This window comes from Paroedura picta, chromosome 7, assembly GCF_049243985.1.
Source record: "Paroedura picta isolate Pp20150507F chromosome 7, Ppicta_v3.0, whole genome shotgun sequence".
NCBI lineage: Eukaryota > Metazoa > Chordata > Lepidosauria > Squamata > Gekkonidae > Paroedura > Paroedura picta.
The window spans coordinates 69,716,647-69,788,735 of NC_135375.1; the positions used below are offsets into that span (position 1 = coordinate 69,716,647).

A 72,089-nucleotide genomic window follows, 5' to 3' on the forward strand; every position below is an offset into this window, starting at 1 on the left:
AATAAAATAGAAGACAGTGGGTAACCATATATTTTGCTTAAATTGGGGATAATAAAAACTTTTGGATTCCTTCTATATCCCCCCCTCAAACAATTTCCTCTTTATCACCTTCAGCAGTCCCCATGCCCTCCACTATCTTGGTTCCCATCTTTACTTCCCAACTATTAATAAACCAACCTTGTATCTGCTCTCCATCATGAGGTATACATATTATTTATTTACTTTATATACACTGGGGCCCAAAGCAACTTACATTATTCTCCTCTCCTCCATTTTATCTTCACAACATCCTGTAAGGTAGGTTAGCCTGAGAGTGTATAGTATAAGATTACACTGGGGGGTTCCATGGGATAGTGGGGATTTGAACCTGGGTCTCTCAGATCCCATTCTGAAAATCTAGTCATCAAACCATATTGGCCACTGTTCAACAGTAGTAAGCAGCCAGACCTGGATGAGTCAGGGAAGTTGGGTGGGATCAAGTAGTTCAGAGCTTCTGAACCTGGCCTCACAGAGTTATTCCTCGAGGACCAAAACAGCCATGAAAAGTAGCCATCACCAGTTTTTTTTAATTTTTTTAATTTTTTAATTTTTAAAATTTTTTAATTAACAGAAACCAAAACAGCAAAACTTTTGTGACTGCGTAGAAACTCCTCAAGTAGCAACTGCAGCAGACACTAATTTCTCTAAGGTATAGGTGCTGCTTTCGTTAGTATAGAAAGTACAGGAAGACTTAAATGATTCTAAGATAAGCTGACCATCTGTTCCACCTTTGGCGGGGCAGTCCCGCTTTTGGGGCACATGCTCCATGTCCCGCCAAGTTCTGTAATTTGTCCTGCGGCATTCTCAAATTTGTATTTTTTTATTTTTATTTTTATTTTTATTTTTATTTTTATTTTTATTTTTATTTTTATTTTTATTTTTATTTTTATTTTTATTTTTATTTTTATTTTTATTTTTATTTTTATTTTTATTTTTATTTTTATTTATTTTTATTTTTATTTTTATTTTTATTTTTATTTTTATTTTTATTTTTATTTTTATTTTTATTTTTATTTTTATTTTTATTTTTTTATTATTTTTATTTTTTATTTCTTTTAATTTTTTGGCTGCATGCTCAGCAGGCAGCTGAGCAGGCAGCCCAGGCTCAGGAGGCCCCCACGCAGGCCCCCGGGCTCAGGAGGCCCCCTTGCAGGCACCTGGGCTCCGGGGCAGGGTTTCCCGGCTGGCTCTGCTGCCACGGGCGGCTCTTCCTTGGCCTCCACCGCTCTGAAGCCAGTCCGTGGGGGGAGGGCCTGCCTGCCGCCTGCCACCACCGCCATCGCCCTTCTGAGGCAAGTCGGGGAGGGAGAAGGGAGGGAGAGCCCACCTGCTGCTGCCCTTTTGAGGCCAGTCGGGGAGGGAGGAGGGAGAGCCTGTCTGCTGCTGACGCCGCCCTACCACCGCCCTTCTGAGGCCAGTCAAGGAGGGAGGAGGGAGGGAGAGCCCGCCTGCTGCCGCTGCTGCCCCACTGCTGCCCTTCTGATGCCAGTCGGGGAGGGAGGAGGGAGAGCCTGTCTGCTGCTGACGCCGCCCCACCACCGCCCTTCTGAGGCCAGTCAAGGAGGGAGGAGGGAGGGAGAGCCCGCCTGCTGCCGCTGCCACCCCGCTGCTGCCCTTCTGACGCCAGTCAGGGAGGGAGGAGGGAGGAGGGAGGAGGGAGGGAGAGCCCGTCTGCTGCCACTGCCGCCGCCCCGCCGCTGCCCTTCTGAGGCCAGTCAGGGAGAGGGGAGGGGGAGGGCCGCCCCACCCGCCGCCACAGTGGCAGTGGTGGCGCATCCCGCCTTGTGGCCTGAAAATCTGGTCACATTAAGCTAAGACTCACCTTCTGCCACCATTGATGCGGTAGAGGAGCAGGAGGAACAGGAGATGCGCCGGGTGTCGAGCAGCACAAGGATATGGCATACCCTTGATGAAAGGGAAAAGCACGGGTCCAAGGCACCTTAAAAGGTGCCATGTGTGAGTGACTGGTTTCTTCTACCCAGAGCCACTGCTGGGACAGCTTCCCACCCTCTCATCCTGTTATATTGTTTGGGATGTAATGTTTATGTTGGCTTGCTCTATAGGCCTTGGTTTGCAAATTCATCACAGCTGGTGGTTTGGCATGGGATGGTGCCTGTTTGTGGGGAGTCCGGTCTATGCATTGGACTCCCCAGGTTGGGGGCCTCCATAAGAGATTGCATGTCTGCAAGCAGGCTGACCCAATAGGGAAGTCATGGAGATCAGAGTGCTAGATGGTCTAGGGTGGGTCCACGGGAGGTTGGTGCCCCCTCTGGCACTCCAGGTGGACACTTCCCTTGGGTAGGATCTCAGTGGCCAAGAGAACCAGTGCAGGATCTCCAGAGAGCCACTGCAGTCTGGGTTCTGGTGGTTGGCAGACCACAAGCCAGGTTCCTTCTCCCACACTGTGCCAACATTTATGTAGAGTTAATAATAAAGCTGTGGCCTTGTTTAAGCTAACAGAAATGTATGCGTGTGTTCTTTGAGCCTAAAATGCCCTCCTGCAAGTCAGTCAGGGAATATATATAGTCAGTGGAGATTAACAGCAGATTAATAGTTTGCAGAGACACAGTGGCAGAAGTTACCTTTTTAAAACAATATTTTCTGCAGAAAAAACAGTACTTACCAGAAAAAACATTCAGAATCAAGGGAATCAGTGAATCATCAAATTCAAAGGATTCCAGGGCAAATAGATAATGGAAACATGGGGAGAATTGGAAGTTCTAATAATACTGGGAAATGATCTGGCTTCACAAGCTAAATTAGTGACTGGTATGACCACGCATAGGCCTCAGATTCAGGCTTCAGAGATGCATACTAGGCCTGAAGCTCAAGTGGTTGCTATGGAAACAGAATGTGGCCATTCTGCAGAACAATCCCAGGCCGAGCACAGTGTGAAAGAATCAGAAAGTTTGTTGCTGAGTAGCTCTACTGCACAATTTTCCACGGATCAAAGGCAAGATAAGTCTTTACAAGAATTGTGGCAACAAGCAGAGACCTCACAAGACAGTTTTGGTTTTAGTCCCTTCCAGCTTTTGTTCGGACACCATGTGAAAAGGCCAAACGGACATCCCAAAAGAAGCATGGGCAAAGACAAGAGAACATTGAAGCAAACATGCAGTCACCTATCTACAGGAGTTACAGGAAAACCTTCAAGAACTGAAGCTGTTTCAGACAACAAGCCCAGTAAAAACAAAAGACTGGTATGATGCCAAAGCCGGAGAAAGACAGTCTTCAAGCCAGGAGACCAAGCCTTCATGTTGAAATCTGGAGAAAACATGCTAGAAGTAGCTTGGAAAAGATCTTTTAAGATTGTAAACCAGATTTTTAATGTTACTTATTTTGTGAATATAAATCCTGTAGTGGAACAATATAAATTGTTTTATGGAAACATATTAAAGCCTTAGCATGACAGATGTAATATGAACCTTATGGCCAGTGAAGGGGCAAAAAGAAGAAATTGAATTAACACTTTGGAGGAAGTAAACCAAGGGGAGCACTGTGAAAGAAGTCACCCTAGTGCCAACCCTAACTAAATATCATCATTAGCACATTAAAGTAGTCTTAATTTACTAATATTTTCAAGCTTTCCATGGAGAATTAAGTAAGCACAGTGCAAAATCATTATTGGAGATACCAGGCCTATTGCTTTTCCACCTTATAAAGTAACTGATACTAATGCCATCAATATCAAAAAAGAAGTTAAAGAAATGTTGAACCTTTGACTACCTTCAGAAGGTCCTTGGGTATCAACAGTTATTTTATTTCCCAAACTGAATTTAAAAAGACATTATATCTGGAATATAAATTTGTAAGTAGAAAATACCAAAATACAGCTCCTAAATTTATGACATCCTTTACCCTATTAATAGATCCTTCCTTCCTTCCTTCCTTCCTTCCTTCCTCCCTCCCTCCCTCCCTCCCTCCCTCCCGTCCTTCCTTCCTTCCTTCCTTCCTTCCTTCCTTCCTTCCTTCCTTCCTTCCTTCCTTCCTTCCTTCACATCTATATACCACCCTCCCCTGAGGTTCAGACCAGTTTACATGGAACATGAAATAACTGTACATCAAACTCACTTTTACATATTGAATTGAAACAAATAGCAACAATGGTAATGATAATAATAACAATGATATAACAATTTAACCGAATGATAAACAGGGCCATGGTTGTCCAAGTCAGGTGCATGAGATTCTTGGAAGGGAGGTTGAGGGGGCCCAGAGGTGCTGTTGGTCCCAGTTGACCTCAACCAAATGCCTGATGGAAGAGCCCCCTTTTGCAGGCCCTACAGAACTGTTTTAATTCTGTTAGAGCCCTGCTCTCTTCCGGGAATTCGGTCTACCAGGTGGGGCAAGGACAGAGAAGGCTCTGGCCCTAATTGAGGTCAAGTGGGCTTCTTTGGGGCAAGGGAACACTAGGTGGTGGAGCATAGCGCTGTTTGAGGGGTATAGCAGAAAGGTACACTGGGCGGTCAGGGCATATGCGGTCAGGTCATATGGCCTTGAAGTTGATTACCAGAACCTTTAGTATGATCCAGAATTCATCTGGTAGCCACTGTACTTTTTGGAGGATGGGCCAGATGTGGGACCTCCATGGTATTGCTGTGAAGACCCTGGCTACTGCATTTTGGACCAGCTGTAGTCAAAGCTAAGGGCAGGCTTGTGTAGAGCAAGTTGCAGAAGTCAGAACAGTATTACTGGTTCCCAGGGTGGACCTGGATTGCGGTAATGATATGGCCCAACACAGTTTGGGTGTGGAGGCAGCAGCAGCCCGGCGCGGTCTCCTATGTCCTGGGTAGTAGCAAGTTGAAGGCGTCCTGGGTGGCAGCAAGTTGGAATCAGAGAGGCGGTTCTCTATGCAGCATGAGTCCATGGGGCAGCAACAATGGGCTCGGTGCAGGTCTCCTGAGGCTCATGTGGCACTTGGCAGTTGCTGGTAGATTTACCTTCTTTTTGTTGTTTCCTTTATTTTGATCTCTCTTTGTTAGGCTTCTTCTATTTCTTTTCCTTCTTCTCATTAAGTTCCTAGTGAATTGGTTTCTTTTTTTTGTCTGGGTTAGTACGTTCTCATTTAGATTTTTCCTTTTGGGGGGAGGGGTTTCTGGAGTTTAAGTTGATTTGGCATTTAATTTATCATTTTGATTGGTTTTGGCCAGATTTTGATATTTGTGGGTGGTTTTTCCTGCGATGGGCTGATTTAATTTGTGGAGCAGTCTGCTTGTTTGACTGCTCCGGTCATCATCTTTGTCTAATTTTGAGATTGGAGTCATGCTAAACTAGATTGGAGAGGATGGAACTGAACATCCTGTACTTTATCTTAGTTGAAAGTTGGTGGGGAGTGAATAACACCTCTCAATTAGCAAAAGAGAATGTTTGAGAATAGAGTTTGATCATAAGGTAGCTAAAACCATACCTATGAGGGAGGAAATTCACTTTGTGCACTGACCATTCCTCATTATGTTGGTTAAAACCATGTGAAAAGTGCCAATAGCAAATTCATCAAATGGAGTCTCCAGTTACAAGATTTCAACTCTGACATTGTACATGTAAGAGGGAAGGAGAATGATATCATTGATGCATTCTCCATAACCCCCAGTGGTTCAGGTCATTAAAGCAGTTTGAAGTCAGTCAGTCAGTCAGTCAGTCAGTCAGTCAGTCAGTCAGTCAGTCTGCCTGCCTGCCTGCCTGTCTGTCTGTCTTTCATATAAGAAATTTGGCCTCTGGGGGTGATGTAAAATGCAAATAAGTGCTTCACCAATTGCACAGGAGAGGCTTGAAAGAACATCTCCTAAAGCAATGAGAAAAAGGGCAGAATAACAGCATTGAGAACCTTTGAGTAACAAGCAGTTTGAACGGAATTCTGTTCCATTCTGGTCACCATAGATGCACTCTAGCATTCTGGGAGAGGGAGAAAAATTTCTTGGTCCTCTCTCCATACCATGTAAAATTGTATAAGACTCTATCATCCTCCCCTATTGCCTCTTTTCTAAACTGAAAAATCTCAAATACTTTCACTTTTCCTCACTGAAAGGTACTCTAATCATCTTGGTGGCCCTCTTATGTACATTTTCAAACTCTGTGATGTCCTTTTTGAGATATGGTGTACAGAACTGCACACAGTATTCCAAAAGAGGCCACACCATAGATCTACACAGGGACATTACAATATTGTCTGTTTTATTTTCAATCCTTTTCCTAATGTTCCTGGACATAGATCCTCCGGCCAGCCCTCCCCTCAAGGACTGGCCTCTGAAAAGCTACCCCAACTACATGTAATATTTGCTATTCTACTATGTTTTATTATAGTTTCAAATTAATTCCCATGTCTCCCTGATTATTTTTTTTTAAATCCTGTCTTTAACTGAACAATTCCCTCCCCCACTAACTACTTCCACTACAAGGGATCATTGCAAGTTCTGTTCCACAATAAAAATCAATGGGACAGAAATTTGGCCTAAGCAAATAAGAAGTGAAATAGAAGAGGGGGAAAGTGGGGTGGGTGGGAAAGGCCATCTGCTGAAGTATTTCTATATATATTGCAAGTACTATATTCTGCTACTCCTGCAGAGCTGGCATCCATTTCAAAGCATTGACCAAGCTGTTCTTCTTCTGCCTTGCAAGAGAAAAAGAACTAAGGGTTTGTTTCTGTTAGCATCTGAGAAAATCCTATAAACTTTGTTTCTGCCCTTAGCAGAAATAATTTGCACTCTTAATTTTTTAAAAAACTTCTCCAAGTTGTTGTCTTCTTTAAAAAAAGAAAAGAAAAAGAATTCATGTAAAGTAGTTGCTGACTCTGCCTCCTTTTCAGCTGTACACCCTTGAGGTGCGTTATTGAGGCTGTGAAGTTGGCTATGTTAGGTGTAGGGTTTATGAATATGAAAAGCAGAGAATTTGCATGCTTGTGGTGTATCAGTCACTGAAATTCTCCCGTTAGAAAACATAAAGAGAGTATCCGTGCATGAAACATTCAATTAATGAATACAGAATCTTTAAAACAAAAGAAAAAAAAACTTGTTTTAAAAGGGAGAAAAAAGGAGGAGAATTTAACTTCTAAATGCATTTCATTTGCCGGAATCTTTAAAGATAAAATCTGAAGATCCAGTGTCAACACCGTTGTGCCTTCAAAACTCAGCTCTGCTGCAGATTGCAGCATTTCAAACTTTTGCTTCTAAAATCAAAACAAGGGAATGTAACCTCCTGATTGAAGTTTCTCTTTTATAAAATGAAAGGCTTCAAATGGCACAAGGGCAGCAATTATGCCATCTGAAACCACCACGACAGGCATGCGGGAGATTATGGCGAACCTGCTTAAAGGAAAAGGCAAAAAATAGAGACAGCCTCATTTCATTTGCAGCAGCACTTTTTGGCGTGGATGTGCAGCTAATTTGTATAATTTGTTGAATTAAAAATACAAGCCAATCTCAACTCTTCTGAGTTTCAGAAAAATGAAGAACCACAAAAGCCAACAAACATATCCCTGGGGGTATATGGTGACCAAGCTGTTAACCCTTAGTCTGCCACACTTTGTATTTGTGCTAGATGACACATTTCAGTACTTTTCAATATTTATCTTTTGGCTCAGGACTTGGTGGACTGGCCATCTAAGAAACTATAAAATGTCTGTGCTTTTTATAGATACAGTTGGAGTAACTGATGGATTAAATAATACCTTAAGAAGTGACAAGAAGAATTGCAGATGTTAGCACTTCCTAGAACTTTGCCCCCAAGTGGTTAGACAGTACTAATCACTGCCCATAATTTTCATCTTCCATTACTCTTTTCTTTCCCTAATATCTGAATCTCTTCCAAGCTCAATTCAAGTGCTGGGTCTTGCCCTCAGTTTCTTCCCCTTTCCTCTGCCTGGTCAATATCATACTCCATTCCTTTGGTTTAGGGTTGCTTATCTATGATTGTCCCCCCTCCCATTGGTATAACTGTTATCAGATGATAAAAGGGAGTTGTACTATTCTTAATTACTCATGCTTTCTCATTTCACCCTTTTTAAGTTGCAAAACATATACAAATAAAAGCTTTAAAGTAGAACTGTCCCAACACCCAAGCACTCTCTTCCTCTATTTTCCTTGTTGCATCAATTAGTTTTTCACAATCATGCTCCAAACTCCCCAAACCCATACCATTATTTGTTATTAAATAAAACAATGGGCATTAAGCACTGTAGTACTTATGAAGAATGATTCTCCCAAACATTTACTGGCTGGTTGTTGATTCATAGGCTACTTGCTAACTACCAATAACCTCCATTCTACTACAGTAACCCATTGACATCTGTTACCCAGGTGGGTGAGGATGGGAAAGTTTTCCTTACTCAGTTTACTCCTCCAGGATTCATGATCCTCCATCAACATCAAACTGGGGGTGGGGGGTGATTTTCATCTGAAACTGTTTCCCCTCCCATAGGATCCCTTTGCCAAGAGAAATATGTGTATTCATTTTTTTTTGAATGCATTAATTCAAGCATACACAAAGGGTCGGATTTCATTATTTCTTTTTCTTTCCCTTGACAAATTCTAGCAATTACTGATGACAAATATGACGAAAAAGGTATTTCATTGGTTCAGTTAAAAGGGCCTCCCCAAAACTCTTTGGGCTCCCCTTCTCACATTTTTCTGTCTGTGCCCTTCTTCAAATGTGCCAGGGCCCCCAGGGGGCCACATGGCCCACGTTGAGAATGGCTGCACAAGAAGACTCAGATGCAGTGGTTAAATGAACACTGCATTTCCCTTGATTGCTTGTCTTGGAGGACTTTAATGCAGATACATCCTTACTTGGTGTACCCTCAGACTTCAGGGGTGCCATGGCAAGACTGGGAGTCTCCCAGGCATGAAGCAGGCCACATGCTAGATTTGATATTCTGTGCAGGGCTTGATCTGAATAGCACAATTATTTATGAATTGGTGCCATGGCCAGACCAATTTCTTATAAGGGTCAGTTAAGGGGTGGTCATTCCTAATGGAGGAGCAATGAACATAATTATCCTCGCCCATGGAGACTAATGGATCCTGATGTTTTCAACTGAGATATATAATTAAGCAAGAAAGCAGCCACATGTATGGAGAGAAGGCTGAACCCATTCATGAGAAAATCTTTATCTGGGAGCCATTTTTAACTCCCAGCTGTAGAGATGCTCCTATGGCACTTCCATGAGAGACCAAGCAGTTATATAAACCCTCTAGTGCAGTTTTTTTTAGCTTTATTCTGACAGTAACTACACAACCAAGATGTATGAAGTAGACCACAGTTAAGTGCACTTGATAGATACAGTACCACAACTTGGGGGATATCAGTTCCAAATGGAGGCAGACAATGTGCACCGCCTCCTGCTTGTTAAAGTGTGATTGTAAACCATGTGTTTGGCTGCTTCCTGATGGGAGACCTCTCCCACGTTATCCCACCATCTCGTTGTGGCTTTTCTTTTCTCGACAAGGTGGTGGAGAAGCCAGAAGTGTGGACAACCTGCAGGTTTTCCCCTCACACCTCAAGTTGTCAATCCCCTCTCAGCAGTGGTTTTGGGGACTCAAAGATGTCCTCCTCCTGAGTCCCAAAATTAATTCTTTTTAAACAAAAGGAAACTTCCACATTACTATGGGGACCTGCCTCAAAAATGAAACATTTTCCTTGATTTGTTTTCAGGATTCTTTTTATGATGGTCTTGATTTATGTTATGGCAGATTTCTGATGGGCTTGGGTCTTATGCTGGCCATGGTGATTGGACCCTGAGCATTGTGTGTTCACAGTACAAAATAAAAATACAGAACAAGGATATCATGCTAATAGGGTGAGGCCTGCTTCATAACATGCCCCCCCATCTTTCCTTCAAGAAGAGCCATCCAGGTAGTAGCCCTTGGTAGACTGAGCAGTCTATGAAGCACAGAGAATGCAGAAACTGAAGGCACAAGCTTCAAATAAATGTAAATAGCTGTAGAAGGTTCAAGCAAGTGAGGCAAATGACATTGAGTAAAGAATGATAAGAAAGTCATCCACTGATGATCCAAGGATAAAAATGGCAGTTAAGAAAAAGAACAATCTGTATTTCAGTGAGAAAGTGTGAAACATCATTTCACAATTTCAACTCCAGAGGCCCTTTGTATGAGTTCCATTCTGTTTGTAGCTGAAATCTTTCTTTTTTCCTGTGTGTGTGTGTACAAACTGTGAAAATCTGTTAAGACAAAATCAGTAAAAGAAATCCTACAAAAGCAAATACCTATGACTTTTAGCTAACAAAAAGTTTGATACATTTCCCAAATATGAAACAAGTATTTCAAGTTAAACTTTGACAGTGAATACAATATCCTTGAGTTTAAAAGGTGGCCATTCCTTTTAGACTCATGTAGCTTCTCTAACTACTACTATACACTGGAACTCTCTGGTTTTTTTTTTTTTTTTTAAGCACAGGTAGCAAAACTTCATCTCCCCAAAATGCACTTCAATACACTTTAAGTCTAAAAACCTAATTTAAAATAATGTCAGCATCTTTCGGCTGCAGAATATGAGGCTCAGCATCTTTAAATTATTTAAGAGGTCCTCAGAGAGTCAGTTATGCTTATAACATCAGATTTACTCAAAGCAATGGAAAGAGCCAAAGCAAAGTGTCGAATAAGGGCTTCCTGTGCTATTTCACAGAGGATTTTTTTTTTGCTAGCTGTAATTGAAACAATGTTCCATCCTCACTGAAACTGTGAACAAGAATATATGCTCTGAATGGTTGGTTTAGTGACGTGTTGGGTTCTGCATTTTTTAATTTACAACAAATAAACCTATGTTCTTGTGACCCTAGCCAACTTGACACACACACAACCATACCTCATAATGAAATAGCCCATTGGTCTAGCCAAGTCAGTCTTCCTTACTCTGTCTGGTGGTGGCTCTTGATGGTCTCAGGTGGGGTCTTCCATATCTTTCAACAAAAGCGGCTGGAGAATGAACTTGGAAACTTCTGCAAGACAAACAAGTATTTCCCACTGTGTCCAAAACATCTCATTTGAATAGGAAATTTAACTCATAATGACAAACTGGGATTCCTGGTTATTTCATCATGAAGGACAGAGGACATGGACAATGGACTGACTGTTGTATTTGGACATGGTAGATCAAGGTTCAATTCTTCTATCATATCTGAAGCCAAATAGTATCATACACCAAAAGGGTTGTGGCTTCTTGAGCTTCTAATCTACCATGCCTCATAGATTTAAGATCTCCAGAGCCGTATTGAAAAAAACAGATAATGGGGAAAGGCTTTATGTACATTTTTTTTGCTACAAATTGAAGCTGAATCCAGACAAGAGAGAGGTTATACTGGTTGGGAAAGCCGATATTTTACCCTAGAGCAGATTAAGAGATTGGAGGTGCTCATGGATGCTGTCTTGTTTGGCTGAAAAACATGTTGCCATAGTTGCCAAGAATGCCCTCTATCAGTTGCATCTGATTTTGTAACCTTGTTACCTAAACTTAGCTGATCTGACCACAGTGATCCATGCTTTTGTTTTGTAACTTTGCTGCCCCCAAAAGCAACCTGGAAGTGGTCTGGAATGCAGCAGCCTGACTATTGCCAGAGACTAGCAGCTGAGAACTTATGTTGCCCATTTTTAAACAGCTACTTTGGCTGCCTGTCTATTTCTGAAGAAGAACAGTTGTTTTTTATACCCCACTTTTCACTACCCAAAGGAGTCTCAAGATGGCTCACAATCACCTTACCTTCCTCTCCCCCCAACATACAACCAGACCAGGATGTGAGAGCTCTGACTGAACTGCTGTGTGAGACCAACTCTGCAAGATCTGCCTGTTTCCCAAGGCTTTTTAGTGTTTTCAAAGACTGGCATATTTTAAGTGGGAGAGATTTAGCATTTACTGTTTTATTTTTGGCTTAATTGAAAATACTTTTACCTAGCAAGGTAGAATATAAATGTTTAAATAAATAAATTATAAATACCACTGGTACATTTTGGTGATGGAGGGATTGTATGTAAAAAGAGAATATGTCTTCATCTGTTTAGAGTGAGAGGTGTAACCATGCAGGTTGTTTCATATGCCTTCAGTGATGTCAATTAAAGCTTTGATTAGCTACATATCATTGTGGCACCATCCTTTTAACAATGATTTCTAATTGGCTGCGATAGTTTTTGCTTATTCCCAATAAAAATGGCATAAATACATAAGCAAAGAGGAAAACCAATAACACTTATTCCGTGTTTATCATACACAAAACGTTTCCTCCTGAAAGCCCTATTCCCCACCCTAATAACTGACATGGATGACAACCCTTATTGAAAAATAGAAACAAAAAATATTAAAATAACAATAGATGAATAAACAATATATACCTGCAGGTTGGAGTATGTTGAAGAATGTAGATGTATCAAAAAAATTCTCTATCTTTTAAAAAAGATAATATGCATTATTTAGAATGAAGGCCTTGAACTGAATCATAGAAATAATTTAAAAAGTTGGAAGGATCCTAAAGGCCATTCAGTCCAATCCCCTATATAATGCAGCAAGACCTAAATATTGGCTTCTTTGACAGGTAGTGTTTTTTTGACTAGATAGCCATCTGACAGAAATGCTGATTCTGAGAATTTGTAAGTGGGTAGGCAGAAGGGATTGTGTCTGAGCTTGGCTCTTATGGCCCTTTCTTGCATGCCCACTTTGGGATCAGAAGGTGAATTTCTTCCAGGTCAGACTGGCCAGAGATTCTGGTTTTTTTTGGGGGGGGGGGATCATCTGGGCATGGAATTGGGGTGGGGAAGTAGTTGTGAATTTCCTGCATTCTTCAGGGCGTTGGACTAGATTACCCCAGAGGTCCCATCCAGTGCCATGATTCTATTCCTGTGTCTTTCTGACAAACCAATCAGAAGTTTGTTGGTCTAGCTTTTTGTTTTAAATGGATACTTACACATGGCAATGTGTATTTGGTTCTTTGTATATGTATTTCCAAGAGCCTCTTGTGGTGCAGAGTGGTAAGGCAGCTGTCTGAAAGCTTTGCCCATGAGGCTGGGAGTTCAATCCCAGCAGCCGGCTCAAGGTTGACTCAGCCTTCCATCATTACGAGGTGGGTAAAATGAGTACCCAGCTTTATGCTGGGGGGTAAATGGTAATGACTGGGGAAGGCACTGGCAAAACACCCCGTATTGAGTCTGCCATGAAAACGCTAGAGGGCATCACCCCAAGGGTCAGACATGACTCGGTGCTTGCACAGGGGATACCTTTACCTTTTACCTTTTTATATGTATTTCCATGTAAGTTAAAGCCCTCCCCAGAAAAACCCAAACAGCCAGCCAGCAGAGGGTACGGCAAGGGAGGCAGATTCCCCCCCCTAGTCTGCCCTCCTGACCTCCAGGTGGGCAGAACAAAGGCTTGGAGGGGGGGAAGAGAGGAGAAGAAGGGACAGCAGTCTGACAACCAAGAAGGAAGGGAAGGAGGCACTTAGTTGTGAAATCATGAGGCAGCTGCTGGGTAGCCTCTGGATGTAGGCAACATCATGTGGAGGGGCCGGAATATGCCACCTACATTCAGAGGCTGTACGGCTACATTTTCCATTTGCAGAAATACCCTTACTTGTCCCTAGGAAGGACAGCTTTAGCTTCTGTCAGAGTTTGCTCTTTAGTATTGATAATAATACAGCTGGGTCAGCTTGGCCACAAAATTATTAAGAGCTATTCTACACCAGAGAAAGTAATTGCAGTTTTTAAATCAGCCTTGAATTCTTTTCCTTCTGTTTGAATAAGATGATACTCCAAGTACAAAGGCTTTAATTAACAAGGTGATGCCTATCGTTGAAGGCTTGTTTGAAGCATCTGCCTTGAGTTATTGATTACAAAGTCAAATTTTTTTTTTAATCGGAATGAGAGAAGTCAAATGTAGTACTTCCTCATTGTCATTCAGTACCATTCTTAACTGAGTCAGGTAAGCATATTTAGCTTAGTATTTGTGCTCCAAATTAATTTTTACCTTCAGCTATCAACTTTAGGTTTTATTGTTGTCTTAAAATGCTCTTCTCTGAAAAAAAAGTAATCTTCATGTGTGTTCACTCACTGATGCTGAAACTCTAAATAATTTCTGGCTAGAGTTAACAAATGTATGCACTTATGGAAAGTAATAATTAATAGGTTGAAAGAGGAACAGCTAAAAGTCCCCACAGTAAAAACAAAAAAACAAAAAAATCTATCTGAATATTCATGGGGCCAATATCCGGAAAACAACTCTGCTATCAAAACAGCCTTTCTTAAAACCTCTTATCATTGTTCCCTCTCCGGAGAGTAAAAAAGAATGTTCAATGAATGGAATGTGTTGCATTTGTTAATATAGTTGTTATAACTAATTCAAAGAATACATGTGTAAAGTGCCATCAAGCTGCAACAGATTTATGACCATCCCAGCAAGGGGCATCCAAGACAAGTGAGGAGAAAAAGTAGTCTGTATTCAAAGAAGTTATCCTGCTTAGCTTCTGAGATTTGATGAGATTGTGCCATACCATTCTAATTCAAAGAATAATTAATGACAGTGACTACAAATGTCAACATGGTAACACAGATCTGGTTATCAAAGTTAAAATTCCTGATAGTGTTTATCTGTATGAGAGTGTTTATTTGTATGATAGAGCTAGATTTGTATTATAAAATTAGATTTGAGTCTGGTAGCACCTCAATATCTTTCTGTTTATTGTCATGACCTCCACTGAGATGGCTTTGACTATGAGTTTTTTGTGGTAGAGCCTGAGAAGCCCCAGAACATGGCCTAGGGGAGAGCAGGGAACTCTGGGAGACCTCTGAAGGATGGATGCCTCCGCTCATCTACTCCAGAAGACTCTGCAGTTGGAGCTCCTTGACCAGAACTTCCCTCTGTCCCACCAGGTCCTAGGACAATGAAGCTCCAGTCCAGAGCCTGGTCTACAAACTCATCAGAATCTGCTTCCACTTAGCAGGAGTGCATCATCAGTACTGAGATAGCCCAGTGCTTGTGCTGTGATAGTCCAGTGGAGACACAGTGCCAAGCTCATGAAGCTAGATCATGGTGAATGTAATCATTTTCAGGATTCTGTCCCCAGTTAAGTCTGGACAAGACAAGTCCCAGTTGCTCCTTGTCCTCTCAGCCTATGTAAGAATTGGGCTGAGCAAGGACATTTGGTAGATCAACTGATCCACTAGATGGAAGTCATCAGTGTTCCTATTCCTGATCTTTGCCTTCAGCTTCCATCAGTACCCCAATCCTTGCTATCCAAGCCTGAGAGCACTACTCCAGAGGACAGCTGACTGGACTTGTTGCAGAGCGCAAGACAGCTATTATTTATTTATTTATTTATTTATTTATTTATTTATTCATTCATTCATTCATTTATTCATTTATTCATTTATTCATTTATTCATTTATTCATTTATTCATTTATTCATTTATTCATTTATTCATTTATTTATTTATTTATATCCTGACCTTCCATATGGCTCAGGGCGGTTTACATACAACATGGGGGGATACATGGAATGAAGTAATATATAACATAAACCGATACAACAACAATAATCTAAATAACACAATTTCAGTGATCTTAAACAACAATGTAACAATACAACAACAAAATTTTGAGAGTCAAAGTTCATTTTATCAGATGTATGATGTAACTTTAATTACACTGACAATTGTTGAGCTGGGGAAAGGTGTCCTTTCTTGCAGTAGGATGTTCCCAGATGTTCTGCTAAGCATATTGCTTGTGCATATCCTGGCATGAGTGGGAAAATGAGCAAATATGTTGCTATCCTCTGTTGGTAGTTAGTACTACCACTGGGACAGAAAAATAGAAGCAGGTTTTTTGATTGCATCATGTGCAAAAAAAATTGTGCTGTTTTATTTATATTGTCAGGACATTTCCGCATGGAGGGGTAAATCATGATTGGTTTCCTGCTGGCAAATGCAGAATGGCAAATCTCGCATTTGCAGTCCTCCTCGTGGGGAAACCCTTTCCGTGTTTCCCCCCTGCCCCATTCAGGCTTTTTGCCTTCTGATGAGGCTGCAAGGGAAACAAGCTGAACTTTTCGCTCTGCTCCTTGGCTTGTCAATCGCAGCAAGCAACCATTAAAAAAAACTACTCGAAGCAGGAAATGGAGAGGGGAGGGAAGGAGTGAGGGTAAGACAAAGATGCTGAGACTATCGCATGTTTCTCCCTCCATATGGTTTTATCCCTGGTTGCTCACTGGTGGCTCACTGGTGGTTCACATGATTTACATTGGTAAATCCAGTTTTGGTGATTCTCGAAATCATGATTTAAAAATGGTCAAACTGCGACCTGGTTACTGGACAGCTTCAGGATGTTTGTGATGTCATGTGCAGGGTTCTATATATGCTGCCAACATGTCAAAGCTGCCCAGAAGCATTTTCCTTCTGCGGAAATAGCCTAAATCCTCTTGAGTTCTTCAAGGATGCTTAGGATGCTTAGGGCTGATCCTGCATTGAGCAGGGGGTTGGACTAGATGGCCTGTATGGCCCCTTCCAACTCTATGATTCTATGATTCTATGATTCTAAGGGAGGAAGGTAGTTAATAAATGTTTTAAATAAATAAAATAAACACAGAGTGGAGAGAGGGAAAGAGAGGGAAATATTAACCTGGCTACCCTCTGACAAAAGGCAGCACATCTACGTTTTGGGATGGAAAATATCACTTTGCAACTGATGCATAGTAGTAGAAAATGATTATTTCTAAGTCCAGTATACATTCCCCTTGTCTTTTAATCCCATAGTATCTAATTATTAAAAAACTATGCAAAGAAAGCTGAAAAATATAATGGTGTCACTACAGTACAGATGTAAACAATAATGAATTTGGGTTTAATATTTTTGGCAATTTTTTGTTTGGATTATTTAGTATCACAATGTCATATGCTTACTATTTCCCCCCACTATAATTTTTCTTACCTAATTGGGAAGGGCCAGGAAACTCCCTTGTCACTTTTCAAGCTGTGTCTGTTTCTAATATTTTTCAGGGACACATTGGGAGAGGAATTTACAGAACTTTTGTATTTCTCACTCAAGGGATCTTCCCTACTTCATGGCAGACAGAGAGAAGAAAGCATCACCAGATTATAAGACATTAAAATTCCCCCTTGCAGAGCTTGCATGTACAGACACAAGGATAAATCTTTTTTTCTTACATCCTTTCCCGCTTCTCCGATCCTTGCTTGGATCCATAGAGGTGTGTGTAAAACCCTGCATACACATGCACGACCTTTGTATTTGGTTCATTCCTTCCAGCAGATTTCTTCCACTCCCTGCCTAAATTATCTCACTTCCCAGTATCCATCTATGAATTTGTAGTTTTGCCCACATTCCAGATTTCCAGAATTTGTCTTTTCACCCACATTCCAGATTTCTGTAAACACACAAACACAGAGAACAGAAGTGCACAAATCTCCCCCTCCTGCTTTACATGTCAACAGGTGGAATTATTCTTAGCTGGACTGCATTTTGAAGGAAAGAGAGACTTGATTCTTCCATTGTTTTCTGCTGTGTGTGTGTTTCCCCCCCTGTGAGAGGCAAGAATTGCAATAGCCCTTACTCTACAACTTGGCCAGCCTATAGGCAACCTATAGCTAGAATGGATAGATTGTTGTGAGATCAGCCAATAGATCTTTGGTCATTCTGCTAAGAAGCAAAGCAGCCTTCTTCATCCCGCATAGATCACAACTACCTTCTGACCATTGGTTGCAAACAAGGCATTTGCCCACTCCTACCAAACACCTCACATCTGATAGCTTAAATTGCTCAGCTGGAATAGGTGACTGTGACGCCCCTCTCCAGTCCATTGAGACATCAATGTGAGGGGCAGAAACACTGCACAGAAATGACAATCAGGCACATACCTGCTGAGTCATTTTCTTTCTTCACTACCCTGAGAAACGGAACTGTAAAGACAGTGTAAAGTGGGGATGTGCAGCTGGGGAAAGTTTTGGGATTCATATATCAGAGAACCAAAAATTATCAGTATTCCTAATTCCTGGATTCCAAATTCAGGTTTGGAATTTAGATCCAAGGTTGTTTTAGGACTCCAGTAATTTTGTCTCTATTTCTTCCAATAATCTTTGGGTGTATGTGTGTATAAGTACTGTCCATTAAGCAATTCTCAAATTTCAAGTGAATCCCCAAATTTCAAGTATAGGCCCCTGAACAAGATGCCTCCATTCATTCTCCATTTATTTCTAAAGGGTAAAAATATTTTTTTTAAGTAAAACCCAAGAATTCATGCCAATGAGCCAGACCAGTTCTGAACATATTTTCATGGTGCCACAATATTGGAAGTCTGCACTGTGCTTTCAGTTTCTATTTCTCTACACTAGGGATACCTGTTCAGATATACCCTGGCTAAATATCTATCAATAATATTATTCAAGCCTATTCAGGTCTCCAGATGTCTTCCTAGATTTTCTGAGATATCAGCAACTGGGTCCCAAAAAGTCTTGAAAATATTTGAGATTAATTGAGACTATCTGGGGCCAGTACTTGAAGGCTCCCAGGACTGTTTTTTAATTTTCCCCTGAATTGTATTTATCTTCCTGGGCCTGCTAGATTGATTTGTCTTTGAATATACCTTTTTAAATTATCTTTCATTGACTTTGCAAAGTTGTTTTCTTTGTTCGCATTACATTGCTAGGTTTGCTTTTTGTGATGACTTCTCATGTTTGACCTTGCTGTGGATTCTTAGATTGTATATTGACTTGATTCTCTAATTTTGCATTTGTAGGTTGGCAACAGCATTCCTGTTCAGTTTGGCTTCGGTGACTCATAGGCTGTACATTCTTATCCAAAATCTGAAGGATTCATTCCCTTTAACATGCAAGGCCTCCTTACATCAGATGATGGTTGGTTATTATCTATAAGTCTGTCCCAACAATGTGATTAACTTTTATTTTTAAGTGGGGAAGATTTCAATCTATACTCTTTTGTCATCATGTCTCCTGCTCATATTTTGTATTTTTCTTTAAAACTCCCAACAGATGATCTCCTCATCAACACATCTATACAGCTGCACTATTAAATTTGATTTAATTAAATGTCACTTCTAATAAAGAGATAATAGGCCAAGTAGGGGTTTATATGATATTAAAGTAGAGGGGAGTCTTATCTTTCTATTTCAAAATAAAAGTTCCTGAGTGATATAATTTGATTGCTAAAATATCTGGATTCATTAAAAACTTTACTTGCAACAAAAGAGCAAGAGAATAAAATTAATTCTCACATAGAGGTTAAGTCTAGTATGAAAGAGGTTTTGCACACAGTTTGTGACACTTGGCATAGCTGAAACTTTAACTATAAGCAAATTTCTGCTGCGATTTTAAATCCTCTAGTGATAATTAAGACCATTTGAAGTCAAGACTGTTATACTGCTGGGAAGGACATAAAAATCTCTGAGTTCAGCAATTTCTGCCATTGTCATTTGAGGATATTCAAAACAGGAAGGGAAGCTATTTCTGCCTCCATTCCCCTTTCCAGTCTATTCTGAAAGTCTGCTTGTGGGAACAAGCAAAACCTTTCTCTTATACACTGAACATGAACACAGTCCCATGTAACATAATATTTCAGACAAAGAGGAGCTGTGGCTACTTAGAGTCAGAAATCCCTATCCAGTCTAGTGAGATGGCAGAACAAATGGTAGAATGTGGAAGAACTGAACACAACATCATGAGTGAAAACAGTCCTACTCTTAATGATGCAAGTATCACTGATTCCTTCACCCTTTCCACTTGCTGTCCCAGCCCTCTCACCCCTTCCTTCTCCGGAAGTATAAATTAGATAGAGGTGTTCCACAATAAATATTGGGTCAGAAGGTTTTGCCCATTCCTGAATACTGGAAAAGTAGAGATGTAGGATATTTTCTGGATGAATTCTATAAAATTCCATTTTTCTGACCCAGAAATTGTTTTCCGGGCTTCTATCCTCCGTGGCTCTTAAAAATCATTTGTTCTGACTAGAAAATCATAATGGCTGTCCTTCCCTAGCTAGTATAACTTTGCTTTGTATCTTCCTCACTCTCCGGTGTCATGGCTGCCAATTTTCTCATGGCTCAATTTCACCTATTGTCAGGATAGTCAGGATTATCCTGCTGCAGGAAGAAGAGTTTGTTTTTCGTACCCCACTTTTTACCATCTGAAGAAGTCTCAAAGTGGATTACAACTGTTAACCTTACAGTTGCCAACAGTAGACATTCTGTGAGGTAGATGAGGCTGAGAGAGCTCTGTGAGAACAGCTATAACAGTACAGTGACTAGCCCAATTTCACCAAGCTGGCTGACTGTGGAGGAGTGGGGGATCAAACCTGGTTCTCCAGATTAGAGGTTGCCACTCTTAACCACCACACTTTCTCCCTGAAAATTCCTATAGTCCATTTCTAGAACAGGGATAGATTATCCAGAGATTTGAACTATGGGCCCAACCAGCTGTGACAGCATTCATGAGTCCACCACAGGGATGCCTTCATCATTTTAGAGATGAAATTCCACCTGTTTATAAATGCTGCAGGGTCTCAGTCATTTGCATGGAAGGGAGGAAGGCAATTTTCAAGAGCCCTAATATTGGGGTTTTGAAAATGGGACAGGTGGGGAGAATGGACATATCTCATGTTACCATCCTGATCAGGTTTACTCCCCACACAGCATTTATCCCTAAAATTGAGGAGGTGTCTTTCCAGGGGACTTGGGGATGCTGTCATGAGTCTTCAGCCCAAATATCTGGATGACCCATTCAGTGGCTTCATGTACATGTTAGAAAGCAAGGGGGACAGGATGGGACCCTATGGGATGCCACAGTTTAAATGTCAAGGCTTCAAGCAGCAGTCAACCTTCAAAGTAGTGATGTATACTGCTACAAATTCATATAATGATGCAAATTTTATTTTACATTAATCAATTTATTTCATATTAATTTATGACTATTCTGAGGGTCATTTTGAGCAACAAGGAAGGGGATTTCACAAAGTTAGACCAACTGGATATCTGAGGGAAATGATCAAGAACAGAGTACAGAAAATGTACTAGTTTTTAACATGTTTGAGAGAGCATTATAATTTTGCATTTGGTTGTTTGAAAAAAAGTAACTAACTGTAAACAGATATTTTCTGAATATTTTATATGCAGCAAAAGTTATGATTATAAAATAATGAGGGATGAAAACTGGTAAAATTACTTTGTGACCTTTTTATGTAAGCAAAAAGAAAACATCAACTTATTCAAAGTTTCATTCCTTCAAAAGGCAGGTGGTTTTTCCTTGGCTGGTTAATATGCCCCCAGTTGAAAAATGTTGTTTCAAATATTTTCTGTTATTAATTATGTTTCTAACAATATTCTGGATCAAACACTCCACAATGAATTTGTGATTTGATTTCTTTTTTAGTATCATAATTACACATTGTAAACAACGTTCCCTTTTCCCCAAAGGTTGTGCAACTTTATAAAAGCAGAAGGGAGAGGAGGAGGGTGGGGAACAAGAACAAAAATTCCATTGAAGTAGAAATTAAAAAGGGATGTTTGATATGATAAATAATGACGAGATAATAGGTTTCAATGGGATATGGAAATAAATTCTACAACGAGAAGACCTGTGTAAAGGGGTTTGCGGGGTGGGGAGGATTGTGCCAAGTTTGACTAAAGTTATTGAGTTATCTTTTTGCTTGTGCAAACAATGCTTGTACATTTGATTATAGGACACCTCCAACAGTTGAAATCAAGATCAAGAAATTCATAATCTCACTCCTATACAGAAAGCACAGTGATACTTAAAAAAAGAAATGTGAAGTTAAAGAAGACTCTACCCCCTCCCCCATGAACAGACAGAAACTAAACATCAGAATTGTCCACTTGTACTGCTTTGTTCCAGAACTTGTTGTAAGGCTGGGGGACATGTCTAAAACCAGAATCATTTGCAGAGACCTTTCTCTGAATAAATGCCTTTCCCCCTACATCAGTAAGACTGCTGGGAAACACAAGGAACTGCTGGCTTGACCTCTGTGTACTGCAGTACAACCACTACACATAACCAGATAATGCTGGTCAAATTATAAGCAGGAATAGGATAATACAAGGAATTTATAAAGGATCATATAGCCATGGCCTTACTGACTCTGACTTCTCTCACAAGTTTGAAAAGCTCAGCACTTGAGATCAGACTGCCTGCTGAAGTACGTGTGTGATGTTTTCTTTTGCATCAAGTCAAGCAGCCCCAACACTGGTGTAAACATTATGATAGGCCATTTTCCCCATCATGTTTGGCTGTTGCCAGTCCATGCTGAGCTGTTCATGTGACTGGGAGAACATGCATCACAGTCACATCTCCCTCTCACCTCCCCCCCCTCATGTGTAACTGTTTGATGAAATTATCTAGATCATGTTGTGATACTGTATGTGAATGGCTCATCATGTGGAATAATTTAAAGAAGTCTTTATCTGTGGCCTGGACCAAGATGAATGAACCCGAAGCAAATACAACAAATAGAACAAATTGGATAATGACCTTACCTGGATTTAAAGTGATATCAAAAGACAAAGATTTACAGACCAATATCAAATGGGAAAAAGAGAAAATATGGGGTGTTTTCTCAAAAAGACAGCAAAATTTCATACCACATTGACATTGTCTCTGAGGAAGTTAGCGTGCATACGAAAGCTCATACCTTTAATAAAACTTTGTTGTATCTTAAAGGTGCCACAGGACTCTAAATTTGTTCTTTTCATACCACAAGCTGTTGAAGAAGGGCTGGACAATACTGAACTGAGCTGCAAGTCCAGTAGCAGGTACCAGGAATTCAGAGAATTAATGCTGAGTTGCCCTGACCTGGAATACCCTGGATATCCTGATTATATCAGGTCTTAGAAGCTAAGCAGGGCTGACACTGGTTAATACTTGGATGAAAGAGGTTGGAGAATTTTCCCTATAATTTAGAATAAAGATGAGTAAGGGGGAAATGATGGAAATTTATGAAAATTATGTATGAAGTGAAGAAAGTGGACAGAGGTAACCTTTTCTCCTCTTTCCATAATACAAGAACTTGGAGTGTGGGGAGTACATAATGAAATTCATAAACAAAGGTACAGAAAAGACAACAGGAAATACTTTACTCACTGATTAATTAAACTGTGGAATTCATTGCCTGTGGACATGAGAACAGATGGATTTAAATGAGATTGGACAGATTCATAGAGGATAGGTCCATCAATGATTATGAGCCATTATGAGTAAATGGAGCCTCCATAATGAAGGACAGCAAAGCTCTGAAACCCAACATTAGGGGAGGGCTTTGGCTTCTATGCCCTGTGTGTTGGCCCTCACTGTATAGTAGGGCATTGTGTTGGACTAGTTGGAACACTTGGGTTGGACTAGATGGAACACTTACCCAACAGCTCTATGTTATTATGATGCCCCCTTTGGCTCTCTGGGAACACAGTTCAAAAGATAAGAGCTTCCTGTAAGGGATTGGGCTCTAGTGAAGACAAACAAGGGGATGGCAATGACAACTAACCAATGAACCACTTCTGAATTATGGTCCTAGCAGTTCAGCAACTATGGGAATAACTATGGAGAAACAAATTAAGTTCACAGCTAGTCAGACATTAAGCAAAAACTGGTATTAAATGTTTTTAGGTGGTATATCATGCCCAATAATATTGGGGGGGGGGATTAGAGAATGTCAGGAAATAGATGGGACTTTTTATCATATGTGGTGGACTTGCAAAAAACGACACAAAAAAGAGAAAGAAAATACATGGAAGAATGTAAAAGGTATTAAAATTTAATTTTCTAATGGACCATAAGAATATGCTACTGAGAATGGAGATTTTACTATGAGAACAGTTGTTAAAATAATAGTGAGAATCATGGTGTTAAAAAAAAACACCCTGACATTCATAACAATTTATACCATCTTCAGTGTTTCCCTTTTGATATTGGATTTATGCAGAATTGTTACTCTGATCTATAAAAATGTTTTTGCTTAAATGTTAATGTAGAGCTGTATAGACTATGTACATCGGAACAAGTACTAATAATAAAAGTAATGGCATGATGGTAGGATAGTAATAAGCTTTGTTAAATATTGAATAATGTTAAGATCTGGGAGAGCAGGTGACATGTTAGAATTTGAAGAGGAGGAAAAGGCTATAAATCAGATGTCTATTAATTCATACTTTTTGTATTATATAATGAACAATGTTTCACTATTATGTATAATTATTATGTATAATTCCTTTGTTCTTTTTTATTTTCTGCATGTCTATTTTTCTTGGGGGGAAATGTTTGTTTGTTTGTTTGTTTGTTTAATACTGCCTTCCCCAAAGGATCAGGGTGGTTCACATAAAATGGAAACAATACAGGTAACTTATTTTTACAATAATAAAGTGATAACAACAAACAACATAGAACAGTAGAAAAATATAGAGAACATTAAATTAATGCTTACTGATAGCCCAATGGGTTAGGTGGAGTTGTAGTGGGTGCCATAGGAGGGAGGCTCAGGGTGAGGGCTTTTGGGAAGCGGTAGTTCTGGTTGAGAACCAGGTGCCCGGTGGAGGAGCTCTCTTTTGCAGGCCCTGCGGAACTGTTCAAGGAACAATATTTATTATTTATTTATTAGACAGCCCTCCCCGAGGGCTCAGGGCGGTTTACAGAAAACAGGAAAAGATACAGATAACATATGGTAACAGGTGATAACAGTAATAACATTATAACAATAATAACTTAACATGATCATAACAATAACATTATAAAATAGAAATGGCAAGAGCCTCAGCTCAACTCTTACATAAACAGAAGAACCAGAATATAAACAGAAGCACCTGAATACTTAAGAAACCTTACTTTATTTTTAAAAAACTGGGTAATTATTTAACCCCAAACTGGTTAAAATGAGAAAATCAAGTTTCAACAATTATAATTTATAAATACTTGCAACAACATCTTGGCATTGCACTAGTGCCTAGTCTGCAATTAATTCTCATACATGAACACAGAGTATCTCAAGATCAACTGGTCTTTTGTCTAGCCAAAGAGTTCTACCTGCTGAGTCACAAACTCCTATAGGCACAACATTTTTGCAGATCTTTTAAAGGAGCTGCTGGTAGTACATGTGTGGAAACTAAGGGTCAATGTGCTTTTGTATACATGCAGAGAGGAGCCCCACGTGGCCCTTACCCTTGGCAACTTCCTGACAGTGGTACACTTCCTGGTATTCAGCTTGTGTTTCCTAACCATTGCTTTCTTTATCTGATGATCCTGGGATGGAAAAATAGTAACTGGCACCAGTTTGCCCTCTTCTAGTCATGTGACATATTACAACCATCTGTGGATAAAAGGTGGATCTAAGTTCTTAAATCACTACTGATCCAGACCTTCCAAAACTAACTGTGGTAATCTCAATACAACATGTTTCACCTGTTTGTAGCTCAGAATTCCCATCAATTCTACAGGCTGAAATTAAATCTGTTCATATATCATAGGTTATCATCCTGAAAATCTAGCTAGCAACTATCCCCCTCCAATTCTCTCCTCCAGAAATCTGTCAGAATAATTCACACTTGTGTCCATCACTGCTTTTGACAATTTGTTCCATTATTCAGCAACCCCTTGCAAGATATACACTAATCCCATTATTTTCATCAGTCCATTACCTCCTCTCTCTCTCTCTCTCTCTCTCTCTCTCTCTCTCTCTCTCTCTCTCTCTCTCTCTCTCTCTGAGTAAATTATTATTTCAAACACTTTCTTGGTGACAATCCATTTCCGCCTTCGGAATATTACAGACCTTAATTAGTCCCCTGTTCTACCAAATTATAAATGTTATACAAATTTTACTTTCAAATACTTCAAGATCTTCTCTTGCACAAATCAAAATATTGCTGTTTTTGACAATTTCTGAAGGAATCCAAAAGCATAGGGAAAGAAAAGTGAGACTTGGTTAATTCCTAGCAAATAACAAAGGAATTGCTGTATGGGGGAAAAAAATGGTGCACAGCTATTAGCACAAAGATGAAGTCTTCGTACAAGAGTAAATTCTAGTTCCAAATGACTAGTGTTTACAAAAAGAATCTAGATAAATCAAATACTTTCAAATCACATTAGTACATTAAATTTAAGGCATTTAACAGGATAATTTTAAGACCACTTTGTAACTTGTTATATAAGCCCCAGAACAATATAATATGGAGATACACTGGCGTGTCTAGAGATACACTGGTATAACATTCTTCTAATATAGTAGTTGTGTTCATCCAGTGCTGATGAATAGGCTATAAAAAGACCAATTCAGCATGAGTTATTTGCCCCCGGACAGCCTCTCATTGCTTGTGCGTTTTAGCGCTGCTTCCACATGACATGGGCAGCAACCTGTGCTGTGCAGAGACTGGTGTGAGTTTTAGTCAGATTTGCTTTGAGATGATGGAAGTCACAAAATCATGATTTGCCACTTCTTGTGCTTCCAATCGGGGTGCAAACAGGGCAAGCTCACCTGAAGGGAGAAACACACGACAGTCCATTGTGCCTGCCCTCATACCCACCTTCCCTCTCTGTTTCCAGATCAGAATAATAAAAAAACTGACACGGTACGTGTTGCTGCAGGACCACAAAGCTATATGCCCTCCGTACAAATAAAAATGTTATCTTCATTGTGCGCAGTAATTTGGGTATTGGGCAGCTAAAGCATATTCCTTTTGTGTTTTCTGGTGAGGGTATGAATGAGGAAAGAGGGGGGATCGTGTGATAAAACAGCTGTCTTCCTATTAGCTTGGTGTCCATGCTCTGTGTTTCAAATCATTATCATGAACACACAATCATCAGGGTCCAGTTACCATGGCCAGCCTATCACAAATCTACCCAAGCATAAAGAGGAACCATCATACAAAGAATCCCGAAAAGGGTTCTGAGGAAATAATTTATGTTGTGCTGTGATACCATGGCAATACAGAAGTGTAAGTTTTTTTTTTCTTAAACTGTATTACAGGAGGAGAAGTTCGAGTTGTCTAAGCTTTCAGATTCTCCAGATATATTGGGTAGAATCCTGTGGTCAGAAAAACTTAAGGAGATGGAAGTCCAAGAAGGTTGGGAGTTTCTCAAAAATGAAATACTCAAGGCATAATTGCAGACAATTTCCTTGAGAAATAAAACTGGGAGGAACCTAAAGAAACCAGGATGGCTCCATAAACAGCTTTCAAAAGAATTGAATAATAAAAAGAACTCATTTAGGAAATGGAAGGAGGACCTTATAACCAAGGAGGAATATAAACAAATAACCAATGCTTGTAGGGTGTTAGAAAAGCTAAAACTCAGTATGAGCTTAGGCTAGCAAGAAAACAACAGCAACATTCTTTAGTTATGTTCAAAGTAAGAAAAAGAATAGGGACATGGTAGGACCATTGCGGGGACCATGTCTAATGTCCCACCAGATGCCCTGTTGTGCCTGCTGAAGGCAGTGGATGACTGGATGTTGCAGTTTCCCAGGCTTATAGTCTTGGGGGACTTCAATGTCCATGTGGATGCAAAGGTGGACCTAGTGTTGACCATGGTGATACTGGGGCTCTCACAATTTGTTACGAGTCCTACCCATCAGGCCAGCCACACCCTCCATTTGACCTTTGGTGCTGGGATAGAGGCGGATCTGGTGGCAGCATCGGCCATTCTATGGTCAGACCACTATGCCCTGTGGGCCCAGCTCAAAATGCTACCCCTTTCCTATTTGGGCAATGGGCGCATTTTAGCCCATCCATTGAGATTGGATTTCGGAATAAAGAGATTGGATTTTGGAATGCTCTGTAGTACCTGATGCCTCCTGGTGATTCATTGATGGTGCTGGTGGAGAACTGGCAGTCCCGCCTGTCGATGGCCATAGAAACAAATGGGATTTGGGGCTGTATTAAAATAAATATACTGTCCAGATCACGCAAGGTGATGTTACCACTTTACTTCACTCAGACCTCACTTTGAGTACTGTGTTCAGTTTTGGGCACCACAACTGAAGAAAGATGTACATAAATTGGAGTGTGTCCAAAGGAGGGCTGTAAAGATGGTGAGGGGCTTGGAGATCAAGTCATATGAGGAAAGGTTCATGGGGCTTGGTCTATCCTGGAGAGAATACGACTAAGAAGACAACTAAGAATAACCATCTTCAAACACCTAGTGTCAACCAGTTTGCTGCCACACTGGAAAAGACAACCTCTATATTAGGATTAGGAAATGAATTGAAAACAAAATGACCAATTTGATCAATGCTAGCTTGAAACAGGAAAAAGAAATCCAACCTAGATATTTTAAGCTAGCAGCCATCTTACCATAATTCCTCCTCCTTTCCTGTAGAGAAAACATTGGATATACTATTGTTATATCAACTTACTGCTATTCTTTACAAGGCAAAAAATGAAAGCTGACTGAAGTAGATGCGACAGTCCCTTCCCTGAGACTTGGCATCAGAGGAAGGTAGAAAGCTTTCAGTAGCATCCTGAGCCCCTTGACTTCTTTTGTCAGAAAAGTGGCCTTGGATTCAGCCATTTTACCTTCTATCTACTGCAACCACTAGAGAATGGCAGCTCTGAGAAGGTAGTCTCTCATTTCACAAGCATGAGTTAAGGATCCAACTTACAGAACTTGTTATTTGCCTGAAGGAGTGGACAAGATGTTATTTTTCATTATAGGCCACTTATTTCTTGCTTACAATGTAGGGTCTATCACAAAACAAATCTTAATTAAGGGAGAAGAAACGAAAAGCAGGAACCCACATGCATTCACCAAACAACAAGTCATTCTCTATATGGTCTTTGGTAACCATTCTTCTAGCTGAGCAGAAATATTAGCATTAGTATTCAGATCTGTGGAAGAGAATGCTATTATTAAAGCAACTGAAGAGGTTTATTATAAATATGTATGACTTTGTGGAACAGTAAAGAAATATATTCTGCTCAAAGTTCTTCTTGTGCTGCATATTTTAATGAAACTTGCGGCGGTTTTGTACAAGTGCTATAAATTACCCACTTTAAAATTAGATAGAAACTATTTGAGAAATAATTATGAGTATATGTTCATTAGAGTGGAGTTGGAAGGCTGAGAGATAAGGGCATTAGGTCAAGTCCCTCACTCTGCCTCCAGACACTCTTTTCTACTATAATGCCCATAAGCATATTATAGCAACTGAATCTCAATATTTAGAACATTCCAATTTGTTTCCCCTCTTTCTCCTGTGCACTAAGCCACTTGCAGAAAGGACGAGAGGAAAGAGAAACACCAGATTTTAGCACGCTCACAGCAATGCTATTTCATCTTCCTTTCTCAGCTGTACAAAGCCAATCTTCATTCAGGACATTACTCAGCTGCGAGTTAAATGTTACTATAGACTGTAGTATTTACTTAATAATGGCATTGCTTTATCCTTGCTTTTAAGTTAATCACAAACAATCCTCCTCCCAAACCGTGCCAGGAAGCCTCCCCTAAGTCCATTGCAAATCGTCAACATAATCTGTGTAAATAATTAATCTGCTTGAATCTTATTCCAGCAACACCTGCACAAACACTGATTACCAGATGTGTAATTGCATCTCTCCTTGTTTTCAAACAGATTGGCTCTTGCATTTTACTCTACTGGCCTTCTCTGAAAATCAAGGACAGGGTTTCTTGACCCCTTGTGGGTTATCCTGATGTAATAATTCAGATCTGAGCTACATCAACTTCATGTAATACCATGAGGATACAAAGGGACCAGTTTATCCAAAGACAAAATGTCAATGTAAGTAATTGAATTGAGTAATAGGAACACATCTCCAACTACATTTTGTCAAACAACTGAATTGCTTGCCAGTTCAGCAATGAAACTTTCTTCATTAATTCAACAAATTAGAAAGGTAAGGAGGGAGTTTGAGAAATTATATATAGTGAACTAGTTGTCTTTATCAGTTGGGATAATACATGTTAGTCCTTTTAAGGCAGGAAGAACTGCATTAATGCCATAATTCTCAGTCTGCCAGGGCTCTCTGAGATCCTCTCATAGACTGATGATGCACATGGCCAGGTGTGCCGATTCCTCGTGGTGGGGCACCATGCCCTGCCACTTCACGTGTACTTCACAGGGGATGAAATCCCCTGGCACACATGGTTTGCCTTGGAGTTATGTGTGCACACACACAATTCCAGGGCAGGAAGAATCCACCACACCTTGAGGCGGTGGCAACAGCAGGGGGGCATGAGGGTCCCACCACACAATGGTTGGGTAGCAGCATGCTGCTATCCTACCATCGGGAGGTGTACAAATGCCCCTCTTGGCTCCACAGTACCGTAGGTGGGGGGGGGAGCCAGATTTCAAAGGCCTGCCTCTTCCGTTGTTCATGGGCCTGCCCTGGCCTGGTCTCTGCTGGCCACCGTGGCAAGACACGGAAAGTGAAAGAATCCACATTCCCTTGCCACAGGCCATCAAGGGCCCTAATTCAAGCCAGGGATGGGAGGCAGCCTAGACGGCACTGCCATCATGGGTAAGCAGGCATTAGCCCTGCTGGCATGCAGCTGCCGGCCTGCCTTTCCCAGCCATTGCATAATCGGTCACAGTGTCACAATAGCTGAAGCACAATCCCATTCTTGACAAATGGAACAGAATCAAATAGAATGGAACAGAACTCCATTCATCTTCTATTAGCATCTAAATCTGTTGTTATTTTAACTGGAAAACTACCACATGTCCAGTGACACCTTAAAGCAGGCTTTCTGAACCGGGGTTTCGTGGAACCCTGGGGTTTCTTGATAGCCCTGGAAGAGTTTCCTGAATGGGTGAGAATTAATTAGTTTTTATATTTAAAAAATTTGTTAACTATTTAGCAGGTGATATGACTATATATGATCATATCAACCTGGCCTCCCTTTTAAAATGGCCAATGATCGGCCTAGGGAAGGGGAGGGACCCCAGGTGGGTATGTCCACAGCTATGTTTTCCAACTTTATTCTGCATGATTGTGCCACGTTTGTTTTTTTCCGAAGCCTGTAGACTGTTTCTGGGGTTTCTCAATGGTATAAATGTTGAGAAAGGCAGTTTGAAGGACTAGCAAAATTCATCCCAGCAAAAAGTTTAATGAGCGTGAGCTCACTTTATACAACAGAATAGCATATATTAAAAATATATCCAAAACTAGGTGGCACATGTCAAGAATATAGCCAAAGCAAATTTTAAAATTATGAGCATCAGAAAAGTGGGAGTGGCCGATGTAACAAAGACTAGTTCAAAAGAATTGGGAGAATCACAAAACCTGAGATGATGTTAAACCACTGCAAGGAGGTGGTATACCTTTTCTCTTTATGCACCATCCTTGTCAAAATAGTTCAAAAACCTATTTCAGTATGACATTGCTGCACGAGGACTGGGGGAAACACTGATGAAGCCATGCCAAATAGTGCTATCCTACCACTATTGGAAGTGATAGTGCTTGCTTGTACAAATGAGCATTAACAACAACAGAAACTTGGAGAAATCTAACATTTATTTATTTACTATTTTTAAAAGACCTCACTGCTGGCTCCTAATTCAAAAGCAAGAAGGAATTGGACTAATAAGGAAGGGAAACACCTATCTCTTTCCACTGGTGATAAAATCGTTGCTCCATGTCCTACCCATGCAACACTGCTGAATAATGGGCTTGCTCATGTAAAGTATTTGTAGCACAGTATTTTAGGAACTAAATCCATCTAGTACACAAAACAAGTAAACCCACAGCTAAATTCCCTGTATTCAGAAGAAACAGCTGTGGCAAGATGTGACATTAGCTCATAGTATTAAAAAACATGCCAAAGGAAGAGAATTGTTTTGTACTATATCCAAGAAAAAGTGGTACATCTAAATGCAATGTGATTTGATTTCTGCAAAAGAGAGATCTCTCATTAACCTTTTCCCTCTTTATTTTTTCTAGCCTTTAATAAGGAGGCCAGATGTTGCCATCCTACAATATACTGCTGAATTTAAGTTTTTGCTTCTCCAGGGCTTTTTGTTCTTTTCCTTCCCTGAGGCATTTATATTGGAATCTCTGGAGTGAGAGACAGTGGTTTGAGTGAGAGGCTCAACAGACTTTAATTTCATTTAGCATTTTATAGGCGAGGTTTTGCCTTCCTGATGCCATCTCAAATCCTTTGGGATATTTGTAGATAAGGAGCATTAAATAAATGTACGAATTGTACTGTAAAAGACTCATTGCTTATTAACTCCTGGCTTGGCATATACTTTGCACCCATGCTGAGAAGCACAATGCAGTGGGAGGAGGGGAGGGCAGAGAGAGAGAGAGAGAGAGAGAGAGAGAGAGAGAGAGAGAGAGAGAGAGAGAGAGAGATGGTCAGCTGGATGGACAAACCATCAGATAGTCATGTTGAAAGCTGCTTATGCTTACCTATACAATGGGCAATAATTCTAGTGGGAAATGGTTGCCACTTTAAAAATCTCTTATTAGTTTCTAAGAAGACTTTGTGAAATTCATATGGGAATTCCATCAAAATTGAACACAGTTTCTCTATCAGCCTATCAAGTGAAGAAAGACTATTGTGATTTCAGACCCTAAAAGTACTGTACAGATATTCTGTTGGATTCCTGGAGTAGCCTTCATTCATTGTATATACCTGGCTGCCTGTCTTTTCCTATGTCTCATATCAATACAGCACACATTTGCAAAGCTCTTGGGATTGTTGCTATAGAGCTGTGGACAGTGCAATTATAAGAACACTTTCTTTGGAGTAAGCCCCACTGAACAACCCAGACCAGGATTCTATGTAGACCTTGTTAGGATTCTACTGTGAATTTCTTCCAGTTTTTGTTGCACTACTTGATGAACAGGGCAGGAATTTGACTTGACCAGTAAAATCAATGGGATTAGCAATGCAAAGACTATTGACTCACCACTGAAATTGTGTTTTGATTATATAACAGAAAATAATACAATAAATCAATCCTTATAAAGATCCATAGCAAAGCCCCATTTGTAGTGCTGTGTGCTGCTCTGATCACCATGCTTTAAAAAGGACATTGAAACGTGTGTGCACCTGCGTGTGTGCGCCGCCTCCCCCACAGTGTGGCGCTGCCTGCATCAGACTGGGATGGCCAATTCAGATGCCACCACGCACAACCATAGGCACCTGAAAATATCCCCATATAGAATGATAGAACCCCCACCCCACCCCCAAAAAATTCATAATTCCAAACCAAATAAATGCAAGCCCAAGACTGAATACTGAAATGGTATTGAGGGACTCAAACATCCCATAATTTATGTCTTCTCTGAAATCTGAAAAGTACAACAGTCCCATGATGGAACATAAGAGAAGATGTGTCGTCTATTTACTACAAATGAAAAACAGACACACATTTAATGCTCCTGGAGAAGTGCCAAAGTTTACCAAAAACTATCCGGTACTGGGAATGTGCCTACCTTTTGGAAAACAAATTAGAAATGCATAGCCAGACATGCAACATTCTGCAATCCTATTTTATTGTGACAATGTGTTATAATAAAGACAGTTAAAAGAACAAAATGGATCTAATGCATAGGGCTGATGTATTAAAACATGCATGGATTCCTGCCCAGATGCCTACCATGATGTTAATTGATGAAGGTAATAATGACAACACTTTACAACAATAGTAGCTGTGTTACAATTGCACATTTAGCTAATAATTCAGCTTAACAGAGTTGACTTATAGCATGCAAACACAAGCGCACACAGAAGAACCACAGACCGAGCTGAGAAGCTTCAGTAATACTTTAAAGTATGTATCTGCACTAAAAAATTTGGCCATGACATCTGCCTTTTTCTTTCTTCTTGATTCTATAATTATTTATGGGATGCATGGAAAAATCTGTTCTAATAATAAGTTAACAAAGGCAGAATCACTATCTTGGCTTGCTAATTAATACTTGGCAACAAATGTACATGATAACTGCAATTCAGTATTGTAGTAACATATGCTAAAACTGGTATACATTTACATATAAAGAGACACACATGGAATTCAATAAAGAACCCTGAGTTTGATTCTTGAGAATGTAAGTACTTTTTCTCAGTAGTTACTGAGGAGAAATGGCCTCCACCAAGAATTCATCCCAGTACTTCAATTATTGTGACTATTCTCTGTCCATGTACAGGAGCCCACCTCTGGAGTTGTAGCTGGCAGAAAGGAGGGGGCTGAATAAAGCAGCCATCAGGCTCCCAATGCAGATTATTCAGGCTGTTAGTCATGTTTTTAACTCCAGCCAAAGTAGAATAATGGCTTATTTCTTCGCATTCTGCTACCATGTCATCATTATCCCATTCCTGGGATGTCTTCTGCATGCAGGATTAGGCTGCTATCACCACTCGTTTGCGCACGGGGCTACTTCCTGCTTTTGCACGGTATTGAGCTCAGTCCAGGGCAGTCCCAGGCCAGGCTCGACTCAGGCCCTCAGGATCCATTGATGAGAATGTTGGGGCAGGGCTGTGCATAAGAGGAAAAACTGCAAGCTGTCCCAGTTAGTTGTTGCTCCCCCCCTCAAGTGTCATTTCAATCATCTACCCCACTGTCTTATTTTTTTTAATCATGTCTAATTTCATTACAATGCGACAAAATAATGAAATAGCCACCCCCTACTTGCCACCATGTTTGATCCTTCTTTCTATTTTTTCATGGTTTTACTGATATTAGGGACAGTCTGCATATGTGTGTATGTGGGATGACATGATAAAACAGCCCACCCCTTGTTGGTGTTTTAATGGTTTTGCATTACAATGCAATCATGGCAATTAAAAAAAAATTATTTTCTACTTAGAGGGGAATGCTAAAATTATGCTGGAAAGTGATTGGGGAGTTTTTACCACATGGTAATGATTGGTAACTAAAACAAACAGTGGGAAGTTTTGACTTCTTGTCCCTTGGCTATCCCATGCATACATAAATCCTGGGGGCAAAGTTGGCCAAGTATCCCTGTGCTGTCATGGGAGGATTCTCAGGCCAAAACCAGGAGTAGACAAAAACTCATGTAGTAGACATCGAAGAGACAGAAACTGCCCAAAACCCAATGGCTAGAAAGTGAACTCTTCTTTTTGCGGCAAGAAGATCTGAATGATACCAGGTACAGACTCCTCAAGGTATAACATAATTTCTCTGCACACAAAGAAAAACTCTCTATCATACTTTCTCTTTCTCTCTCCCATTTTTGAGTAGCCCTCTGGATGGGTACAAGCTATGGTGGACCTAGGGACCTAGGGAACTTTGACCTAGGGACTCCATCTTGTCCATGTGGCTAGTGACAATGGAGAGAAGACCCAACCATGAATACTATGGTACCTAAGGAGTGACCACATGCCGTACTGGTTATCTTCAAGTCATTTAGAGAAAAGTTGAGCATATAAGGAGGCTAAAGGCCTGCTAGATATTTCAGTTGGAAATGATTGAAACAACAGGAATCCTGTTGTGATAATATAACATTTCCCCTAAAAACTTTAAAAGAATAGGAGAGCAGTTTTATTCAAACTTGCTTAAGAATTTATTTCTAAAACATAGCATAGCCTCTTAAAACTCTGTGAATTTTATGTGTCAAAATTTATTCTTTAGTGTGCATTAATAATTCATACACTTATTCCTTAATTATGGGAAGAGATGCGACTTCCTATGTACTCTGTGCCACCATAGTGCCTCTGTTCCCTTTGTGTATTCTTTACAACACATCTTTATTTTGATTGCAAACAAATAAATTAATTTAATTTCTTATTCAACTTGCCGCTGATGAATAGGCACAAGCCAGTGAGATTAATTCTCTTTAGGTTTATGTTTAGTTATCAAAGCTGTAAAGTAAATCAAAATGTTATTATCATCTAGCAAAAATTTTAACATGAATAGAATGTACATTTGCTCTCATGATCTTTCTTTTTCATACCTTTAGCCCTTACTTTATGGGGGTACCTTGAAGATTTTCAACTCTGTAAACAAAATTCATTATCTTTGTTTCCAGGAGAGGTATAGCTTCCCTATTAAAGATGATGTGAGTTCTGTTGTGACTTTTCAAAAAGCAAAAATGACTAACTTGTTATGTTCACATTATGTTTGAGAACAGCCTGCTGCTCGGCCTTCAGCCTTCTTTCCTGCCTTCCATTTCCTCAGCTGCACTGCTTGAAAACTATACCAGGGAATGAAGAGTCACATCTCTTCTAAAGGGGGGCCTTTAATTTCCTTTAGCAGTGGAAAAGATACCATGGTGGTGGATTTTCCTCCTAACACAGCAGCTTCAACCATACCATCTATATGTTCTAGAAATGAATTGTCAGTTAACTTTTATGGCAGAAAGGAATTCACTCTGCTGCAGGGAGTAGACATTTTGCCTGGATTCCTTTCTCTTCAATACCAGTCTGACTGGAATGAAAATCCTAGGTATTGTGGCCTTCTCCTAAAGATTCCTTCCAGTCAAACTGCAGAACAAGATGAACTTCTCAGCATTTTATAAGCCACTAAAATTCACTTCATTTTATAGGCCATTAAAATTCCCTTTTAGAACTGGCAAATGTATCATGTTGATGTTATTTTCCTACATCCTTTCTTTCTGTCAGGATCCCATTTTTAAACAGAATCAGGTATCCTGAGAACTCCTCAAAAATTGGTATCAGCATTCCAAATATGGAGGATATGAATTTCATAGCCTAGCGATTTCATGCTCAACAACTGCAATTGCATGTAACATCTAACTTGTTGGCCTATTCCTTGGATCACTTTGAATAGGTTTGAGCACTGCAGTGTAGGTAATACTGATTGTGCTCAAGGTCATGGATGATTAGCTCATGAGATTAAACATGGCTATGCCTCCCATAAGGCTGTGTGAAAATGTGCACATGCAAAGTAAAATGGATAACACTGACTTAAACACCAAATGGTATGACTTATAAAAATATATAATGTTCATTTATAATCACTAGCTGACTAATTAACTTGCTGCCAAGTAGCATGCAGTAGCAACAGGTCTATAGAGACTCCCAACAGGCTATGTGACAATATCACCGTTTATGCACTGGGAACTTCACTGCCCCAGCTCCTGTGCAGGAGCACAAATTGGGGACAGATGAGGCACACTGGGCCAAATGCTCCCCCGTGTGAGTGCAGGAAGAGGCGGAGCAACCTGCCATGACTAAAACTCCAGCCTGCAGCCCAGCATGAAACCTCCAGTGCATAAATGGTCAAAGTGAAACACAGTCAGTTGCACTCTACTGTACTCCTCTTTGAACATGTGAAAACAAAACGAAGTGGATGTGCCTTACATATATAAAGAATGTGGCAAAAAGCAGATGGAAAAGGAGGGGGAGCCACAGAAAACCAGCAGGAGTGCATGCATGTGCAAGCAGGTTTGTTTTTAACATCAGATATATTCCCATCTTAAAAGTCTTCCCATCTTTAAAAAGGTTTTCAAATGTCAATAGTTTGTGCTAGGTCACACCTGAAGACCATTTGCTAAAGGCTCCCTCAGGTTTCAGCCTGGGAAGGGAAGGAGTTGGAAGCCAGTAGCCTGCCCTTCTCCCTCTGAGCACTCACACAGTTGACTGATGAATCCTCCTCAGGCCTGATGTCACAGTCTTTCCTCTGAAGTTCTGCAAACCCTGTCTGTGTCTTGGGACAGGTCCAGTCACATCATCATCATTATTTTGCATCTCTGCTAAACCCTGTACATCCATATGACTCATGCAATGACTTCATTGATTTCAGCATTTTTCTTCTAGCTCATGCTAAACATCTTTCCAACCTATGTCTATTCTAACTTACTTTCAAATATCCATCGAGAAATCAGTATGCTTGTCTCGCGTGAACTAAAAAGTTCACACAATAAGGTAAGGGGTAGAAGGGTATAGGCTTACAGCTCTTTGTGGGGCAACTGATTGGTAGGACCACAGAGCAAAATCTCTTAGTTTGTATGGCTGTAGAGAATAAGAGACGAACCATAGAGGGACCAGGGACCAGTTTATTAGACTTAAATCAATACGGAATCATTGTGGATCCACAGCTATAATAGTTAGATTGCAGAGTTAGCCTGAAATCAGATTGACACCACTTATCTCCTGCACAATGAGACCAGTCCTGCTGCACTTTCAACTTGGATGCTAATTATAACTTGATCCTAACAAAAGCTGTGTAAAGGTTTTCATACTCAATAGCACCTATAAATTACAACTACCCTATTGAGCACAGAGCAGCCATTGTTTTCCTTCAAAGGCTGGGGGTTAAAGAAATAAGGTACCATTCCTAGATCAAGCTTTCATTTCTTCAAATTTCCCTTGAGCACTCACTTTCAGCTGCTTAGAGAGGTGTGCGGGAATACCATCCTGTAGATGTTAAATAGCAAGACAAATGAAGGGAGGACATATACCTTTCGGCAGGTGAAAGGCTATGGTTTAATTTGGCAAAAAGGTTTTAAATTAGGTCCAGGAATGGACTGGTTCCCCATTATTTTGTGCCATTAGCTTGGGCACTGAGAACTCTTTCAAACGCCTTCTCTTGTGAAATCTTCCCCAGCTACCTGATTGTCTCCTTACTGTGGAAACAAGAGGCACAAAATCTCAAGAGCAAGGATTATCTTAACCTTGTACTGCTCTGATGAGAACTCAGGGCTAAGTCAACTATTGCAAACCTTGTTCAGAATAACCTGATGACTCAGTCTTCCCAAATGTTAATCTTTCCATCAAACAGTACAATGAGAAGAGATAGGTTTAAAGCCATACATAATAAAACCAAGCATTAAAGTCTGACCACAAATCCAGTTACATGACCAGCACATAATATATAATTACTGTGCTTTATGCTTGGGATTCATGAACATTGCCCTCTGCTTTCTTGCATTTTTTTAAAATAAAGCTTATATGTTTTTATAACTAGTTACCTATAATGTACCTTCATTCTATATGGGGGCAATTTTAATGAGAGAAGTTAAATCCTAGAAATGAAATAATGAAATAATCTAACTAAATGACATATCTTTATATACTTTATCACTTCCTACTGAAGTCAAAGGGCTTAAAGGGGTAGAACTCTGCTAAGGACTGCCTTGGAAGTAAATCATCTAAAACAGCTTTCCTATTTCCCATCAGAGATATTCCCATCTTAAAAAAAATATTTTAACTCACAGCAAACAAATCACCATTTTTCATGGAGGTCAACAGCAAAGGACATTTGTACATGATAAATTGCCTATGTGAACATGTGTTAAATGCAAATAAAAAAGGAAAAAAAACCTGCCAAATTAGGCATATTTCATATTATCTGGGACTGGGCAACAAAACCAAGCCTGTAAATGAAGAAATTTCTACATAGTGATACACGCACATTCTCTTTCTCTTGGGACTGATTCTCTTTATAGCCATGTAGCATTTTATATTTTATCACTGAAATTAGAAAACTTATTGGTAAACATTTATGAATCTTAATTAATCCATGTAGAAAAAAACTCTTCAGAAACACCCTGAGAACATGGCAATGTAGGATTTTTATTCCATCAAACAATATACACACAGATACTTATGCTATCAGGGGTAGTCAAACTGCGGCCCTCCAGATGTCCATGGACTACAATTCCCACGAGCCCCTGCCAGCGTTTGCTGGCAGGGGCTCGTGGGAATTGTAGTCCATGGACATCTGGAGGGCCGCAGTTTGACTACCCCTGTGCTAGATCATCAAAGTCTATAAAATGGGCACCCACTGCTGAACCTGAAGTAACTGGAGTTGGGTTTTCTTATTTAGGAAGGCAAAGGGTTGGATCCAATTTCCCTTGAATGAAGGGATTTCTTCCTTCCCAGTGGCATATTACCTCACTCCCCTATAATGGTATGAGTCAGGTATCTCACAAAAAAAATATGCCACACCGCATGGGAGCATCAAATGAAATTTCTCAATCATTTTGGATGAGTAGAGCAAGCTCTGATTGGAGCATAAACGCTCCAAAAACGTATGACAGAAAGGGTAATGATTTCTCAGATTTCCTATTCTTTCAGCAGTTCTCCATGGTGCATGACATATTTGTTTTGGTCATTCCCCTGATGCTCATAAGCAGCTTTCTCGGGGGGACTCTAAAATAAGGTGATTTTCTCCTACCTATCTGGAAGTAGGAAGGAAGGATCCCTTAGGTAACCATTTTATCCTCATTCCGTATGTTGTTTCCTATTATAACAAAGTGAGATATTATCTGGATTCAATAATAACTCCATAGAGCATGAAGATGTTAACAAATAAAGAACATAGTTTTACAAATACAAATCCTAACCCAAATCAAACTAATGTGCACATCCTTAGACTCTTCATTCCTTAGCTCTATGCAGTCTTTTCCAAAATATCATTTAAATGTCATGTACACTCAGCAGAGAATAGTAGGGCAATTCTGTACATTTTATTTGTATTCAGTATGTTACTGTCCAATGAAAGATACAAGGTGAAGGGGACTGACAGGGCAAATTGACCAACTAGAGGTAAGCCCACATTTTTCAACATACAATGAAACCCTTTTAGAGCATTTGCACAATTATAAGCTGAAAACACATAAATGCAGACTTTAAAAATAGCCCTGTTCCATCTGCTACTCATTTCTCTACACAAGACAGAAGGTAAAAGGTTGCAACATAATTTGATTTTCCTTAGTGTAGGAATGTAACTGAATAACTATTGTTAGTAAAAGACATTGTTTGATGAAATTATTGCCCTGAAAAATACTGCAATATATTATAGCTATAATTGCTATATAAATTAAACTAGCTCAAACTTTTATATGCAAATTCATGACAGAACACCATTGCTGAAATATCTGTTTCCAAACAGGGTAATATTGCTTATCAAACCAAAAGTTTGCTTTTAGCTATGAAATTGTTAGGTTCCTTAAACATGTATATTTTTAGTGTCAAGAATTTTTAATGGAAAATATTTGAATTCTGAGTTTTATGACATATAATTTTAATTCCTTTGATAAACCTATCCTGTACTGTGCTTGTGGTAATGAAGCTTCATCATAAAATGTGTAAAGGAAGATGTCTGGAGCACGAGAGAGGGATGACTGGTGTGTCACACACGCACACACACACACACAGAGAAAGAGAGAGAGAGAGAGAGAGAGAGAGAGAGAGAGAGAGAGTTTGAAACCTGTGCAAGATTACCTGGAAGTATAACTGTGTTTGTGTAACCGGCATGCATCCTATCATCTGCAGATTTGCTGTGTGGCTCCCTTGCTTTCCCCTGCTTGCTGCATGGCAATAATCACTACCAATTTTTCCTGGGAGGTGGGTGTCTGATGGGGGTCTTTATCAAGAGGAGCAATTCTACGGACAGAGATTCTCACCTAGTATATCTACAACAAACCTTTTTGGAATTAAAGTATCCACCTGATGAAGTCAAGAAACAGAACAGAAACAGAGAAAACCTGTTGCCAGACAGGACTCAAAGAGAGAATAATAGAATACTACTAGTGGTCACATAAAGCTTTCAACTAACAATATATTTAGAGTATGTCATGTTTGCCCTGACTCATGCCATTTCAGCTTGACCAGAGTTCCATGACACTTGTTGGACATTTATTTGATTCTGCTCCCTGGTTTTCACCCCTCCTGTTTTCCCAAGCAAATTTCACATCTCTGGGCTTCAGGATAATCTGGCTTCCTTATTGCTCTATATTTATTTTGTCTACTCTTCCTGCTTGAGGTGTTAATTGTATTTCTACATTGAAGATAAGGAGCACTTTCTGTATGATCACAAACTATGTGAAACCAACTGGCCAGGGGTGTATGTGAGCTAAGCTCTATAATTGTCCTGAATTTTTGTATGTGGTCAGCTTTCGCAATGCAGTGTTCTTTGCAGCCATTAACATGTCTCTTCAATAACCTACTGAAAGTTCTTGCTTTAAGAGACAGAGTTGCCTTGTTGAGAAGAACATGACACTATGTGTCATGCTTGATGGGGGCACATTGGGCTCAATCAAGCCCCAACAGTGCATGGCCACTATACACCTTGACTGCCTCGCACCAGTGATACCTGCCTCAGTGACTGAAGGATGGCTTGGCAGCACACACACCAGCCACTAGCAGCCCAGCCCCTGACACCATGGACCTGAGGTTGGCTGTGGTGGCTAGTTGCAATGGTGCACTGCATGACAGTCTCCTGTCACTACTCCCCTGACTTTCCCTTTGAAGCAGCATTGATGTAGCCCACCCCCAAACAGCTGCCAGGGCTCTATCCCACCTTCCCAATGATGGGGATAAGCCAGGGGACTCATGGACTGAGGTGGTTAGCCCCTCTGCCACGATCCTCAATGGGGGCAGTAGAATACTGGGCACCAGGAAGGAGTGGGCTGGTTCAAGGGAAGGTGTATCTCTGCCCTGTCCCCAGCCCCATGTTACAAGCCCCTCCCATCCACTTGCCCCAGGTGCAAAACACGGTTGGTACACCACTGCTCTTAACTTAAAACAGTTCAATGCATCAATGATGACTCACTTCCCTTTCCTCAGAGGCAGGATTTGCTCTCCATTATTCTTTCCCTTTCTGACTGAGAAGCCCTATTGATCTTTTTTTTTTTTTAAGGATTACGGCTGTTCCACACTGTCATCGTATGCTGCTGGCTCATTGCAGGAATCTGAGAGGAGAGTTGAGATCACCCTTTAACTTAAACCACTGAACAGGTACTCAAGGCTTTTTAAAAGTTCAAAAATAACAAAATATTTTACTCAACATAGAGGGGAAAGGTTATAAGTTGCAAGTTATATACATGTTGTGGGTGCATGAATGCTTGTGTATTATACCAAGAACTTGTATCTTCATTTTCTCAAGTTTCATAACACTGAGAAATTTGTAGGAGAATGTTTCAATCTTCCAGGGCACCCAATGGGGGACCTAAAAGTAGCTGTTTTATTGCAAAAGAATTTCAATATCAAACTGGAACAGGGGACTGATGAATTACAAGTTATTACAATACTCAGGACAATGGAATCCTCAGGATTTACCAGAAATTTGGTTGTCACAAAACATGCTAAAGCACTCAGTTCTCACTTATACCCAGAGCTAAACTTTGTTGGTATAAAAAATGTCATAGGACTCAAACTTAGTTTTAACATCTGTTGTTAACTTTTTAATAATCTGTATATTAATTTGTTGTTGTTCACAGACCTTACGAACTGTGCTAATTCAATCTTAGATATGCCTTTTCTCAGTTACTTATGCATTTTGACTCCTGGCCACTAACCTCCTCACCCTCTCTCTAACTGTATGTAGTGCTTGAGTAAGTCTATTTTGATGTATCTGATGAAGTGTTCATCTACACATGCTAAGTCATGCAGTTCTTGCTTTTGCCCAGAACGAAACTTTAACATGCCACTGGATGAAAAGTTCTCACATCTGTTTGTTAACTCTTCAATTTCTATGCTAATTTGCTGCTTCATAGATCTTACCAAACGCTATAACCCAATCTTAGCTACACTTATTGCTTCGTTATTTATGCATCTTGACTCTAATTAGTTATCCTGGCAAGTAACTTCTCCCCTACTTATATGCAGTGCTTGAGGAAATATGTTTCTATGTATCTGAAGAAGTGGGCATGCATGTGAAAGCTTATATCCAGAATTAAACTTTGTTGTATTGACCGTATCCACAGTAGGAACTTTGCTGCCCCGGCTCCCATGTGGGAACCCAAATCTGAAGTGGATGAAATGCACTGGGTGAAAAGCTCACCCATGCAGGAGCAGGAAGAGTTGTGGCAACTTGCCCCAACTCAGACTCCTGCCTGCATCCTGGTCCAAAGACTCCAGTGAGGAAGATCTGGACTCAAACACTGGACTCAAACTTTGTTCAAAAGCAGTTTATTTATAAAACTAGAAGAAAGTATTGGTGACTGGACCTGAGTGGGAGGGCAACTTTTCCTCATTTTTCTTCTCCTTTTTCCATCCTAAACACAACGTTTAACTAGTTACATTGGAGTAAGTGCACTGAACTGAATGTTTGAAATGAATTGCCATTCAGTCCAGTTCAGTGGAATTAGGGAGGGAGGCAGAAACAGATTGGGAGGGATAAAAAACAGATTGGGAGGGCTTTATACCTCCAGTGTGCCAATGCATCCTGTGACCTATTTGAGACAATGCATTTTCTATAAGATAAATAAACTTTCACCATACTACAAGAAGAAGAGATACTATTAAACTTATTCAAATGGGTAGCCATGTTGGTCTGATGGAGCACAATAAAGTCAGAGTCCAGTAGCACCTTTAAGACCAACAAAGATTTATTCAGAGCGTGAGTTTTCGAGTGCAAGCACTCTTCCTCAGACTATGAACTCCTTACATGACAGGAGTTCATAGTCTGAAGAAGAGTGCTTGCACTCGAAAGCTCACACCCTGATTAATCTTTGTTGGTCTTAAAGTTGCTACTGGACTCTGATTTTATTGTATCAAATTTATGTAAAGCAGCCATTTTGATGTTTGCTCTACCCTCACCCTGCAAATTATATTTAAATTTTCTTGTTCTTCACAAGATAGTGACAAAACAAATTTACAATTTGATCTTTGTACAGCTAAATGAAATCCAAATGTAGTGTTAATAGTTTACTGTATTTCTTCTGAACTTGATATGATGTCATATAGTAATAAATAAAACCATTGTGCATATTTCCATTTGTGCAGCTCTTCATGTAGAGGGGAAAATAGATTTTTGTATGTGTTTGCACATTCATAAGGTAGGAGGATTCAGAGGCTCATGAGCTAAATCCTATAACAATAGTCTGAGATGAGTAACACAATGAAATATACATCCCAACTTCACAAACTATCTCTTACCATTATCTTATCATGTATGCCATTCCTGTCTGATACTGAAATCCCAATGAAAATTTCACTCACCAAAACATGTGTTTTTATAATATGCAACTGGGCTATGCTCTTATTGTAAAGTTCACAAAGTAGCTCTTGGATTTTAGAAGAACCAAGAAATAGATGTTAGAAGTGATACAACCAAATATTAAGGAGCAGGGGGTCAAAATAAGACTTTCAATTTCAATAACAAATCATATATAGTTTGACAAAATAACTGAACTTCATAAAAATCTGTTCAGCTATTAAATGAAAGCAGCTTTTAAAAAATTTGAGTTCTGTGAGGTTAAAAAGAAGGGGAGGGGTGCATTTCCTTTTTCAGGATGTCAATTTGTTTTTGACTGCTAAAGACAACTTCGGGCTGTACGGGAAAAAAAGAAAGAAAGAAATTGCTTCCCCAAAGGATTGCCTACTTTGTTTCACCCCTTTCCTTCTTTCCTTTTTTTTTCTTTACTATTTCTGTCCCAATTGTGAAGAGTTTGAAGACTCAATCTAAGATTAATGAATCTCTCTTGGGTTTATTTGACAGAAAATCTTTGGAATCTAACTTGTCAGCCATACTAGCAACATCCATCTAATATTTAACATGAAATACCACATTCATTTTACATCTTATCTCTGGGTCATAAACAATCCTTCAGCATAAAATAGATGTTCTTTGAAATGTAAATATATATATATTTGACAGCTTATTTCTAGTGAGAATAATCTAGGCATAGTAAATGATAGTGTGTGGACTATTATTATTAAGCCCTTTCAGTCTAAAGTTATTGGTTAGTAGAGATAGTGGATTCTTCCCTCTGATCCCATTCTTTTTTCATAGTTATTCTGACTTCTGGTAACCTGAATTTTGGTATAAATCAGCAAATTCTAAAATTAATTATGGAATCATTACATGTGTGGGTTGTTACAAGTTCGAATTCTTCTGACACATTTGCATTTTTCCTTTTCTACATTAGTGATTCACAATTGCAGTGATAAAATGCTGCACAAAAGCAGTCTTGACCAATACATATAATTCCACTGAGATTCATTTTGCTTTGTTTTACAAATATGTGCAGGTGTTCCTGCATGTCAGTAAAGCATCAAGTAAAAAAAAATCATGATACAGCTCTATTTATTAAGATTTATTTTGGATGCCATTTTTCAGTGCATGCATGTGTACTTGCAAGTTAGTAATATATCACAGAAGCAGTAATTCCATTACATGTACAATCAAGATCAGAGTTGCTTTCCACAATTTGCTTTATCAGGGCACACACGCACACTATAAAAATAAGGAAAAGTCACAGAGTTGTAGGAAATTAAAGCTGCAGGACATTGCACATGCCCAACACAAAATTAAAAAATGCAAAACCAGCACTGAAGAATTAATAATAAGCTGGTTCCTCTATAGAAAGAAGACTGGCAGTTAAGAACTTTCAAAATGGGAGAGAAACTCCAATAAGGGCTGTTTTAGAAGCATCTCCGTAGCTGAGGTAAAAACTTTGGCTGCATCCAGATGTCACGACAAGCAGCGAAAAAGCAGAGAATGGGCACAAACACAGTCTGTGGCACAGTCTTCCCTCTCCTTTGCTTTACATGCAGAGCTTGATTCAAAATGTCCCCCAATTCATCAAAAGGTCTGAATGCAGTCACCTTGGCAGACTGGAGTTTATTCACTCCCTCCTAGTCAGTATTCCAAACCTTTGTTTAATCCTGCTTTAGAATCTATGTCTGTCCAGTCCCTGAAGCTGCCATATATTGCATCCATTCAGAATAAATGGGTGTCAAATTCTTGGCTGGGGGCTAACCTCATTCTTGCTAAGGCTGTATAGATAGCTGCCTAGGGTTAATGGCATTGGGAGAATGTCCAGAAATTGACCAAGGGTTGCAACTTGTCTTAAAGGTAAAGGTAAAGGTATCCCCTGTGCAAGCACCGAGTCATGTCTGACCCTTGGGGTGACGCCCTCTAGCGTTTTCATGGCAGACTCAATACGGGGTGGTTTGCCAGTGCCTTCCCCAGTCATTACCGTTTACCCCCCAGCAAGCTGGGTACTCATTTTACCGACCTCGGAAGGATGGAAGGCTGAGTCAACCTTGAGCCGGCTGCTGGGATTGAACTCCCAGCCTTATGGGCAAAGCTTTCAGACGGCTGCCTTACCACTCTGCGCCACAAGAGGCTCTTGCAACTTGTCTTACCTTTCCCTATATGTTCCAGAAGGATGGCATGTTTGATGGTGCAGAATGCTTCTGACAGATCGAGAACTAATGAAGACATACTTACTCTATCATTTTCCTGGTATAGAACATTCGTCAGGGTGACCAAAATCTGGCCAGATGGACATGGATCCAGAAAATCAGCACTGACCAATAGAGCTGAGTCACTCCTGGTCACTTGAGCATCTTGCCTAGAAAAGGAAGTTTAAGAATCCGATTATAGTTGGGGAAGTCATTAAGATCCTGTGAATCATTTGCCAAAAGGTACCTCTAAACAACCTCGTTATTAACTCATTATGATTTTATAAACATGTAAATGTGTAGCACAACTAATTTATCTTGTTTTATAATTGATTTATTATATTCTCACAGCAGCCCTATTAGCAGGCCACTTATTACTATTTTTCAGCTTGGAAAAAAAGCTCAGTCAGGTTCTTAAAACAGAACATGGAGATGAACATGTGCTGGACTACAGTCCTTGTTTACTATTCTGGACACTAGTCTATGCTGACTATGGAAATTTCAATACTTAATGATTTCATTCCTTTAACTGAAAATATCTGAGGGTTTAAGAGATAACAGAGGGCATTAATATAACTGAAAGAACAGGACAGAATGAAGAAAGGATCTATCAACCCAATCTCTGTGATGTGATATATTCTTTAAAATGCTTTTAAGTATCATTATGTAGCAATTTTGATGTCATTTTTATGGTAAAAATTGAAAATCATTTTTGATTAAAAAATGACACCCAGTGCACCCTGTGATTGCCTCTTTTCACAAGAACAGAAGAGCCATATAACAAAAGATGATGGTTCAGATTTCAAAGAAAAACAAAAACAACTGCACGCCATGTTCATAGAATCGTAGAATCATAGAATCATAGAATCATAGAATCATAGAATCATAGAATCATAGAATCATAGAGTTGGAAGAGGCCATACAGGCCATCTAGTCCAACCCCCTGCTCTACGCAGGATCAGCCCTAAGCATCCTACAGCATCCAAGAAAAGTGTGTATCCAACCTTTGCTTGAAGACTGCCAGTGAGGGGGAGCTCACCTTAGGCTTCTTAGGCAGCCTATTCCACTGCTGAACTACTCTGACTGTGAATTTTTTTTCCCCTGATATCTAGCCTATATCGTTGTACTTGTAGTTTAAACCCATCCTGCCCTCCTCCAAGTGACAACCTTTCAAATACTTAAAGAGGACTATCATGTCCCCTCTCAACCTCCTTTTTCCAGGCTGAACATTCCCAAGTCCCTCAACCTATCTTCATAGGGCTTGGTCCCTTGGCCCCAGATCATCTTCGTCGCTCTCCTCTGTACCCTTTCAATTTTATCTACGTCCTTCTTGAAGTGAGGCCTCCAGAACTGCACACAGTACTCCAGGTGTGGTCTGACCAGTGCCGTATACAATGGGACTATGATATCTTGTGATTTTGATGTGATGCCCCTGTTGATACAGCCCAAAATGGCATTCACCTTTTTTACCGCTGCATCAAACTGCCTGCTCATGTTTAGTTTACAATCCACAAGTACCCCAAGGTCTCGTTCACATACAGTGTTACCTAGAAGCATATCCCCCATCCTCCGTGCTTTTCATTTTACTGACCCAGATGCAGATCTTTACACTTATCTTTATTAAATTGCATCTTGTTCTCATTTGCCCATTTTTTCATTGTGTTCAGATCTCGTTGAACTCTGTCTCTATCTTCCGGAGTATTTGCCAGTCCTCCCAATTTGGTGTCATCTGCAAACTTGATGAGTAGTCCCTCCACCCCTTCATCTAGATCATTAATAAATATGTTAAAAAGTACCGGACCGAGCACCGAGCCCTGAGGTACCCCGCTACTCACCTCTCTCCAGTCTGATGAAACACCATTGACAACAACTCTTTGAGTGCGGTTCTCTAACCAATTCCCTATCCACCTAACTATCTGAAAATCCAGATTGCAGTCCTTCAATTTATCCATCAGAACATCATGGGGAACCTTATCAAAAGCTTAAAAAAAAAAAGTTAAACCGCAACAGGAACCCCATTGTTAAGCTAAACCAAAAACAGATATAAAAGACAAAAAGATATTTGTGGAGATACTTGTGAGGACAGCCCAACTGTATAAAAGTCCAGAAATCTGCATTGCAAGGATGTGAAAAGGTTTTTTTAAAGAAATAGAAAGTAAAAAAATAACAACAAAAACAAACAAATGTTATCTTGGCAGGTATAAAGGGAAAAGATATCATTCTTGAAGTTCTTGAAACCAGAAGCTAGAAAGCAAAATACTGCAAAGTGCTGTGATCCCACGGCATTCCTGTTGCCATTCTTTGATGTGTCTTGAGGCCGACAGCTAGGCAAGTCCTCCTTTTGTTATCATTCATCATATTCACGATGGCCCAGGTGTCATGCAAAACACAAAGAAACACCTAGTCAGCTATTTGACTGCAAATAAATGACTGTAATACTGATATTTATGAAGGCTCGATGGCATAATGGCAAAGAGCTTATTAAAACAACAGCTGAAGAGAGATAAAGTACCTGGCTTCCTCCCTCCCATGGTCTCCCTCTCCTCTCTAGCCTCAAGAATAGTAAAGAAGCTTCCCTTGCAAGGACTGAGAGATCAGTAGAGCTTGAGGGACAGGGATTTTAATTCCAGGCATCTTTTGTTGATAGCTGCTTGCTGTACACTTTAAGAATGTTGCCAGCTTCACACCTGTCATCAGCCCATTAACAGGATTTCAGCGGTTTAAGTGTAAGCAGACATCAAGCTTTAACAACCTCACAGGATACAAATTAAAAAAAGAAACCCGGGACCTGCATTATTATAGTGGAAGAGACACCTAACTCCTTTACCTGCCAGCCTGATGACATAAAGTTCTCCAATTCATTTAACAGAAGCGGTCAAGTAATTGTTGTTTCTGTTGATCTTTTTTCGTTCTTTCCTTATGCCTGAAAATCAAGGAAGGTCAATCTCCTCTTTGACATTCTGAGTGGAATCACATGGACCTTTTTTAAAAAAACAAGATACATATTCCAGTTGCCTACAAGATTCCTTAAAGTACTCTTTCTTATCCCAAATGCAAACATCTTTCTAATGCAAATATCTCACTCCTAACAAAATCTTCAAAGGCACCTATTCCAGGATTAGCAGAAGATGGAATGGAAATAAATTTGGTTTGAACATAATCAAAATTCACCATCCTCCTTGGATTTGGGCTTGAGCCCAGGTCCAAAAACTCACCATCTTTAAAAACAAAATTAAAACCTTTTTAACTGATTGAGTGAATTATGTCTAAAGGAGGTGATATATGTTGGAATATAAAAGATCTAACATGCATCAGTACAAAGAAAATTCTGCAGGAACAGTAAAGGGGGTGGTTAGCTAGTTTAGAAAGATTCAAATGAGTAGCCGTGTTGGTCTGAAGTAGCACAATAACATCAGAGTCCAGTAGCATCTTTAAGACCAACAAATATTTATTCAAGACATGAGCTTCCAAGTTCAAGCACTCTTCCTCAGACTAAGAATTGTCATAGTCTGAGGAAGAGTGCTTGCACACGAAAGCTCACACCTTGAATAAATCTTTGTTGGTCTTAAAGATGCTATTGGACTCTGATTTTAGTTTTGGGACTCTGATTCTAGTTTAGAAAGGTTAGGGACCTACCTCTATTTCAAATTGGTCCCATTTTGTATCCAATTGGCTTACTGTGGTTTTCCAGAGAACAACAGTTTGTTCTCTCCCTTTCTCCAAGTTAGTATAGACAGGTGTCGATGTCTTGTTTTTCGTATAAAATACATTATTTTGTACAATAAATCTCTTTTGTTCTTAAGCAGCATGTGCTCAGCTTTTCTGCACATTTAGACTCTGCCAGCAAAAAAGTCTGCACTTTCTACAGAGCCCTGTCTATTTGTAGGTTGCCACAGATGCAGTTCATGTGCATAGAACCCCTATGGCACTCAACTTGAAAAAAAGCTCAGTAAGCATCCCTGCTGAGCACAAGAAAAGAGTCAAGGGCATTTTATGAGGACTTGAAAGGGATGCTCATTTAAAGTAACACACAAAGAGAAACATACAGAGGTGTCTGCCACCTCCTTTGTTTGAACCTCCCCATCTGAACAACAAAATTTATGTTTATGAAGGAGGCTTGTAACAAGGGAGGGCTTCTATTAGTCTCAGTTTTCACTTTGTGCTGCTGGGAATTTTTTGAAATTATTCATGCATTGTTTCTGCTCCATTTTCACAAAGAGAATGTGTATCCTAAATATAGGGTTTTTTGCTGCTACCAACAGGTTGGAACTTAGGGGTATACTTGTCTAGCAACTTGTAACTCAAATGTGATTTCTGTTTCTCAAGCCTCTTCTCGAAATAAAAAATAACTCTCCCACTCCAAATCAGCACAAATGTAGTGAAAAACCTTAGAAATGCCCCTTAATAGAGTTATTCAGACTCAAGTAGACTCAAGTGTAAGTGTGGGTGCAAACATAACAGCAATTTTAGGAAAAAGAATACACCTTTAATTGTATAAGCTATCCCTGGTTACAAAACATATCCTTCAGCAACAATGGACTAAAATGTCTGAAAAATGGGGAGGAGAAAATTAAATCTTCCCACCATGATGAAAAATGAAGAGGTAGGAAGAATACTCTAAAAGTTTACTTGCATAGACTATTAATGTCTCAAGGATTTTCCAGCCATCTAAGAATCATAGAATAATCTTGTTGGCATTCTCCTTTGATCAGTACCAGTTTATCCATGTAGCACTTGTAGCACATGGTTCAAGGGGCCTTGCCCTGCCTTGCTGGCATAGCCCCTGAACTGAGTGACAGAGAGCTTGCCAGAGAGCTTATGTGTGTACTTCTGGTGCTCTTTGGCCTGGCTTTGACTGAGGCAAGGAGCCTCATTGCCTGGATCATCAAGCTGCAGAGGAGTTGGAGAGTGATTGTGCTGGAGAGGAAGTATGGTGCTGCTGGGGGGGGGGGGAGTCAGCTGGCCAGTTTTGGATTCCATTCCATTAAACACCTTGAATGGATTTGTTCATTGCAATGTTGCAGAAGATGGGGTTTGCAGCCTTTGTTTGGCAAGAAGTCCTCCCCACCCCATCATTAGGCACTCCCCTTTCACCTCAGCCCCACAGGAAAGCCATGTTTCATCAGAAGAATCCCAGAGGTTCACTTTTGTAATGGGGGGGGGGGGAGGATAAATCTGCAAACTCACAGGAGCTGCAAAACTCAACATTTTATTGCAACCCAGCTCCAACTAACAAAGGAATTGGAAGCTAAGGAAATAGAACAAATTCAGAAGGTAGAGTTTCTCTCCACTCCTAATCAAGTTTCAATTAACTCTTTGATATCCATTTTATTACATTCATACACACAGGCACAAAGCACAACAGGAGAAAAGGGGAGGGGGTGCTCTGGTGGCAGCATATGCTGCACTTGATGGCTGCCTCCACTGCAAGGCAACCAACCTCCAAAGAAACAGACTCCCACACAAGAAAACTCTTGAAGGGAATGCCAGAATATGTGGAATAGCCACTGAAAGACAAAGCTGAAAGCTTCCTGGCTGTGGGCAGCTTAGGGCCATTCCGCACCAGGATCTATGTAGCAAATTGATTGCGGAATGGAAAAAATGCCATTTTAAATAGTGGAATTCGTTGTTATGCATACCTGCCTTTGTAGTGGAATCCAGTTGCGTTTCTATCATTTCCCACAGGTTTCCGGTCTCGGCAAAAATCGCTAGCCAGGAAGCGATATTGCCGAGCTTTGTCCCGCCCCTGGCCGTCAAGCAGCCAATGGGCAGCCATTATCATGCTCCCCAAAAGCCCCTTTCCCTTTAGGGAAGGTTTAAAAAAAACACACACACACGTTGCAACGAATCTGCATTGATTCGTTGCAACGGAGAGACCCATCTAGCTAGCAGGTGGTGTTTGAGCTGCTGTTTCATTGTTGCTACGCTCCCTCTGAGTGAAAAAAAAATAATCCCCCCGCCCCCGCACAGGCGCGATTTTCGGCCGAAAATACAGTGAAAAATAAAGGGAAAATAAACCAGCAAACGGGGCTGTGTGTTGCTTCGTGTTTGGTGACTTAAAACAGCTCTGGGGAGGGACTGCAGCCAGGGAAGCCTCGCTGGGTAAAAGAAAGCTTGCCGGTGCGTTGATCTCCGCTCACTCTGAGAAAAAAAAATGGTGATCGCTTCGCTGGAAGATCAGAGGAGAGAGCCAGGGGGGGGACTTTGCAGAAACCGCAACAATGGTAACACACAGAACTTTCCCGCTAGTGTTGCAGATTGGTTGCAAGAGTGTAGCGCTTTCCGGAGGGTGCATTCACTTTTTGGTATTTCCCTGAAAGCGCTACAACAAAGCGCTTTTTGCTGATCGGTTTCAGGAGTGTTGCAGATTGTCAACGACGTTGTGCATAACAGCAAAACAGTAGCGATTTCAATTTGCAACCATTGTGCAATTTTGAACGAGTGCGGAATGGCCCTTAGATTTGCCCTCTGAACTGCAGTGAATAGCTGGCCCATGTAAAAGGATCCCTGGGAAATACATTGATGCTCTAAAACTGGAATTATAGTCCTCAAAGAGGATGACAGTCCCTGAGTGTACTCAATTAAAAATAAATTTGTTTTCTTTTTTAGAGTTAAGAACAATACTAGTAAATATTTTCAGCAAAGTGAAGGTGTCAGTTGCTTTCAAAGTTCGAAACTATCCGTGGGAGGGAGTCCCACTTTTATTTGTGCAGCACAAAGAACAATGCCAGTTGTGTTCTGCTAGGGCCAACTATCATGTGCAACCTGCATGGGGCAGACCTCCTCCACTACTAATGTGATGTCCTTTATCGCTAGCACAACCTCCTCCACTGCCTGAGTTGGCTGCCCCACAGCTGCCAGCTTTGGGCCAACACCAATGCCTCTACAGCCTCCCCTGCTATGCTTGTGCCTGCATCACCAGATGCTGAGGTAGCAGCAGTGGCAATGGGGGCCACAGTGGCAGAGGTTGCAGTGGTGGTGGCAGAGGCTGCAGTGGCACTGGCAGAGGTTTGAAGCTGGCAGCCATAGGGCAGCCAGCTAGAGTGGTAGAGGAGGCTGCCCTGGCAGTGTTGGAGGGCTGCCCCACACAGGTTGCACACATTGGCATGCAGGTGCAAGGCTTCCTGGCCAGGTAAGTGTATACCCTGGGAGGGGGGCCTAGCTGCCTGTTCTGCAGCTGCCAGCTTCAGGCCTCTGCTGGTGCTGCTGCAATCTCTGTCACTGCATCCTCTGCTACCACCACTGCTACCTTAATGTCTGGTTGTGTGGGTGCAGCTGCTGCCTTGGTTTTCGGGGGCAGCCTCAGTCTCAGCCAGTGCTGCTGCAGCCACCTTCTCTGGCCACTTCCCTGCCTCTCTGCTTCAGCCTCCACCAGCATGGGCACTGCTGCTGTTTTGGCCTATTCCACCAGCTGGCTCCCTGACTCTCCGCAGCTACCGCCTTGGCCTTCACTGCTGCTTGGAGCTGGGAAAGGCTCCTACAGGTTTTTTTTTTTTCTGCTGCTTGGAGCTGGGAAAGGCTCCTTCAGGGTTTTGTTTTCTGCTGCTTGGATCTGCGAAAGGCTCCTACAGGGTTTTTTTTTCTGCTGCTTGGAGCTGTGAAAGGCTCCTGCAGGGTTTTTTTTTTCTGCTAGCTCTCGTGGGCGTGCCGGCTTGGAGCTCCTACAGGGGTTTTTTTTCCTGCTGCTTGGAGCTGGGAAAGGCTCCTTCAGGGTTTTGTTTTCTGCTGCTTGGATCTGCGAAAGGCTCCTACAGGGTTTTTTTTTCTGCTGCTTGGATCTGCGAAAGGCTCCTACAGGGTTTTTTTTTCTGCTGCTTGGAGCTGTGAAAGGCTCCTGCAGGGTTTTTTTTTTCTGCTAGCTCTCGTGGGCTTTTTTACAGGGGTTTTTTTTCCTGCTGCTTGGAGCTGGGAAAGGCTCCTTCAGGGTTTTGTTTTCTGCTGCTTGGATCTGCGAAAGGCTCCTACAGGGTTTTTTTTTCTGCTGCTTGGAGCTGTGAAAGGCTCCTGCAGGGTTTTTTTTTTCTGCTAGCTCTCGTGGGCGTGCCGGCTTGGAGCTCCTACAGGGGTTTTTTTTCCTGCTGCTTGGAGCTGGGAAAGGCTCCTTCAGGGTTTTGTTTTCTGCTGCTTGGATCTGCGAAAGGCTCCTACAGGGTTTTTTTTTCTGCTGCTTGGAGCTGTGAAAGGCTCCTGCAGGGTTTTTTTTTTCTGCTAGCTCTCGTGGGCTTGGAGCTCCTACAGGGTTTTTTTTTCCTGCTGCTTGGAGCTGGGAAAGGCTCCTTCAGGGTTTTGTTTTCTGCTGCTTGGATCTGCGAAAGGCTCCTACAGGGTTTTTTTTTTCTGCTGCTTGGAGCTGCGAAAGGCTCCTACAGGGTTAATTTTTTTCTGCTGCCTCTCGTCGGCGCGGCGGCTTGGAGCTCCTACAGGGGTTTTTTTTTTCTGCTGCCTCTCGTCGCGCTAGCGGCGAAAGGCTCCTCCGGGGGTGTTTCTTTTTTTTCTGCAGCTTCTCGGCGGCTGGAGTCTTGTGTTGTGTTTGCGGCGGGGGCTTCCTTGGGGCCGGCCTGACGCGGTGAGAGACGCTTCGCGCCTCTCACCACGTCAGGCCGGGAGCAACTGCGAGCCGCGCTGAGCGCGGCTCGCAGTTGCTGGGGCTGGGAATCGGAGGGACCAATCGGCAGGCGCTTCGCGCCTGCCGTTTGGTCCCTCCGGTTGTCTGTCATGAGGAAGGGTCCAATCCGGACCCTTCCTCATCCCGGACACATCCCGCCCCAGAACCCCTTACTGTTTTATTTAGTCCGTGGCGCCCGCGGCGCCACGGGCGGTGTACAGATAACAGAATAAATGTTTTTTTGAAGGCTGGTATTGACTGTCTGTCTTCTTATATCATCATGTCACAAGAGCACCATGGAACTAAGCCACCAGAAATATGTGTTAGACTTCATGGGATTTTATTATTTTTTTAATGACTTGAAATAATACTAGCATAAAATGTATGCACCTGGAAAAAGCAAAATATCTGTTTTTATGGTTGTGTTGCAGAACCATTTATTTACTGTATAATCGACTGTCTTTGCTGTGACTCTAAGGAAAGGCTATCTCAGGATCTATGGGCCAACAGTTTGTAAAGTAATATGGAAATTATCTAATGCAATCTTATTGGTGAAGCATCAAGGCCAGAATATATTCCCAATATGGAGATGATCCTGACATGAGCTCTTTTTAATGTCAAACTCCAGTTCATCTGTAGGTGTGTTTGCTGGGAAATGTACTATGTGGTGATACCCTCCAATATGAAGAGTAATTTTGAATACACTGCTTTTCTCTACCTGAAGGAATCTCAAAACAACTGACAACCACCTTCCCCTTCTTCTCCTAACAACAGACACTTTCTGAAATAGGTGGGGCTGAAAGAATTCTGAGAGAACTGTGACTGGCCCAAGTTCATCTAGCAAGCTTCATGTGGCGAAGTGGGGGATCAAATCTAGTTCTCCAGATTAGACTCTGCTGCTCTTAACCACTACACCCTACTGTAAGTAGAGAAAAAATGGTTTATAAGAAGCAACTCTTCTTTGTCCTAAGTGATGCTCCATCACACAGTTATTTGTAGACATTCAACATGAGGAAGTCACTGGGATATCAGAAATCCATGACATAAACTATCTATGGCTCTGAGCTATGGGTGAAAAGTACAATGGAGGGCACAATCAGATCACAAATAGCTTTAACAGATGATGCATGCTAAAGAGTTATATTTCATACCAGAGTGTAAATGCCTCTTAGCTGTGTGGACCACAGTGTACCACTAGGAGAGAGGATGTTATATAAGATTGGGATCAGAATTCATTTTGAACATAGTTTTTTTTTAAAGGCTGTTGTTTGTTCCTGAAGTAGTCATTATCATCATCGTCATCATCATCTAGATTTGTTTCCCACCATTCATGGTAAGCTCTCTTGTTATATAATAAAACTCCACCTAAAAACAACAATCAACAATCCCTGTTAAAATCCCCATTAATCCCCATTTGCTTTTGCTTTTTGGTAATGAGAAAATTAAAAGTTTGTCCCTGATTAGGACAACTTGAATTCTCTTGCCTGGTTGGCAAACTAACAAAACCTTTCATTGTTCCAGACACAAGTAATGGATAATTTAGCAGGAGACGAGGCAGACTATCATGGGATTTCTCCCAAATTACTTTGAGATATTAAAGGTTATCAAGGTGGTGCAAGAAGTGAGCAAAATCTCTGTGGCACTTTGGTTCCCAGGTGAGTGGGAGGTCCTGTTTTAGCCCATAAGCAGCACTATGAAAGCAAGCAGAACTCATGGCAGACCAGGGGGTTGAAGAGGAGGAACCCTTGTGGTGAAAGGAATTGAGGGCTGTCTTCAGAAGAACCCATGCTACCTGAACAATCAGGTCAAAGCTGCTTCCTGTAATGAAGATCCATCCATTACAATGGTACGCAGGCTAGAGATGTAGATCACTTTCATGGCCTCTGAAGAAGCTGAGCGGTTATCAGTAACATTCAAAAATCCACTGGAAAGTCATTCATTTCACTTTATGGTCCTAATTAGCCATTTGTATAGTTCTATAATTAAATATGTTCCTTTCTCATCAAGTTTTTCACTTTAGTAATGATACGACTGTGCCACAAACAGGCCTCATGCTGTTTGGTTTGGGACTTATTCATAGCATTTAATTGGTCACCCAGTGGTTAGCCAATAACCCTTTCAATGGGAAGCAACACTCTGAATGTTGTTAATGGGCTGGAGGCACAGTGTTTGCCTCCTGGTACCCAGCAGTACTGGGAATAAAGCAATTTCCTCCACTGTGTTGTGTGCCCAATAGCTAATCCTCTCCACTCCTGAAATGCACACTATTTGGTTATAAGTATTTGTGCTGGCTTACTTACCGCTGGGTTGTTAATAGGCAGTGATTCTTCAATGCTCCTTCAGTGGAGTTACAGTCTGCTTGCTGACTGCTAATTAAAACAAGTTTGCACTCCAAGACTACCATTAGAAGGTAGCAAGGTCACATTATTTAATGCAGCAGCCCTGTATTTAAGTGTGTATGAAACCCCGAACATGGGCATATTTGCAAGCTCGAATGGCTATTATTGATCATGTCAAAATGAACCATGCTAATCTGCTGTTCCTGAAAGTGAAATTGTCAAAAATTCCCCCCCTTCCTTGAAACCTGACAATTAAAATGCAACCCCCCCCCACACACACACACACACTGCTGCCTCCCTTGCCTGTAGCTACTTGTGCGGGTGTTTCTGCCTCTGAAAATGTTTCCACAGACACAGACGTCCTGCTTTTGACTAAAGCTGGGTTGTGTTCTTTTAATTTTATCCGGCTAATATTGTGTTTATGAATAAAAATCATTCAAATAAAAAATTGGGGTGGTGTTGGAGTTAAAATATAATTTACACAAAATGCTAATCAGACTGCCAGCCCTCGCAAAAACTGGGCTTCTTATTTTTGAAAGGCACATTGATAATGAGAGGCTGAAACAAACGGTACCTCGGAGCCTGGGCAGATATTTTGGCAAGTAAGGCCCAGGGATTCTGAGGATGTTTAAGCTCAGGGAAGTCTGATAGACACTAACATTTAGTGATTTGAAATGTGTAAGATTCCTTTTGCGAAGATCCCTTTCAGAGAAATTACGATCTGCTGGATATTCTCCTAGCTGCTTAACAGTCCTGAATTATTCCCAAACAAAATTTGCAATCAGGTAAAAGATCTGGGTATTCAAACTTCAACATCATTTAAATTCATCTACAAAACACCATCATTTCTGGAACAAAAAAAACCCTGGTGCTGTCAAACTAGAGAGTTTATTGAGTTCCAAACACAAGACAGCTTTCACCCTGGCCCATCTCAGTGATCTTCCACCTGCTTTATTAGCGAGGAGAAATTGAGGTGTACCATTTTTGGAGCACTTATGCCCTTGCTCTACTGGGGAAACTGAAATGGCTGGATATGTGCTGCTCAACTGCCCCTCCTATAATTTCCTGAGATATATATTTATTTGCAAACTTAAATGGACTCCGGGGAATGGTAGAGGACAGGAAGGCCTGGAGGATCATTGTCCATGGGGTCGCGATGGGTCGGACACGACTTCGCACATAACAACAACAACAAATATATTTATTGCATCCTTCCTACAAAAATATCACAGGATCAGAGGAATGTTATGCCTCCTTTCTTCTATGCAATGTTGAATCTGAAAGCTTTTTGCAGCTGCCAGATTTTATTGAGGTACAATGTTGATTTAGTGACACATATATATCTTAATAGAAGACTGTGAATGTATGTATGTATGTATGTATGTATGTATGTATGTATGTATGTATGTATGTATGTATATATATATATATTCTTATAACTACTCTGATAATGTATGTTTTATTCTACTGGCAATTATTGACTGACTGATCGAATGTTCCCTTTGCCTTCATAGACATCATTTTCTCATCTACATTCCTCCCATGTCACTGTTTCTGACTTAGTTGACAGCCACTTTCCTTCATTCCCAATATGGTGCTTTAGATTCTTATAAAGTGAATCATTTGCACATTTGTCTGTAACCCCATCCTAAATCTCTTTCTACCTTGATTCCAAGAAAAAGGAGGGGTAGGAATGTTTTAAATAAACACTCTTGAAGGCTTTTTGTGACATCAGCAGCCATTCTTCAAAGTGTAGATCAAAGAAAAAAAAACCAACTCCATTGCTTATTATGCAAGAACTTCCCCCCTGTCGTTTTCATGGCTGTATACAATGTATTTCACATTATTTGGTGGGCATTTTAATGTCAGTGTGCTGCAGCAGAACAGGACTGAAGATGAGAGAGGAAGGAAGCAAATGATTTCTAATTGTCCATGAACTAAGAGAAAGGCTGGTTAGATGAGGCCACAACCAAAAGCACAGAACTCACACTATGGAGAGAGAAGTAATGAAATCTGGTGGTAACAGAAAGAAAGGTGGGGCAAAAATCAGCCACTATAGAAAATTAGCCACATTTCCACATGAACTCTTCATTTTGCTAGCATGCTCTTGTTCTGGATCTAGAGTAAGGCATTAGATGATCAGTTACACCTTTTATCTTTATTGATGATCAGTTTATGCTTTCTTAAAACACGTATGAACTAATATATTTATACATCTACAGCATAAACCACTACTACTCCATCTCTTGTTGTTCTCAAAGGTGCTACCGGATTTGTATCTAGGAGTATCCCACCATTCTTAATATTGATGAATTTTTGTGTAGTAGACTATTAAAAAGAAAGAATTAGAAATAGAAGACATAAAGATCCAATTCTACAGTTCTGCCATACCATTTATATGCCAGAGGTGAGAGGGGGTGTGAAATCCTCTTCCAACAAACGGATTTTGTTCTTTCACTGTGGAAAATCATTTGCATTTTAAATATAACAAAGTGCATTTATAAAACTACTGCTGCCCTTTGGCTGAACAGAGGAAATTGCTGATTTTAGACTTTTACAGAAGGTTACTTTTCACATTTAAATGGTGGATTCGGAAAAGTTGCTGAATACACTTTTTCATGCTACGTACTTGTGTCTAATCTGTGTTGGATACAATAATATAGCTTCCATTGTCAACAATGGGTTAGAAATGGAATATTAGTTCTTTGATCTTAATAGAATGAGCATGGCACATATACTGCTGGCCTGCAAGGTGTGAAGCAAAAGGTATGACACTGATCTCTTATTTCCATACCATGAGCATAAAAAGCATTGGCAGTCTTTTGCCATACTGAGCAACTCCAAGTATGTCAGGTTTTAGCACAGGACATGAACTAGCATCCCGACTGTGGAAAAGGGATAGAGAAGAAGTGAGAATGGACAGGACTGAGTCCACATAACCAGCCAGGCTGCGGAATGCAGAGGCAAGATATCAAGAATGGTAAAGAAAAGGAGCAGGATCTGAGCTAGTCAGTATACTCCCTATGAAGACAACTAAAAAGACTAGCTCTCTTTCTAGTTTCTTAGGGCCTGAGACAGCAGAGCAAGAAGAACTGGTACCACAAAATAAACGGAACTTGTAGGAGTGCTGACTGCCATAAAGGAAGATTTGGCACTAGAATGTATACAGTGTCCCCTCAACGCATGACTAGACATTGCACTGTTCCTGGATTTGCTCTGGGGACCCACTTCCATTTTGTAACACCAGGGAAAGCTATTTAAAAGAGCTGAAATTGGGACCACCACTACACAGGAGGAGGAAGAGTTCCTGCCTCTCTTCTATACCATTTTTTCTGACCTGAAATGGTGTCAGGTGTGTCTGCTGTGATTTCTATTCACACAGAGAACTGATGGCATATGTGGCAGCTGAATCTCTAGCTTCAGACCCTTTCTTAATGCCTTACAAGCTGTGGATGTCACCCACCACTCCCGTTAGGCTGTTATGAGGGTTGCACAGACTTTTCATGAGATTCAGTTTTATGCAACATGAGCCATTTTGACAACTTCACCATTTTTCCAAAAGTCAATGGATATGGGAAGTGATTATCTTCTACTTTACACAGTGGGGTTCTAAGCTTCAGAACTATATTTCCTTTGTCGGTAGTGTAATCCATTTAAATTAATGTCTCTGAAGTTCTTCATATTTTCATTTATTAATGCCATATCTTACATTTTTCTCATACCTAGGCAATATGCATTGTTACCTCACAGTTTCTAAACTGAATTACCGTTAAGTCAATGGGTATAGAAGGGTGTAACTCTCCTTAGGGTAGCACTGTCATAACATTACCATCTCACTTTGATGTGATAAGCAAGAAAACATCTGCATCTTCATGCAGAACTACTTGTTATAATGTCTTCTTCAGTCTAGAGGGGTACTGAGAGGTTTGATAGCCTGCCTTCTCAGGAATTGCCTACATCACAGGAGAAGTCCTCAAACTGATATGTTTTGCCACTATGCAGTGCAATCACTCCTGGACTCATACATGCAGTCTCAACTATTGTGATGCTACCCCATTTCAAACCTCCACCAACAGAGTAATCTGCTATAACATCAGTAGGATTGCTGTGGTCTGCTCTGTCACATCTAATATCCACTAAGGCAAAACAAAAATTACTATGTGTTTCTTGTTTCTGGCACAGCACCATAAGAATTCTTTAGGGTAATGCATCCAAATCCTCCTGTGACACGCAAATGCATCTTGAAGTCACAAGAACTCTCCTTCTGGATCAAGGACACTAGCAAAGAAAATGAGAACCATCTCATATGCCTAGAATTACTTTGTACTGAAATCAAAGGGTTTGGGGTTTCATGCAATTGTTATGAAACTGTTAACAAGATATCAAGTAACTGTCTACCGTAGGCATCACAACTGTGTATAAATACTGGCATTCCCATTAAGCCTGCTGTCAAAATTAAGACATTAATGGGAGTAAAAACACCACAATTCCTTTTTACATCTTGACTATTCTTTCTTTTGTGGGGACCTCAATTTGGCAGCAAAGCAGCCAAAGAACAACAGAAGGGAATCAACCATGGTGGTGGCCAGCAGATCGGCATGGTTTCACAGTACAAGTCCTGCATATACTGTGGGGGGGGGGGGGGGTGTAAAAATCAAAGGAATAAAAATAAAATAAAATATATCAGTGTTAAAATATAGCAGCTGGTGCTGAATGGGCAGCAGAGACAGACTGAAGGCACAGCTCTATTTCTAGTAAACTATAGTTTCTAAATATTTCTTTCCAAGGAATATGTATGGATGTTAAAATATTTCTATTTCCACCCAAAATCTTAAAATGAATCAGAACTATAACCTCATTAACTATAGTTATTGATTTCTTAGGCTTTTCTTATAGCTTTGAATATTTCTAGCAAATCCAAGAGAAAATCCAAGATGAATATTGGAACAAAAATGGTTTGCAGTTATGTTCTATGTACTCAAATGACTAATTAGTCACATGTGTGCATGCTATGCCTTGTATTCAACTAGGCTGTAAAAAGGATCAACAGGGGGGAAAAGCTAGCAATGTTATTTTGCGTGGGTTTTCAATGCAGTCAGATAGCAGGCCCCGGCAAGAGCCTGGAGCTAGAGATGCAGGATGAGCAGATTTCCCATTACATTCCTTTGTTCGCCAGTTTCTTTCTGTGCTGAATTCCTCTCTTTAGTTCTAAAATAATTGAAAAGATCTAAAACTTTCAATGTTTTGTGCACAATGATAACACAATGTGTGTGTGTGTGTGTGGGGGGGGGGTATGACTGTTGAAAACTCATACCCTGAAAACCTTGTTGGCATCTGGGGTGACTGGGCACATTTATTTATTTATCTGTTTGTTTGTTTATATTTCTATAACACCACTCTTGGTTGACTCATGGCAGTTTACAATAAGATGATAAAAACAGTTAACCCCCTAAAAACACCCCTTAATACATTTAACAATTAACAAGATGGCAGACAATAGGAATTCCAAAAAACTCCACACACACACACACCCTGTTCAGAACATGGGTCAAAATCTCATTCCCTGGGAGTGAGGGCTCTGATCTGACACACACATTGGGGATCTACCACAGTAACTCTGGGACCCCGTACTGGCCTCAAGCATACAGCTGGCGGAAGAGCTCTGTCTTACAGGCCTTGCGAAAAGCTGAAATTCCAACAGGGCTCTTACCTCTTCCAGGAGCTCATTCCACCAGGCTGGGGCCTGGGCCAAAAAAGCCCTGGCCCTGGTCATGGCCAGGAAGATGTCTCGGAGGGCCAGGACAACCAATAGATTGATACCTGCAGACAGAAGTGCCTAGCGGGGGGCATAGAAAGATATGCAGTTCCACAGATGAGCAAGATCCAGGCCGTGTAGAGCCTAAAAGGTTAAAACCAATATCTTGAACTTGACCCAGAAGCACACTGGTAACCAGTGCAGATGTCGTAGCACCCACTGGATGTGGGCCCTCTAGGGTGTACTAGTGAAGACCCTCGCAGCCGTATTTTGTACCAGCTGCAGTTTCTGGATCAAAGCCAAGGGAAGGCCTGCATAGAGCAAGTTACAGTAGTCAAGCCTGGAAGTGACTTGAAGCTAGCTGTTCTACTGCAGACTGACATGGCTACCCTCTGAAACTATTGATAACACAGAAGAGGGGGGAAGATGCATAGAAATTGGAGGAGGAAGAGAAGAGTAGGTTTTTATATGCTGCTTTTCTTTACCCGAAGGAGTCTCAAAGTGGCTTACATTCGCCTTCCCTTTTCTCTCCCCTGTGAGGTGGGTGAGGCTGAGAGAACCCTGATATTAGTGCTCGGTCAGAACAGCTTTATCAGTGCTGTGGCGAGCCCAGGGTCACCCAGCTGGTTGCATGTGGGAGAGTATAGAATCAAACTCGGCCTGCCAGGATAGAAGTCCGTACTCCTAACCATTACACCAAGCTGGAGTAAGTAAAAGTTAAGCAAATGACACATGGGCATCATCACTCTGTTCCAATAAATTAAAATAAATAAAAATTATATCCATAAGTAAAAGCTGGAATAATGGGAAATCCCACATTAATAATTCAGAACTCCATAATCCAGGAAGAAAATCAGACGAAGAGAGATTCAGAAGCATTCTACCCTGTGCAAGAGTGAGCTTTCACTCTGGGCTGCTGCTCCATGGGCCAACGGAACAGAATGTTGATGGGAATCTCCCTCTGCCCACATAATGCTTTGTGCAAACAGCATACAAACCAATGAGGCTCACACTTGCTTTCCTTTATTCTGTAGATCATTTTTTAAAACCCTACAGTAAACCTTATTCTTGCTTTAAAATGTAGCCAAAACCAACCTTACAAGTGTACATTTACTTATTTGGTTGGTGAGCATAAAGCCAGCTTGACAGACAGAACATTGATAATTACACATACATGCCCAGTGGTACCTTGTTATTCAGAATCTCTGCCAAGCAGTACACGGCCAGGCCAGACTAATGATGCATCTAATCCAGTATCCTCCTCCTGTCTATGACAATGGCAAATGCCGGCTATTGCAGACAAATCCTACAACCCCCACAATTCATCTAATTATGTAGTACTATACAATGGGGGAAATTTTTTTCACTGCCTCAGCTGGCAATCAGCTTATGCCCTGAAGCATCAGGATTGAAAGAAGATAAGAGAAAATAAGTTACGCTCCCCACCCCCACTCTGCTTTTAAGTATTGCTTTTGGATTCGCTTTTGTTATTACTAATGGATCTCCCTGCAAGCTAATTTTTTTCTTCTTCATGAAAAACGGCCTGCGGTAGCGTGGTGTATGCTGGATGGCTTGTAGTAGTGAGAGCCTATGCTCCCATTACAATTGCAGTATCAAAACTTATCTTTGCATTGGCTATGCTTAAAAAAGGCAGTTCATGAACTAGCAACTCCCATTAATTTCAGAGGTTTCCATGGGAGCAGAGCTCAGTGGCTTATGCCCCAAGAGGGTATGTAAACAGAAGAGGAAATTAGGGTCAGCAAAATGTATAGTAATGGTGGTTTTTTCCTCTTTGTTTTTTGCTTTTAAATCCTCTTAAGAGGAATTTAAATCCCTGTATGAGATGTCAGACTATATTACAATTTTTCATTTATTAAGTACTAATAGTGTTATATTGAATGAAAGATTGTTGTGGTCTACACTTGGAACACTTAGAAATATATGGAAGAGGTAAGAGAAACCTAAATAACAATAAAGGAGAAAGTGAAGTAGGATTAACGTATAATATATGATGATTCCTTACACCAAGGAAGACCATTGGTCTGTCCAGTATAGTCTGCTACAACTGGTAGCAGCTCTCCAGGTCTTTTATAGCACTAGAGACAGGTCATTTATTAACTAGACATACCAGAGATAGCACTTGGGATTTTCTGTACACAAAATATGGGCTCCACTAATGTGCTATGATCCTATCCCATTAATTTGGAACTCCATTTTGTAACAATATGGTAGATTCACATAATTTGTAATTAACACGTGAGTAGATGCTGTTTCCCATGAGCAGATAAGTAGATGCCCAGTTGTATATCTTATTTTAATGTAGAAGCTCCAAGGTTCAATCCTTGGCATCCACAGGTGAAGGCCAGACCCATCAGATCTCATAAACTAAGGAGGATCGGCCCTGGCTAGCACCTGGACGAGCAACCTCCAAGGAATACGCAGGGGGCAGACAATTGCAAACCACCTCCCCATGAATCTTACCTGGTAGCCCAACAGGGTCTCCTGGCTATATTACAAACATGCCATATGACAAATAAGTCCCCATGTGAAAGGATCACATATTAGGTGATGTGAAAGACTTCTGGAGAAACACTGTCAATCAAAGTAGAGAAGAAAGATCTTGATAGACCAATGGTCTAGCGCTATATAAGGCATCTTCATTCCATTTGGTGATAGTCCATCACAGACAAGTGTCTCTCTCCCCAAAGACTACCTGTCATGGGTAGAAGCCATTGTGTAAGCCATCATGTAATGAAGCTTTCAAAATGCCTTGCTGTCATATGTTAGTGGTGTGAATCTGTCCTGCAATCTAAGACTGTTATACCTATTTGATTCCCATTTGTTCACATTTGGTAGTCTAAGTGCTCTTTATTAAACACACACACACACACACATGTGTTTATTGCATTTGGAGTAGAATGAGGACTGAGTCAGAATTTGTTCAGTTTGTCCCATCATTGGCATTAGGGGATATGTTGATAACCAAGAATGATCCTTAGTCTTCCCTTGAGGCAAGCATTTCAATGGAGAACTCAGTGGTCGGAGTCAGCACAACAATTATCTAAGTGCCAGCCATCGTATGCCCATCTTCTTTAGCTTGCTTTATTATGATTTTACAAAACCAGTCTTCCCTTTCTCGAGGTTGTCTGACAGAGCTTAGAGAAACAGTCTTGGCCATTAGCTGGCTCTTTTGTGATGGTACTCTCAATTTATTACGTTTGAGAGGGTTTTTGTTTTCCAGACTGCAGCAGACTGCCTATAGCAGTGGCCTGGAGGAAGGAGACTTCGCTGATATATGGGCACCAAAAATGAATGACAAATTGCGATGACAAGCCTGCACTGATAGGGCCTTTGAATGATGTCGGAGGTGGTGGTGGAGAGAATCATTGCCTCCTTTGCTTAGTACAGAGAGCGCCTCAGTGCTGCAGGCTGATCTCCTTTTCAGGCAGATAAAGGCAAGGTGAGGGACACAGGAGTTGGAAAGCCTACCCACACTGGCTGCATCCTATTGCACTCCAAGCTAACAACCCTTTTCATTAAAAGCTACTCTGTGAGAAAACACAATGGCACTGTACTAAAAAGAACTGTAATAAGAGAACAAGGTGGGGGACATTATACATGATGATTCAGGCAGGAGAATGATACAGGCCTTTTCTGGAAAAAATGACAAATATGTATGTTTCTGTATAAAGGAGCTTTCATTGAACTGCTGGCAAACTGCAGGGATGCCATTTTTGTGGAGGCTTTTTCCACCAATAAGCTTTTATGTATTTCCAAAGGGATATATTATATTATGTTTATTATATAAGGCTGCAGTCTGGAGTGTATAGAAGATGACAGCAGCTGGCAATATTATTAGCATCATTGTCAGAAGAATTTTAAGGCACACTCTGCTTGTGCGCAGTTCTCTGTCTCCTTAAAGAACTCCTATCAGCCACTTAAATTCTAATTTGAAATTTCTCTTGAAAAGTGCAACAGAGAGGGAGACAAAGAACTGCAGATAGCAAGCCTTTTGGAAAACTCTGAACAGAAGCATAGGATTTAGAACACTGATCTATCTTGCTTTGTAGTTTTTTTTAAATTTTTGTCTCATTCTGTCTTTGACTGCAGTAGTCTAACACCTGCTGTGGAGAGATGGGGCCTGTTTAAATTAGTCACCCTAGGTCTCCTCTGATTGGTTAGAGAGCACATGTTGGTATCCATGGAAAGGAGCCTAGAGGTATGCACTCCATCATTTCCAGTCTAGGTTTGGAGTAGGGCACTGTTTTCTTTATTCTCATTTTTCACTACCATAAGTTTGAATTCCTCCCCCCTAAATTCCCCAAGTGGAATTTTTGTTATTTTCTTTTTGTTAGGGGGGGGTGTTATTGACTGGCAGGGTGGCATAGGGCCAATCAAAACACAACTTAGGTTTCATTTGTGCAGTAAGAATGCCACAGCTTTTATTGAACTCCATAAAATTTGAGGGTTGGCCTGGTACGAGAAAGAGCAATTCCCCTCCATCCATCTGGCTGCTGCCATGGGCTCCATGGACCTGGATTCCCCCACCCTCCCAGATATCTGAACTTCATTCAGATATCTCAAACCAGATTAGGGGTTGTTGGCTTCAAAAAAGAGACTTGTAGGTCCCCCACATCTTTATTTTCTGAAGGCAGAATTTTCAGAAGTTCTGGGGATAGGTTGCCAGGTCCTGCCTAGCAACTGGTTTGGGATGAGAGGGACTTACCAGGTGCAGGAGAGAGTCTTAGGCTGCATCACTGTTGACACAGTGATATTACTTTCCAGCATCTATTGGAAGTGACATCATCAGACTGGCCTGTTCCAGTAGTGCTCTGGTATTTTGGCAAAACATTCTATGGTAAAAACTTTTGCCCAATATTCATATCTCTGATACAATGATGTCACTTCCAATACATGCCAGAAGTCATGTCACCAAGCTATTGGTGACATAGTCTGGGCCTCCGTCTTGCTACTGGGAAATCCCTTGCCAGCCAGCTGATTGGCAGTGGAGATGTGGCAGGGGCTAGTGACCCTATTTGGAATCAAAATGATTGAAAGCATATACTGAATATGGGGCTATGAACTCTACAAAATTCCTCCAGACACAGACGTACTCAGGCCCCTTCCAAACTCCACCCCCCCTCAGGTTATTAGGTTGGAGGCAACGGTTCATAATCTGCCTCCAACATTGATGTTGTGCAACACCAGATCGATCAAGAACAAGACTCACACTTTGCAAGACTACTTTGCATCTATCCTCTGGCATGCATGATAGAGACGTGGGTTAGGGAGGGTGAAACAGTCATCCTTAAAGAACTAGCCCTTACTGGATTTCCTGTCCTTTATCAGTCTCAGACTGCAGGGCGGGGAGGAGGTGTGGCTATCCTAGTCCAAGAGAACTTTTCCTTCAGGTCTCTCCCTGTGCCATCAATTATAGGAACTGAATGTGTTGGCTTCAGGTGAGACTCAACTGATAGCATGGCCATCTGGCTGGGTGTATCATGTGAACAAAGCACCTCCAAATGCCATGTCAGCCCTGCTAGAGGAGGTAGCAGCCTGGATGCTACAGTTCCCCAGACTCTTAGTTCTGGGTGACTTTAACATTCATTCTGAGCTGCTACCCTTTAGAAACAGGATGGACTTGATGTTAGCTGTGGCGACATTGGGGCTTTCACATTTTGTTGTTGGTCCTACCCATCAAGCCAGTCACACTTTGGACCTAATTTTCAGTGCAGGGCTGAATGTGGATCTGGTTTTGGCCATGGCCATACCATGGTCAGATCACTATGCCCTGAAGGCCTGTCTAAGGCTGCCACCCTCTCCTCAGTTGGGTGTCAAGCAGATTTTAGCTCACCCATGGAGCCAACTAGATTCCTGAATGCTCTGTGGGACCCAATGCCTCCTGGTTCTTCTCTAGATGGACTGGCCAGCAACTGGCACAACAGAATGCTGGCCACGATCGATGAGATAGTTCCCAGATGTCCTCTCCACCCCTGTCTAAAGTGGGCCTCTTGGTACACCAAGGAGCTTCATGAGACGAAATGACAGCTGAGATGACTAGAGCAAGTCTGGAGGAAGACTCACAACAAAGTGGTGAGAACATCCTGTAGAATACAGTTAAGAGCCTATGAGATGGTGGTGAAGTCGGTAAAATTCAAATTCTATTTGACTGAAATTGCATCTGCTAACTCACACCCAGTGCAATTATTTAGGGTAGTTCAATCCCTTACCACCCTGCAGGAAGGGCGCCAGAACAATAACCAATTGGACATCAGCTGTGAGGCCTCTACGAGTCATTTTGTAGATAAAATCTTGACACTCCACCATGACCTCCCTCCTACTTTAGACACAGAAAGTGTACTAGAGGCCCCTTGGCCATCTTTGGAGAGTACTCTGAGTAACTTCAGATGACTCATGCTGATGGAAGTGGGCAAGTGGCTAAAGACAGCAAAGCCAGCCACCTGCTCTCTAGATCCATGTCCATCATGGCTACTAAAAACATCAAACACAAGAGTAGTAGCCCCACTCTGGAAGATAACCTCTTCCTTTCAACAGGAGAATTCCTGGAGGGACTAAAAGAGGCAGTGGTTCACCTGCTACTCAAAAAACCTCTGGACCCACGACAGCCATCGAGCTACCACCCGATCTCGCACTTAGCATTTCTGGGGAAGATGCTTGAAAAAGCTGCCATAGTCCAACTATCAGCATACTGCATTGGCTTCTGGTAGAATTACAGATCAGGCTTATAATATTGGTTATCACCTTTAAGGCCATGTGTGGTCTGGGCCCAGTATACCTAAGGGATCGCCTCGCTACCTACACCCCTCAAAGGATCTTGTGCTCTACCACCTCCAACCTCCTGGTGGTACCTGGCCCCAAGGAAGCCCATTTGACCTCAACCAGACCCAGAGCTTTCTCCATCTTGGCCCCCACCTGGTGGAACAAGCACCCAGAGGAGATCAGGGTCCTGACAAAACTCAAACAGTTTTGCAGGGCCTGCAAAAGGCAATTCCTCCACCAGGCATTTGTTTGAGGTTGACCTGAACCACCACTTCCCACTGGCCCCTGAAGCCTCCCTCCTACAATCATTACAGATCCGCCCAAGCCACTGGGCCTCAGTACGAGTTAATCAATGTTTCTACTATTCTATCATTCTACAATGGTCATTATTATCATTATATTGTTGTCATTGTTACTGTTGTTACCACATTAGTATAAACTGAGTTAATTATATTGTTCCCATTTCATGTAAACTGCCCTGAGCCTTTGGGGAGGGCTGTAGCTAAATAAAATAAATATATACTACCTTTATATAGCTGGAAGATTCATTCTATTGTGTAGGCCTGAATTTTAACAAGGACAATGGAAGATTTCAAGAGACTAGTTCATAGGTAGTTCGTCAGCTATGAGAGTGATCCATCTGAAAGTGTCCCTAATTGATCAGTTTTGCTTCCTTTTCCTCTTCCCTATGAAAGTATATCAGGGTTGGAGCACCTTTCCTATGAGGAAATTCTGGAAAATCTTGTGCTAATCAGTCTAGACAAAAATGGCTAAGGGGAGACATGATAGTGATATGTAAAATCTTGCATGGGGATAGAAAGTTCTTTTTCATCTTCCATAATACTAAGGCTTGAGGACAACCAATTAAATGGGTTCAAGACAGACAAGAGAAAATAATTCTTTAATTAGTTTCATAACTCAATGATTTCTTTACTCAAGAATCACAGAAAGTAGTTCTATCATTGGCTACTAACCATTATGACTAAAGCAAGCCTCCATCTCCAGGGACAACTGAACAACAATGCTTGGAGGAAGCATCAAGGAAGGGCTTCAGTTAGTTGGCTGCTAAAAGGAATACTGGACTGATCCAAACAGGATCTTATGTTTTCTTCAACACATGCCATAAAAATAGAATTTGCAGGCAATTTACATTTATTTATATACAGTAATAAGAACATTTTGCGTATAGCCTTTTTTTTAAAGGAGGAGATTGTCTTGCATTTAGAGTTGTATTCCTGTATATTTTGCAATAAACTAAAAAAGATTCATGCAATTAGACCATCCAAACTATCCTATGCCTACTTGATCTCAAATAAATTGTACCTGTTTGTGAAAACTGATATTGGGAGCTGTCTGTTTCTCCAAAGATGGGTTTTCACCAATAACTACTGAGATACATGCCTATCATCAGAGCAGAAGTGAGTCAAATCAAAAACTGCACCCTTCAAAGGTCCAAATTTCAAAGTTCCATGTGTATAACTTCTTTTCACTAAATATGCCCACAACAGCTAAAGGCCAAAATAGGAATCACATGAAAGAAACT

General features: G+C 40.9%; 1 long non-coding RNA gene across 2 annotated transcripts; it reads left to right on the forward strand.

Moving 5' to 3' along the window:
• Positions 1-1,162: 1,162 nt before the first annotated feature.
• Positions 1,163-32,171, forward strand: LOC143841821 (uncharacterized). Of its 2 annotated transcripts, XR_013232867.1 has the most exons (5): positions 1,163-1,331; positions 3,059-3,350; positions 18,774-18,891; positions 29,609-29,776; positions 31,938-32,171. It is a non-coding gene; the product is annotated as an uncharacterized LOC143841821 (long non-coding RNA). The 2 variants fall into 2 exon arrangements; XR_013232868.1 differs by lacking the exons at positions 29,609-29,776; positions 31,938-32,171 and adding an exon at positions 21,728-22,682.
• Positions 32,172-72,089: the final 39,918 nt, after the last annotated feature.